Genomic DNA, 71,940 nt, shown 5'->3' with positions numbered 1-71,940 from the left:
GTTAACAGATAACGGGATGGAGCTTTTAGGCCATGAACCATGGGGAAACTAAACAAGGTGGCAGCATCTTTGCCAGCCCCCTGCTGGGACAGGCTCCAGGAAAGAGTGTCCTCTATTGTTAAGGTGTATCTGCTGTCTGACGAGGTTTTAGAAGTTCTTAGCATGGTAAGATAGAGATGCTGCTGTGACAGCATAATGTTGACCAATCAGATGTAGCCCCGGAACAGGGTATGTTTGAAAGAAAGCAGCCGTCTGCAGAGCATATAAACAGGAATGGTTCTTTACAATGAATCGACTCTTGCTGCATCAAGCTGTGTCCCGTCTCTCTCTGTTGCGGCAGATTTGTTTTGGATTTCAGTAGATGTTGTTTTACTCCAGCTGAGAGCCCAGCACCTCACAGTCGCTTGTTCTTTAAAACGGAGTGTGTGTGTGTGTGGGGGGGGGGGGGGGGGGAGGGATTTTGGGGGGAGGGAGGGTGAAGGGAAAGGGAAAAAAACACCAAAACCAAGGAAACAAAACCCCACGGGTTGGGGTAAGGATAGTTTACTGGAATAGCAGAAAGAGAGATGTAACCATAGTAACAGGACTTTGTAGCAAAATCTATGAAACTGGTGACACACAATGCAGTTTCTCACCAAACCCACAACTCAGACTGTGCAGCCCAGAGCCGTCCCGAAAACTGGACCCACCCTAAAACTGCACGTCCTGGAGCTGCCTCCTCCGACCAGCCCCTGCTTTTATGCTGAGTATGACAGAATGGGTATGGAATACCCCCTTTGGCCAGTTCGGGTCACCTGTCCTGGCTGCGTCCCCTCCTTTCTCATTAGTAGGGAAATATGAACAACTGAAAAGTTCTTGATTACTTGGCAACAACTGGAAACATCAGGGTGCTCTCAGCACTGCTCTCATCCTAATTCCTAAACACGACATTCCATCCACTATAAGAAAAGAAATTAACTCCATCCTAGCTGAAACCATGACAATTAGGAATGCAATGGATCAAGCATGTGGAGAGAAGCGTCATGGATTTGGTAGATGCTTGTGAGGTCACTGGAAACTGAGTATCTCAACAATGTGTCCTTGGCCAATAGGGGAATACGTGCTTGTGAGGTCATACTGACAGATCTGGAGCAGGCTGTGGACAGTGGAGGCTGTTGTGAGGTCACTGATTCCAGAACAGGTCACAGGACAAGAGAACGCAGATGGTCTCTGTTGTGATGTCAGTGGTTCCCAAGTAGCTGATAGGTCAGACAAAGCCCAAACCTTGTGCAGAGAGTATCATTACTCCCTGAATAGTTGATAGGCTGGGAAAAGACCAAGAGGCTGTGTGGGTTCTGAGGAAATATCTTTAGCCGGAGTCTAGGACCAGGCTTATGGACAGTATAGGTCCTTCTGAGGCTACTGGTAGCTGGATGTATGATTGGCCAGGAACTGACAGATATCTTGTGAATGTCCTTGTGATGTCAGTGGTGCCAAAATACCTGACAAGCCAGGAATGGGGACATGTCAGTGGTAGATTCTGTGAGATCACATTTGCTTGAGTGATGTACAGGCCAGAAGTTTGCACCTTACTTGTGTATGATGTTGTGGTTTCATTGGTGCTTGATTGTGTATGATGTGGTGGTTTAGGCCTGGCTGGAGGCCAGACACCCTCCAAAGTCGGTCTATCCCTCCCCTTTTTATTTGGACAGGGGAAAAAATAGATATCAAGAGGCTTAGGAGTCAAGATAAGGACAGGGAGAGATCATCCTTTAATGAACGACATGGACATAACAGACTCAACAGAGTGAAGGACAGAAAACTCTCTAGTTTCTTACACTGCACTGCACACCCAGTGACACCAGAGTTGGATAATTAGAAGCGTGACCAGATCTTAAAACAACGGGACCAAATCTTAAAGCACCTTCCCCCCACCCCTCCCTTCTTGCAGACTTCAGTTTAGTCAGGATTTTGCTCCCTTCTTCCTCCCCCATTGTGGCACAGGAGGGGCAGGGACTGGGAGATGGGGCTTCAGTCAGTCCCTTGCAAGTTGGGTTCCTTCTTGGCCGGGAGTGGGGAGGGGGTCATTCATTCCTCAGCCCCTTCGCCTGCTGCACCATGGGGTCCCACCCAGGGCAGACAGTCCTCCACGACCTTCTCCAACGTGAGTCCTTTCCCACAGGGCTTCAGCTCTTCCCCAGCTGCCCCACCGTGGGTCACTGCTATGGGTACAGTCATCAATCACAGTGTCTCTCAGTCCCAGTCCTCCAGGGGTCACCAGCCTCCCCCCAGCAAAACTGCTCTGGCACAAATCTCTCTCTTGCTCATCTCTGTGTCTCTCTCTCTCTCTCTATGGGCTACCAGTGCTGGCAGGGGCTGGCTCCAACGTGGGTCACAGCATCTCCTGTCTGTCTCCCCCTGCTCCATCCAGCGTGGGGTATCTCCACGAGCTGCAGGTGGGTTCTGGGATTTTCCCATGGGCTGTGGTGGGACACCCGCTCCACCATGGGTTTCTCCCCAGGCTGCAGGGGCATCTTTCACTCTGGCACATTGGGCGCATCCTCCCCCCTCTTCCCGGCCTTGGTGTCTGCACAGCTTGTTCCATCTTCTCACTCCCTTCTCTGGTGGAAAAAGGCAGCTGCTTGCGTTTCTGTTTTCCTAAATATGATTCCCAGAGGCTCTGTGACCACCACTGATGGGCTTGGCCTTGGTCAGCAATGACTCTGCCCTTGGATAAACCAATGTTTGCTGTGCAGGGCCTGCAGAGAACTTCTAGCTGCTTCTTACAGAAGCCATCTCTGCAGCCCCCATCCTCTCCCAGCACCCAGCTACGCCAGACTGCAACAATAACTGACCTTTCTATGTATCTGAATAAAACTGTTCTGGGAGAGAATCTCCTCTGAAAGCTGACCCCCTTCACACGCTGCTTGGCCGTAGCAGGCAGCTGAGGAGAGAGATTTCATGGGTATGAAACTGGATCATGTTGAACTGCTGCTTGTGGTCAGAGAAATCTGTCTGTGCCTGTGAGCACAGATGATGCCAGGAAAAGTGTTGGGAGTCTCAGGAGGCCAGGGAGGGAACTGCTGGGCTTGGGGTAAAGGAAGGTTCTCCATGCAGGGCTGGGAGATCCAGAGACTGCTTTTCCTGCCTGTCCAGATCTCCTAAGGAGATCGATATCCATCACAGAATGCTGCTGTCACTTCTTCTATCAACTGAGCCATGACAGAAAATACCCATGATTGAAAAAAGGTCCTTCATGGGAAATCCCTTTGACATCTTCATCACTAAGGACCCAACAGAAATCCAATTAGTTGTAGGAGTTTTGAGCTCTTTAATGAAAATGAGTTGAAGAGCCATGATTGTAAGGGCTTTCTGGATGTTAATGAGCCCCATGGTGTCTTTTCTTCTGAGTCCACAGTCATCAGATACCAAGATGAGAGTGAAGAAACCTCTCAAGAAGTTAAAGTCAGGAGTAATGCCCAAAGTACCTTGAAGAACTAACAGGCCCCACTGGGAGCCATTCCTGACAAAGCCTCCCCAGGGGCTCCTTAGAGCAGACAACTGGAGGCCATGAGGACAAACACAGGCAAAGCACAGGCAGCTCTGATGCTGAGGAGACCCTGGCTTGTTCTGATGAAGCAGAAATGCCAGTGCTGACCCCCAGCCCCTGGGCAGGGAGATCCTGAGAATGTCAGAGCTGAGATCATAGAACGATCCCCATGAAGCCTGAGGCACCAGGAGGGAGCCTACAAGAACTGGTCTTCTGCTGAGCTTGGCCAGGCTCCTGGGATGGGGGGAGCTCATGGCAACCTGGCAGCACTGCAGAGAGACAGCTCTGCCCTGGAGCAGCTCCTCTGCCAAGCACACGGGGCTGGGGACACTGCCTGTAGGCACCGAGGGGAGACCTGTGAGGCTGAGAGAGCTGATGGATGCTGAGAGCCCACTGAAGGAGAAATTTCCACAGCCTTTCCCTGGTATGTCTGTGGGTGCAGGGCAATGCTGGTTCTGTTCCTGGAGGGATCTCCTAAAGCTGGGACATGGGACAGGGTGTGGTGTCTGTCAGGAGGACAGGTTCTCTCTAGGACCAGAAAGTGCTGCCTGGAAGGGCTGCCCTTCTGCCCCATCAGAGGGACAGGGCAGGACAGCTGTCTTCTCCTGGGCATGGCTGAGAGGTGCCCAGGGCTGTTCTTGCGAGCAGGGTCCTTGTGACCCAGGGTCTGTGTGCTGGGGCAGGGACTCTGCTGCTGCCAGGGTCAGCACTCAGCCTGGCTTGTGGGCTTTCCACAGGGACATAGACAACACCTCTGGGTTAAAGCAGTGACCCAGGGAAGGGCAACGTAAGGTCCTTCTGCTGTAGAAAGTGCTGCCTGGGTAATCCTTGCTCCCAGCCAGAGCTGATCCTTGAGAAATTCCAAAAAGAGTATTTCTCCAAAGGCAGAGTCTTTGCTTTGACTTTTCCTCTCCTGTGGGCTGTGCTGAGTGTGGTAGATGAGAACTTATTTCTCCCCTTGAGAATATGCAGTGAAAACTTGATTCTCATGAAGATGTTGGAGCCTGGGCTGAGTCCTGCACACACAGAGGTTTCCTGGGGCAGTGCCCTAATGCCAGGAGGGGTCTGCAGAGCAGAGCTGAGCACAGGGCAAGTTGGATGAGGTCTGTTAGCACAGAGCAGGAGGTGACATGGGCAAAGAGAAGCAGCTGCAGGGACAGCTCGAGGCAGCAGAGACATTGTCACAGAGCCACAAAAAAGGAGCTGCTCACAGAAATGCTGTGGCAGTCGGGATTTGGTACCTCCTGACATCCCCCACAGTGCTGATAATTTCCCACAGCCATCCCCTGGTTTCTGTCCTCCCAGCAAAGCCTCTGACCCAGAGTTCCAGGGTTTCAGGCTGAATCTTCTCTTTGCAGCCCAACCAGCAGTGAGGAGAAACCCCTGAGTGCCTGTCTGTCTGTCCCTGTCCTTCCAGCCTTGGCTGGAGTTTTTCTGCTGTTTCACCTCCTGTTCTTGTTACATTTATCCCACCATTTCCTGGGGCTCTGGGCACATCCATTGGTGGGGCTGGCACTGGTCCTCACTTTAAGGACCCCCATCTGTAGGACTGAGGACTGGATTCCTCAGCTCTTTCTGGGTTCCCGGTTCTTTTAACAGACAAGAACAGGTTGTGATCTCAGAGCGTCCAGCACAGGGCACCTGAGACCAGAGCGGATGGACAGAGCAGCTCCCCCCACTCTGCACTCAGGGGAAGGTATCACTGGCACTGCAGCAGCAATGTCAGGGAGTTCTGACAGAAGAAACACTCCTCAGGTACAGGCAGGAGAAAACCAAAGCTCCAAAGCTCTGCTCTGTCCTTGGGTGAAACTGGAGTGACAGTGCTGAAAAGCTCATTCCTATTGACAGGGGATTTAGTCTGAGATCACTCCATCCTTCTGTTTACTGACTGCTGCCAGGCAGGACAGAGTTCTCGAGAGCCACATCTGACCCTCCTCTCAACAGTGTCAAACTCAAGGCAGCACAAATCAAACCTCCCAAAAGGGACCTGACAAAAGTCTTCCTGAATCCAGAGAGTCAATCTGAGGGTATTCTGATAGAACTGGATGAGGTTTTCCTCGAAGAAGTGTTCCCTAACTTCTCACTGCCTGTTCTTCTATGTACAGGTCTCCATGCCCACGAATAACAGATGTTCAACAGCAGCTCCATCAGCCAGTTCCTCCTCCTGCCCTTTGCAGACACACGGGAGCTGCAGCTCCTGCACTTCTGCCTCTTCCTGGGCATCTACCTGGCTGCTCTCCTGGGCAATGGCCTCATCATCATCACCATAGCCTGTGATCACCACCTCCACACCCCCATGTACTTCTTCCTCCTCAACCTATCTGTTCTGGATCTTGGCTGCATTTCCACCACAATCCCAAAATCCATGGCCAATTCCCTGTGGAACACCAGGGCAATCTCATTCTTGGGATGTGCTGCACAGGTCTTCCTGGTTTTCTTCTTGGCTGGTTCAGAGTTTTCCCTCCTCACTGTCATGGCCTATGATCGCTATGTTGCCATCTGCAACCCCCTGCACTACGGGACCCTCCTGGGCAGCAGAGCTTGTGTCCACATGGCAGCAGCTGCCTGGGGGGGTGGGTTTCTCAATGCTGTGCTGCACACAGCCAATACATTTTCCCTGCCCCTCTGCCATGGCAACGCTGTTGACCAGTTCTTCTGTGAAATCCCCCAGATCCTCAAGCTCTCCTGCTCAGATGACTACCTCAGGGAAATTGGTTTCATTGTTGTCAGCACCTGTTTAACTTTTGGGTGTTTTGTGTTCATTGTGGTGTCCTATGTGCAGATCTTCAGGGCTGTGCTGAGGATCCCCTCGCAGCAGGGACGGCACAAAGCCTTTTCCACCTGCCTCCCTCACCTGGTCATGATCTCCCTGTTTCTCAGCACTGGCCTGTTTACCTACCTGAAGCCCCCCTCCCTCTCCTCCCTTTTTCTGGACCTGGTATTGGCATTTCTTTACTCAGTGTTTCCACCAGCAGTGAACCCCCTCATCTACAGCATGAGGAACCAGGAGCTCAAGGACGCCATGTGGAAACTGATGACTGGATGTTTCTAAGCAATAAAAGGGTTATCTTCTTCTGCATATCACTGACCATGTAACTTATGTTAGGGCCAGTCTGAATTTGTAGTATTTTTGGTTTGATGCTCTTTTTTTTTCCTTTCTAGTTTTTCTAAGCTATGATAACATGGTTCACATTCATCCCATTCCTAATGCAGTATGTCACAATCTTCTGTGACCCAGACTCAGCACCAACTGTGCTCTCTTTGCATCAGGCATGTATCTGTTCAACCTCTTGCTAGAACTAAGACAGGAAGTAGACAAGCTAAGGAGCATCAGGGAGTCAGAACATGGGATAAATTGGTGGACCCACAGCCTGAGCTCCCTGAAACAAGAGAGGAGACAATCACCGGAAAACACACCCGATGAGATGGAAGTGGAATCAACCCCCTCTTTAAGTTAAGAACTTAAAGGGGCACAGTGAGTGGAAACTAGTCCACAACCGTGTCAAGGAAGAATACCGCCTCCTTGCCCATGCCTCCTCCCCAGATTTCTCTAAACAGTACATATGAGGCTCTTACTGTGGAGGACCAGGAAGGGAACAATGTGGCTCCTGATTTGACCATGCCAGAGGAGTACCCAAGGTGAGAGAGACATACTCCTCGAATCACTACAACAGCAACAAGAAAGAAAAGATTGTAGGAGACTCCCTGCTACAGGATATATCACTAGGAAACTTCCTCGTCTGGTACGTCCCTCAGACTACTACCCACTACTGCTTTGCCATGGCAAGGGGGGTAGAGGGTGAGTGATGAAGCTGCAGTACATATTTCAAGGGCAATCAAGAGGGACCTCAGGGCACTTGGATGACTAGTGAGGGAATCTGGGGCCCAGGTGGTTTTTCCTCCCTCCTTCCAGTACCAGGTAGTGAAATTGGATGGAATAGGCAGATCTAATCTATTAGTACATGGCTCTGGAGCTGGTGCACACGTAACAATTATGGGGTTTTTGACAATGGGATGGCCTACATGGCACCACACTTACAGGTGTCACATGGGAACCACCTTTCTCATAGAGGAAGGAGGGTCTTTGCCCAGGAGCTTGCAGGGCTCACAGACAGGGCTTTAAACAAGATTGGGGGTGCAGGGGAGGGGAATATAGCAGGCTTGCTCCATGACAAAGTGCGAAAGGACACAGTATGTTTGGAGTGAAAGCGTACAGGTGTGGTCCCTCCATGTGTTGCCTCAGGTTGTGTTCAAGATGTTGGTGATTTTAAGGCAAAAATGGGGGGGCTCGGCTTGGTCCCTGAAATGTCTGCACACCAACGTACTCAGTATGGGCAAAACCCAAGAGGAACTCAAAGTAACTGTATGTCGAGAAGCCTATGACTTAGTTGCCATCACAGATATTTGGTGGGATGATTCTCACAACTGGAATGCTGTGATGGATGGGTATAATGTCACCAAGAGGGACAGGTGAGAAAGGAGAGGTGGTGGGGTAGCCCTCTGTCTCTGGGATTGTCTAGATTGTCTGGAGTTTAATGAGGGTGATGATAAGGTTGAATGCTTATGGGTTAGAATTAGAGGGAAGGCCAGCAAGGTGCAAATCCTGGTGGGAGTCTTTTACACACCACCCAACCAGGACGAAGAGGTTGATGAAATATTCTTCAGCCAGCTGGGAGTAGCATCACCATTGTTGGTCTTTCTTCTTGTGGGTGACTTCAACCTAGCAGATAGCTCCTAGGTAGACAACGCAGCAGAGAGGAGTCAATCTAGAAGGTTCTTGGACTGTGTGGGAGAGAACTTCCTGATGCAGCTGGTGAGTGAGCCAACAAGGACAGGTGCCCTGCTCGACCTGTTGCTCACAAACAGAGGTCTTGTGGTTGAGGTGGTGCTTGGAGGCTGTCTTGGGCACAGTGATCATGAAATGATAGAGTTCTCAATTCTTGGGGAAGGAAGAGGGGTGGCAGAACCACCACCCTGGACTTCTGGAGGGTGGACTTTGTCCTGTTGAGGAAATTTGTGGATTGAGTCCCCAAGGAGAAAGTGTTGGAAAATAAAGGAGCTCAGGAAGGCTGGACGATCCTCAAGAATGAGGTCCTGAAGGAGCAGGAGCAAGCCATCCCAATGTGCCGGATTTCAAGTCAGGGGGAAAGACGACTGGCCTGGCTGAACAGAGAGCCAGGAACTCAGGAGGAAAAGGAGAGCATATAATTATTGGAAGAAAGGGAAGGTGACCCAGGAGGAGTACAGGGCTAAGGTGAGGCTATGCAGGAAAAAAATAAGGAGGGCCAAAGCCCAAAGAGAGCTCAATCTGGCCACTACTGTAAAAGATTGCAGGAAGAAATTGTATAAATATGTTAATAACAAAAGGAGGGCCAGGGAGAATCTCCCACCTTTCTTGGATGCTGGGGGAACCATTGTGATGAAGGATGAAGAAAAGGCTCAGGTACTTAATGCCTTTTTTGCCTCAGGCTTTAGTAGTAGGACCAGTTGGCCTCCTGATTCCCACAGCACTGAGTGGGAAAATGAGAATGGGAAGTTAACCCATTAAGCCTTCATAGTCCCAGGATAATTTTTAGTGACCTGCTCAGCCACTTAGATCCCCACAAGTCAATGGGTCCAGATGGGATACACCTAAGGTTACTGAGGGAGCTGGCAAAAGTGCTCGCCCTGCCACTTCCCCTTATTTACCAGATGTCCTGGCTGACCAAGGTGGCTCTGCCTGACTGGAAGCTGGAACATGTGACGCCCACCTACAAAAATGGACAGAGGAAGGACCCAGGGAACTACAGGCTTGTCATCATGCAACAAAAGCAGGACACTGAGGTGATCAGGCCCAGTCAGCATGGATTTAGGAAAGGCCGATCGTGCTTGAAGAAACTGATCTCCTTCTACGACAAGGTGACCTGCTGCTTAGTGGATGAGGGGAAGGCTGTGGATGTGGTCTACCTGGACTCCAGTAAAGATTTTGACACTGTTTCCTGCAGCATCCTCCTAGAGAAACTAGCTGCCCATGGATTAGATGGGTATATTCTTTGCTGGGTTAAAAAATAGCTGGATGGCCAGGCCCAGAGAGTTTTGGTGAATGGAGTTAAGTCCAGCTGGCAACAGGTCACATGCGGTATTCCCCAGGGCTCAGTGCTGGGGGCCATCCTCTTTAAGATATATCTTAATGATCTGAATGAGGAGATTGAGTGCACCCTCAGCAAGTTTGTAGATGACACCAATTTGTGTGGGGTATGTTGATCTGCTGGGAGGCAGGAAGGCTCTGCAGAGAGACCTGGACAGGCTGGATTGATGGGCAAAGGCAGTTTCACCCTGGCTGAGGGCCAAGATCCACGCAGCTGCCTGCTCCTTAAAGGAAAAGAGCAGGGAAAGGGAAGGTGGTGGTGGTGGGGGAAGAGGTAAGGGAAGGGAAAAGGAAGGGGCAAATAACCCCAAAACCAAGAAATTAAGAGGCCCGTGGGTTGGGATAAGGATAGTTTACTAAGATAACAGAAAGATACAATATAACAATGCTAACAGGACTGTAGAGCAAAAATATATGAAGCTGTTGATACACAATACAGTTTCTCACCAAATCACACAACTCAGGCCGTGCCACCCAGAGCCGTCCCAGAACGCGACCGTCCCCCAAGAACTGTGCGTCCCAGAGCCGCCCCAGGCCTTCCTCCCATCAGCCGCCCGATATCCTGGGCAGGACGTAACTGGTGTGGAATACTCTCGTTGGTCAGTTGGGTCACCTGTCCTGGCTTCGCCCCTCCTTTCTCATGAAGAGCTGAGAAAATCCTTGACTGTCTGACAGCAATAAACAACATCAGGGTGTTATCAGCACTGCTCCCATTATAACTCCCAAACACAGCATTCCATCCGCTGCTACAAATGAATTTAACTCCATCCTGACCAAAACCAGGACATTATCCACCCCTTATTCCATAGCATTTACGTCATGACCAGATCCAACCATTTCTTTTGGGTGCAATCAGTTTCTTGTTTCAGACACACATATATGTATGTACACATGTATACGCACACATGTGCATACAGGTATTATTCCCTTAGTCTATGGACCATTCCTCTGAGTTTGTTGAGTGAATGAACATTTAGTCCATGATGATTTTCAGGCTTCATTCATCGTAACAGTCTCTCATGCTGTCAGTATGCGTCACTGGATCGTTGCATGCTGCATCTCGGGCTCTTGACCAATACATCTGACATGGTCCATGTTCATAGTCTGTGAATCAAAGATGTTCATTTTCAAAGGGAAGGAGGAAAAAGTTCTTGGAACACCAGGTCTTGGTCCCGTCATCGTGGCACTCTTCCTTCATTGACTTGTATGACTCCGGCTGTAACTCCATTGGTACAACATACAGCAACATACAGCAATAATAGCAATAATGAATGTACAGTAATGGGTTATTTAGCAATTATTATAATACAATTTCTACCTTATTATTTATATTGGCTATTCAGACCTAAAATCAAATCCCTTTGATGTACACATTGAACCTCTCCATCCTCCTGCATTACCCACCAAGTACAACCAGGTCCTTGAGCAAAAGCAATCCCAGACATGGGTTTACCGTTGCCTGAAGCAGGGATGACCCAAACCGTCTTCCCTAATATACTCTACATATTCACTATTGGGACTCTGTCTCCTTCTACAGTACGTGGAAATTTTGACTGGGCAGGACCAGCTCGATTGGTGGATCCCCTAGAGGTAACTAACCACGTGGCTTTGGCTAAATGTGTATCCCAGTGTTTGAATGTTCCACCACCCATTGCTTTCAGGGTAGTCTTTAAGCGCCCATTGTATCGTTCAATTTTCCCAGAGGCTGGTGCATGATAAGGAATGTGGTACACCCACTCAATGCCATGCTCTTTGGCCCAGGTGTCTATGAGAGCGTTTCAGAAATGAGTCCCGTTGTCTGACTCGATTCTTTCTGGGGTGCCGTGTCGCCATAGGACTTGCCTTTCCAGACCCAGGATTGTATTCCGGGCAGTGGCATGTGGTACAGGATATGTTTCTAGCCAGCCGGTGGTCGCCTCCACCATTGTAAGCACATAACGTTTGCCATGGCGGGTTCGTGGGAGGGTGATGTAATCAATCTGCCAGGCCTCCCCATATTTATATTTCATCCACCATCCTCCATACCAAAGTGGCTTCAACCGCTTCGCTTGCTTGATTGCGGCACACGTCTCACACTCATGGATAACTTGTGCAATAGCATCCATGGTTAAGTCCACCCCTCAATCTCGTGCCCATCTATATGTTGCATCTCCCCCTTGATGACCTGAGGAATCATGAGCCCATCGAGCTAGGAATAATTCACCTTTATGTTGCCAGTCTAGATCTACCTGGGCCACTTCAATCCTAGCAGCCTTATCCACCTGATGGTTGTTTTGATGTTCCTCCATGGCCCGACTCTTAGGCACATGGGCATCAACATGACGTACCTTTACAAGAAGCTTCTCTAACTGGGCAGCAATATCTTGCCGTAAGTCAGCAGCCCATATGGGTTTGCCTCTACGTTGCCAGTTGTTCTTTTTCCACTGCTGCAACCACCCCCACAGGGCATTGGCTACCATCCATGAATCAGTATACAGGTAGAGCATTGGCCACTTTTCTCTCTCAGCAATGTCCAGGGCTAACTGTATGGCCTTTACCTCAGCGAAATGGCTTGATTCACCTTTTCCTTCAGTAGCTTCTGCTACTCGTCTTGTAGGACTCCATACAGCAGCTTTCCATCTTCGATGCTTTCCCACAAGGCGACAGGAGCCATCAGTGAAAAGGGCATATTGCTTCTCATTCTCTGGCAGTTTGTTGTAAGGTGGGGCTTCTTCAGCCCGTGTTACCTCCTCATCCTCTGGTGACATCCCAAAATCTTTGCCTTCAGGCCAGTCTGTGATCACTTCCACAATTCCTGGGCAATTAGGATTTCCTATTCGAGGCCGATGAGTAATTAGTGCAACCCACTTGCTCCACGTAGCATCAGTGACATGGTGTGTAGAAGGGACCTTCCCTTTGAACATCCAACCCAGCACCAGCAGTCAGGGTGCCAGGAGGAGCTGGGCTTCAGTTCCAATCACTTCTGAAGCGGCTCGAACCCCTTCATAGGCAGCCAGTATTTCCTTTTCTGTTGGAGTATAATTGGCCTCAGATCCTTTGTAGACCCGACTCCAAAACCCCAGCGGTCGACCTTGAGTCTCCCCTTGTGCCGCAGACAATGATGTCATCAATATACTGCAGGTGCTCTGGGGCTTCACCCTTTTCCAGTGTAGTCTGAATCAGTCCATGGCAGATGGTAGGGCTGTGTTTCCACCCCTGGGGCAGACGATTCCACGTGTATTGGATGCCCCTCCAAGTGAAAGCAAACTGCGGCCTGCACTCTGGCGCCAGTGGTATTGAGAAGAAAGCATTTGCAATGTCAATTGTGGCATACCACTTAGCTGCCTTTGACTCCAGTTCATACTGCAGTTCCAGCATGTCCGGTACAGCAGCACTGATACCTGGAGTGACTTCGTTTAGGCCACGATAATCTACTGTCAGCCTCCACTCTCCATCAGACTTCCGCACTGGCCATATGGGACTGTTAAAGGGTCAGGGGTTTGGCTGATCACTCCTTGACTCTCCAGTTGACGAATCAGCTTATGGATGGGGATCAGGGAATCCCGGTTAGTACGGTATTGTCTTCTGTGCACTGTCGTCGTAGCAATTGGCACTTGCTGTTCTTCAACAACCCCACAACAGAAGGATCCTCCGAGAGTCCAGGCAAGGCACGCAATTGTTCAATTTCTTCTGTCTCCAAAGCAGCTATTCCAAAAGCCCACCAGTACCCTTTTGGGTCTTTAAAATACCCTCTACGGAGATAATCTATACCTAAAATGCACGGAGCTTCTGGGCCAGTCACAATTGGGTGTTTCTCCCAGTCCTTCCCAGTTAAGCTCACTTCAGTCTCTAACACAGTCAATTGTTGGGATCCCCCTGTCACTCCAGAAATGCTGACAGGTTCTGTCCCAACATGATTCGATGGCATTATCGTACACTGGGCACCAGTATCCACCAGAGCCTTGTACTCTTGTGGGTCTGACGTGCCAGACCATCGGATCCACACAGTCCAATAAACAGGGTTATCCCTCTCCTCCACCTGGCTGGAGGCAGGGCCCCTCTATTGTCGCTGATTGCGTTGGCTGTTCACTGGTGCAGCGTTCTTCCTGGCAGAATCACGTTGTGCGATTCTTTTGCCTCACAGCTCATTTACTCATGCTGGAAGGGCTGAGGTGGGCTGCATACCCCACTTCATCATGTCCTCACCATGGTCACGCAGGTAAAACCACAGCGTCTCTCGCAGTGTGTACCTACTGTATCCTCCCTTCTGGGATGATGGACGCTTTCTCCCAGTAGCTGCAACATCACTCCCATATGGTTTTGGACTTGGACACATTTTTGTCAAGTCGTTTGACCAGTTTCTCTACCGCTGCAATCACAGAGAGGGAAACATTGTCCTGATATCTCCGGAGTTGGCAGGACACCTCAGATACGGTATATGCATCACTCCAGTCCATTGTTGCCAATGAATTGGTGTGCCCTGCTGGTGCACTTCGTACAACCTTACGCCACATATCTGGAGTGCATAGGACGTCATCAGGATCAGAGGGAAGCTGTGGGTTGTCCAGATCATAATAAATTACCCCCCGTACAGCTAATTCTCTCAGGTGCTGGATAACTGCCTAAATGTTGTTACACTTGGGTGATTGACATGCAATATATTCTTTTATGGGATACCTTTCCCTCACACCTGACAGTAGTCGCCTCCAGAGGCTGAGGATTTCAGGCTTTTCCCCAGTTGCCTTATCAATGCCTCCTTCTCTAGCTAGGGATCCCAACTGCTTGGCCTCCCTGCCATCTAATTCCAGACTACTGGCCCCGTGATCCCAGCATCGGAGCAACCAAGTGATGATGTGCTCACCTGGGTGGCGGCTGAAATCTTTTCAAATCTCACGCAGCTCACTCAGAGACAGGGATCATGTGACAACAACCTCATCCTGAGATGGTTGAGATGGCCCTGCCTTATCCCGGGATGGTTGAGATGGTCCCACGTTGGGCGCCAAAAAGACTGTTGTGGTTTCACCCTGGCTGAGGGCCAAGATCCACGCAGCTGCCTGCTCCTTAAAGGAAAAGAGCAGGGAAAGGGAAGGTGGTGGGGGGGGAAGAGGTAAGGGAAGGGAAAAGGAAGGGGCAAATAACCCCAAAACCAAGAAATTAAGAGGCCCGTGGGTTGGGATAAGGACAGTTTACTAAGATAACAGAAAGATACAATATAACAATGCTAACAGGACTGTAGAGCAAAAATATATGAAGCTGTTGATACACAATACAGTTTCTCACCAAATCACACAACTCAGTCCGTGCCACCCAGAGTTTTCCCAGAACCCGACCGTCCCCCAAGAACTGCGCGTCCCGGAGCCGCCCCAGGCCTTCCTCCCATCAGCCACCCGATATCCTGGGCAGGACGTAATTGGCATGGAATACTCTCGTTGGTCAGTTGGGTCACCTGTCCTGGCTTCGCCCCTCCTTTCTCATGAAGAGCTGAGAAAGTCCTTGACTGTCTGACAGCAATTAACAACATCAGGGTGTTATCAGCACTACTCCCATTTTAACTCTCAAACACAGCATTCCATCCACTGCTACAAATGAAATTAACTCCATCCTGACCAAAACCAGGACAGGCCAGTTTTATGGGGCTCAACAAAGCCGAGTGCCAGGTCCTGCACTTTGGTCACAATAACCCCAGGCAACACTACAGGCCTGGGGCAGAGTGGTTGGAGAGCTCCCTGGAGGAGACGGTCAGTTTGCTCAGGTAACAAGTAATAGGATGAGAGGAAATGGTTTTAAATTGCACCAGGGGAGATTTAGGTTAGATATGAGGAAATATTTCCCCACTGAAAGAATAGTCAAATATTGGAAAAGGCTTCCCAGGAAGGTGGTGTAGTCGCCATCGCTAGAGGTATTTAAAACGTGTAGATGTTCTGCTTGAGGACATGGTCAATAGGTGGACTAGGCCTTGATGATCTTAAATGTCTCTTCCAATCTAAGTGATTCCATGCCAGAATCGACATTGCAAATGCTTTCTCCTTGAGTCCTTTTGCAGCAGAGGACAGGCCACAGTTTGCTGTCACTTGGAAGGGAATTCAGTACACTTGGAATCAACTGCCCCTGGGATGGAAACACAGCCCCACCATCTGTCAAGGACTGATCCAGCAATGTCTCCTCCAACCAACAAAAAGGAGACACAAGCTTTCCTAGGCACTGTGGGTGTCCTGGTTCTGGTCAGCTCAGAGCTCACCTCCCCAAGCAGCCAGCACAGGTGAGCTGAGATCACAGAATCACAGAATCACAGAATCTTAGGGGTTGGAAGGGACCTCAAGAGATCATCGGGTCCAACCCCCCTGCCAAAGCAGGCTCCCTATCTCATATTACACAGATAGGCATCCAGACGAGACTTGAATATCTCCAGAGAAGGAGACTCAACCACCTCCCTGGGCAGCCTATTCCACTGCTCCGTCACCCTCACTGTGAAAATGTTCTTCTGCATGTTGGTGCGGAACTTCCTATGCTCCAGCTTACAGCCATTGCCCCTAGTCCTGTCCCCACAGACCACTGAAAAGGGGCTGGCCAAATTCCCCTGTGTCCCAAGTCTAAGATATTTATAAACACTAATTAGGTCTCCCCTAAGCCTTCTTTTCTCCAGGCTGAACAGACCCAGCTCACTCAGCCTTTCCTCATATGGGAGATGTTCCAGGCCCCTAATCATCTTCGTGGCCCTTCTCTGGACTCTCTCCAGGAGATCCCTGTCTTTTTTATACCATGGAGCCCAGAACTGGACACAGTACTCCAGGTGGGGCCTGACCAACGCAGAGTAGAGGGGGAGGATCACTTCCTTCGACCTGCTGGACATACTCTTCCTGATGCATCCCAGGATCCCATTGGCTCTCTTCGCCACCAGTGCGCACTGCTGGCTCATAGCCAACCTGTCATCAACCAGGACCCCCAGGTCCTTCTCCACAGAGCTCCTTTCCAGCAGGTCATCCCCCAGCCTGTACTGATACAGTCGGTTGTTCCTCCCCAGGTGCAAGACTTTACACTTGCTCTTGTTGAACCTCATCTGGTTTCTCCCAGCCCAGCTCTCCAGCCTGTCAAGGTCTCGCTGGATGGCAGCGCAGTGTTCCTGCGTGTCAGCCAATCCTCCCAGCTTTGTATCATCAGCGTACTTGCTGAGGGTGGATGCTATACCCTCATCAAGATCGTCAATGAGATAACCCCGGGTTGTTTTCCACACCACGTGACATCACTTCCCCATAAAAGGTGCTGGTTGGGGGAGGGGGGGGGGCACTTCTAGGTTCCTCCAGGGCACTCTGAGTGGGGACAGGGCATCTGGTTGGTTCTTAGCTCATATAGCACTCTGTTATCATTGGTTTGGTAGGGTACTCTGTGATACCACCTGGTGTGACTGTGTTTGCCAAGGGCGGTTATTGTTCCTCTTTCATAGTGCTTTTATCAGTTAACTATCGTAGAATCACAGAACATTAGGAGTTGGAAGGGGATCTTGAAAGACCAACTTTTCCAATGCCCCTAGACTAAATCCATATCCCAGCCCAAAGAGGCTCTGTCTGTTTCTCCTCCAGGAGTGAGCGAGCAGCATGTGGTGCTCAGCCATTGTTTGGGGCTGAACCACCACAGTTTCCAAGCCACAGCAGCGAGTTTCTCTAGGAGAAGGTGGTGGAAAACTCTGTCCAAGGCCTTGCTAAAGTCGAGGTAGACAACATCCAGAGCCCTTCCCTTGTCCAAGAAGCAGGTCACCCTGTCATAGAGGGATATCCAGTTGGTCAAATAGGACCTGTCCTTATGAACCCAAGCTGACTGGGCCTGATCACTTGGGGGTTCTTCATGAACTGGATAATGCTGCTCAGGATGATCTGCTCCGCCAGCTTCTCTTGCACGGAAGTCAAAGTATCAGCCCTGTAATTTCCCTGATCATCCTTCTGTCCCTTCTTATATAGGGGGTTACATTGACTGATCCAGTCAGCTAGGACTGATGCAAAGTGGCTTGGTGAACCCCTCCACCAGCTCTTTCAGCACCCTTGGGTGTATCCCATTCAACCCCACAGATCTGTGCACATCTCCTGCAGCAGGACCATCTCCTTCTGGACTGAGGTGGGCTCATTCTGCTCCATGTCCCTGTCTCCTAGCTCAGGGAATTGGATTCTCTCTGTACAACTGCTCCTCTGACAGAGGCAAAGAATTCATTAAGCACCTCAGCATTGTCCTCATTTTCCTATGTTATGTTTCCTCCTGAATCTGATTGGGAATGTACGGTCTCCCTGGTCTTTCTTTCTTCACTATGGAGATGACCTACAATGAGGAGAAATGTTGTCCTAAGGAACTGGGGTGGGGGAGGCTTGGTGTCTCCTAACACACCCCTAGTAAGTCTAGATACTCTCATCCTGTTGTACTTTCCATCATCATTACACACCCCATGTTGTTCTGCCCCAGGAAGAACCAGAGCAATACCTGAGGGACAGGACCTGTCTTCCCTGGAGCTGGGGGTCAGGGCTTGGCCTTTCTGCTTTATCAAACCAACCCAGGGCTTGCTCAGCCTTTCAGCTGCTTGTACATTGCCTTTGCCTACCAGCCAACATGGCCTCCAATTGCCTGTGCTAACTAGTCCCTGGGGAGGCTCAGCCAGCAATGGCTCTCAGTGGGACTCATTAATACTTCAGGGTACTTTGGCTTCTGCTTTTGACATGGAGTTTATTGTGCAATTTCCTCTCAGTACCTGAGCTTCAAGGACTCATCTCCAAATGCACCCCAGGGCTCATTAAAAGTAAAAAACAAGCTCTAACGAGCTGTGTCTCTTCATGTAATTATCTTCAAGTCTTCAAGAGATGTACAGATCATTGAAGCTGTTTCAAAGGGAGCTCATAGCAAAATTGATTTCTTTTTAAGGGTGTAGGTTATTATTTTCACTGTAGAGGAGAGGTGACAACCTCTGACTGAGATTGATCCAGGGTGTCTCCTAAGGATGTCTGGACTGCTCTGAAAAAGGGTCAGTTGAGACAGTGGGGACAACCTTGCTGCACATCTCCACAAGCCCACCATGACTCTCACCAGCCAACTGGGACTTGCATCCCTTGTCCTTACATCAGGTCTCTCTGCTGCACTCTGCAGTGGGGCATTACAGCCCCTCTGTACCAGCTCCCCTGCTTTCCTTAGAGAACTGGCTGCACACAGGCAGCACAGAGGGAGTTATTTTTCCACCAACAGAAGAAACCTGACAAGATTCACCATTAAATTAAACACTCCTCACTCTATGCCAAGTGCAATCTGCCACCAGTGAGGTTCATCTTCCACAAAGCTTAACCCTGTGAGAGATGTTCTACTGAGGAAGGAGACTGTGAAATCACGACACCTCAAAAGTTGGCTAAAGACAAAATGAGTCTGACAACGGCCAGAAAGGCAAGGGTTTAACCTCATGGCCTCCAGTTGTCTGCTCTAAGGAGCCCATGGGGAGGCTTTGTCAGGAATGGCTCCCAATGGAGCCTGTTAATGCTTCAAGGTACTTTGGGCATTACTCCTGACTTGGACTTCTTGAGAGGTTTCTTCATTCTCCATTTGGTATCTTGAGGTTTCTGGACTCAGAAGAAAAGACACCATGGGGCTCATTAATCATACAGAAAGCCCTTACAAACATGTCTCTTAAACTCACTTTAATTAAAAAAATAAGACTTGTATGACTAATTGGAGAGGTTTTATTTGAGTGATTAAAATTTCAAAGGAGTTTTGCAATGGAGGATTTTTTCAAAGGAAAAAATGTTTCTGTCATATCTCAGATCATGGAAGAAAGTTCATCAGCATGCTGCAATGGGTGCTGGTCCAGAGGTCTCCTAAGGAGATCTGGACAGGCAGGAAAGACAGTCTCTTCATATCCAAGTCTGTCTGGAGAACCTTGCTCTTCCCCAAGCCCAGCAGTTCCCTCCCTGGCCTCCTGGGACTCCCAACACTTTTCCTGGCATCATCTGTGCTCACAGGCACAGACAGATTTCTCTGACAACAAACAGCAGTTAAACATGACACAATGTAATACCCATGACATCTCTCTCCTCAGCTGCCTGCTACGGCCAAGCAGCGTGTGAAGGGGGTCAGCTTCCAGAGGAGAGTCTCCCCCAGAAAAAATTTAATCATATACACAGAAATGTCACTTATCAACACACTGACCTTCTGATAGAACAGTTCATTAGAGTTCTGAATGATGGGATGTCTTCCAACTCTCAGAGTCTCAAAGCAGAAACTGGAGAGCCGAGTGGCATCTGAATCACCAAAGAGCAAGCGGAGGTGGAAACCTGTGAAGAGCTTATGACCTGCAAGTCTCCTGAAAAGATTTCCTAAGTCACAGCCATATCAACAGGAGTAGTGGAAACACCTGTATGATGAGGGAGATGAAAGAGACAGACTGACTGTAATGCAGGTACAGGGGAACGTCAATACCTCTTCTGCTGCCATGTGTACACTTCCTGGCTGTCGGTAGATAGGGCTTTGCGGTCGGAAGATGTCACGCTGTATGGAAAGGTAAGACCCCTCCCCTCCACAGGTAACCAATAGCAAGTAGCAGGTAAGGTGAGAGGATGGGGGTGGCATCACAGCCCTGGGGTATAAAGCCCCGTGCCTCTGGCTAATAAACGCCATTTGCCGTCCACCACATTGGTGTCTGTGAGCTGATGGACCGTGCTGCCAGAGTGTGGCGCCGTTGCCGTTCCTGAAATAGGTTGCCGGGCCTAAACAAAAGGCAACAAGTGGTGCCGGAACCCGGGAGACTCGCTTGTGTCAGGTGAACGGCGGCCGGAGCGGCAGGACCTGCCCGGGGGAGGGGACGCCCTCGGACCCGCAAGGAGGATGGAAGCCCTTGTGAAGGTCGTATTGGGATTGCGTACGCAGTGGGGTATTGAGTGTCAGGCTGAAGATTTTACTCTCGTCGTTGCGAGACTTTTAGAAATCGGGGTCATTGACCAGCCGGTTGATATTCTCCATCCTAAGGTGTGGGGGAAGTGTACTAATGCTTTGGCTGAGGAAACTATGTCCTCAGGTAGTGGGAAAAATCTGAAATCGTGGGGGAGGGTCGTACAGGTCCTCCGGAAGGCTATACGAGCAGGACACTGGGAGGGCGGCTACACAAACTTTGCAGCCCCCAGACAGTGATAAGCCTGCTGAGCCCAAAGTTTGAAAGGGCGATAAGCCTCCTCCATCCACGAACCCCGATCCGCTTACGGAGGGGCAGGAGCGAGCAAAATCGCTTACGGAGGGGCAGGACCAAGGAAAAACTCTTACGGAGGGGCAGGAGCAAGCAAAATCTCTCTGGGGTGGGCTAGCCGATGAGGTTAGGGCTGCCGCTAAAAGATCAGAATCTCAGGAAAAATGGCCGCCACCACGTGCTCTCCAAGATGGCGCCAGCGGAGAAGAAGGGCGGGACAAAAATACTTTTGGCGCGAAAAGGGAGGAAATTCCAGAGCTGGCGAGCTCATGTGAAAGGGAAGGGGAGGAGAAGGGCGGTAGAAATAGAGAAGGAAGGGACAAGAGCGTGAGTGATAGGTGGAGAGCCAATCAGAACCCGCAGAGGAGGAGGGGCGAGTCGAGGGGGCAAGAAGAAAGACCCACCCACAAAGCTGGTGGGCAGGGTCAGAGCCTGACAAAAAGAAGGGGAAAACCGGAAGTGGCCGGTCAGTCGAGTTCTGGCTCCGAGTCGGATACTAGTCAGGGCGAGCGGCTCATAAACGATTCCAGCTCAGAAGGGGAGCAGGAAATCAGAATCGGCAAAATCAAAAGCACAAATATTCCCATCCAAATTAAAAAAGAATCATTAGGGGAAAACATGCCTCTTACGGATTGGAAAAAGATACAAATTGCGTGTGCCGACTGGGCACCATCTGCCGCGTTAGCGTTCCCAGTCCGTGTGATGCCCGGGAGACAGAGGGCTCACTCGCCAATAAACCCAAAGGATATACAAGCGATCGTTACAGCAATTGTGGATAAGGGATTAATTCGGCCATGGTCTCCACCCTCATAGATGGGGTTTTTGGAGGAGACGACCTACTTCCCTTTGATATCAAACAAACTTGTAGACTGATTTTTGACGGAGCAGGAATGATCATTTTCAAACAAGAATGGGAGGAGAACTGTACGAGGCTACTGGCCCAAGCAGTTGGGGACGATCATGTTCTGTGTGGCTCTAGCCTGCAGCAGCTAATGGGTACAGATCCAGCAATGCTTACCCCTCAGGCACAAGCACAGGGCCTACGGCCCCCTGAGGTTACGGCAACTACTCGTGCAGCCAGAGAAGCTATTCGCGCAGTCTCTAGAGCCATCTCTAGGCCATCACCATGGGCCACAATAAAGCAGAGCGAAAGCGAAAGCTTCACACAATTTGTGGATCGCCTCCAAGCAGCAGTAGACTCGTCAGCGCTGCCTCCAGAAGCAAAAGGCCCAGTCGTAGCAGAATGCTTACGTCAGCAGTGTAATTCAGCAACCAAAGAAATTCTCCGATCACTACCAGCAGGGTCAGATATTGCAGACATGATTAAGCATGTTGTGAGGGAAGAACATTTAGTGCCAATCCAGGCAGCTGTTCACGCCCTGGTAGCCAATGCAGTGGTGTGTTTTAAATGCGGTCAGGCAGGCCACATCGGGAGAAATTGCCCTCAGTCTGGAAATCCACCAATAGCGCTCCCCCCGCACCAAACTCTGCCCAGGGGACCGTGTTGGTCTTGCGGGAGGAGGGGACATTTTGCCAAGGATTGCAGGGGCAACAATCAGGGAAACTTCAAAGGGAGGGGACTTTCGGGTCGCTCCTAGTTCTCTCCCGAGTGCGATACGAGGCGGTTCAATTACATCAGCCACAAATGGGGCAAGGCGATTCTGAACTTGTTTCCCCCTCAAGAAGTGACCAATTATATAGTCCAACCAACACTGCAAGCAAACCTGCCTCCACCTCAAGGACATCAAGGACCACCCTCCGGGGACGGGACCCCAGGGTGGCCCTGGCTGTAAAATGTGATGACACGCTGGTGGTGTGGGGAGTCTTCTCCCTTTACAATACTTTAGATGACACTACCATCAGTGTTCCCTTTTTAATTGATACCAGAGCAGACGTCACAGTCATCCCCGAAACGCACTGGCCCCCACACTGGAAAATGCCCCCATGGTGGGAGGAGTTGGGGGATTAACTCAAGCCAGAAAGAGTGCTCAATTAATAGCAATCACACTCCATACTGAAAAGGGACCAGAAAAACCCATCACCCTTTTTCCATATGTCATGTCAGGAGTCCCACCCTTGTTGGGAAGGGACGCTTTAGCCCTATTGAAAGCCAGGGTACTCAGAAATGGGGCACTACCTTAACGTGCAGCATCCTGTATAATAGCACAGGGCAAACCATAGTCGAGAGAGCGAACCAAACAGTAAAATCTAAATTAGAAGTGTTAGCAAAGGCAGAGGATTTCACCAATGCCATTCCTACAGGAGACCAACCACGCCTGTTAGCAACTGCTCTGTTAGCACTGAATCAGTTCCCCAGAGGAGAGGAGGTATACAGTCCTACCCAAAAACATTGGGCCACTCGGGCACTTGAAGAAGGACGACTGGTTGTAGTCAGGAATGAGCTGGGAGAACGGGAACAGGGATGGAGGTTGGTCCTAACCGGACGAGGGTATGCTGCTGTTAAAAAAGACAGCAGAATTAAATGGTGTTAACTGTGAGTTTTTATCCACAGGATCAGATCATCGTGTGCCCCTGTGACCGATACATCCAGGTGGCCGAGGAGGACGACAAGTCAGCAAGCATCCTGTCTGCATCCGAGACTCCCAAACCAGCAGAATCCAAACAAGGGCAAAACAGCACCCGTGGCAAAGGGCAACGATGTCTCTGTGTGATTTTACTTTTAGGGTTTGTTGTGCTATCTAGGGGTTTCTACGAATATCGACCGGGGGAATGGGTGTTAGGGAGATGGCAGGATCAGAAAATACTCCAAAGAATCGTCATAAATATTTTGGTTAAATGCCACTTTCTGATTACTAGATCAATCCAACCAAAATCTTACTCGCACAGTAAGTAGTTTTATTAGGCATAGGGAGTGGGGAAATGTCGGTATAGAGGGCTTTGCGGTCGGCAGATGTCAAGCTGTACGGAAAGTTGGACCCCTCCCCTCCCCAGGTAACCAATAGCAAGTAGCCGGTAAGGTGAGAGGATGGGGGTGGCATCACAGTCCTGGGGTATAAAGCCCCGTGCCTCTCGCTAATAAATGCCATTTGCCGTCCACCACATTGGTGTCTGTGAGCTGATGGACCGTGCTGCCAGAGTGTGGCGCCATTGCCGTTCCTGAACCAGGTCGCCACATCTTGTGAAAGGAAACAAAGGTAAAGGGATTGTGAGGTAAGGGGATTTTGAGGTAAGGGGATTGTGAGGTAAGGGGACTATGAGGTATGATGATTGTGAGTTAAGGGGAATATGAAGTCACAGAATTGATTGATATGGATTGTGAGGTAAAGGGGATTGATTGAGGTAGATTGTGTGGTAAGGAGAGTGACTAATATGTTGTGAGGTAAAGGGATTGACAGGTAAGGGGATTGTGAGGCAAGGGGATTAGGGTTTTAAAGGGATTGTGAGGAAAAGGGATTGTGAGTTAAAGTGATTGTGAGTTTAGGGGATTGTGAGGTAAGGGGATTGTGAGGTAAAGAGATTGTGAGGTAAGGGGACTGTAAGTGATGATGATTGTGAGTTAAAGGGATTATGAAGTCACTAAATTGACTGACGGATTGTGATGTAAGGGGATTGACTGAGGTAGATTGTGTGGTAAGGAGAGTAACAAATATATTGTGAGGTAAGGGTATTATGAGTTAAAGGGATTGTGAGGTAAGTGGATTGTGAGGTAAAGGGATTTAGAGGTAAAAAGATTGTGAGGTAAAGGGATTGTGAGTTAAAGGGATTGTGAAGTAAAGGGATTTTGATGTAAAGGGATTGTGAGTTAAGGGGATTGTGGGGTAAAGGGATTGTGAAGTAAAGGTATTGCGAGGTAAAGGGGATTATGGGGTAAAGGTATTGTGATGTAAAGGGATTGTGAGGTAAGTGGATTGTTATGTAAGGGGATTTTGAGGTAATGGCATTGTGAGGTAAAGGGCATTATGAGGTACGTGGATTTTGATGTAATGGGATTGTGAAGTAATGGGATTGTGAGGTAAAGGGATTGTGAGGTAAGTTGATTTTCAGTTAAAGGGATTGTGATGTGAGGGGATTGTGAGGTAAGGGGATTGTGAGGTAAAGAGGATTGTGATGCAAGCGGATTTTGAAGTAAGGGGATTTTGAGGTATAATGATTTTGAGTTAAGGGGCTTATGATGTCACAGAATTGATTGACCGATAAAATGTGAGGTAAAGGGATTTTGAGGCAAGGAGATTGTGAGGTTAGTGGATTGTGAGGTAAAGGGAGTGTTAGGCAAGGGGATTGTGAGGTATGATGAGTGTGAGTTAAAGGGATTGTGAGGTACGATGATTGTGAGTTCAGTGCATTATGATGTCACAGAATTGATTGACAGATAGAATGTGAGGTAAGGGTATTGTGAGGTAAGGGTGTAATAAGTAGACTAACTAGGAATTGTTCTCAAACCTTCTATGACTGTAAATGGGTAACTAGGGCAAAGGGGAACCATGGTTTCATCACTAAATTATTTGCCAAAAACAGTATGCTATTTCATTGGAAGGCTGTAAAAGTCTCCAACCATTTATAGAGAGTTTAATTAAGGATAAACTTCTGAAACCATGTATGTCTCCTTTTAATACCCCAATCTTATCAGTAAAAAAAAACAAAACAAAAACAAAACCAACCAACCAAACAAAAAACCCGATGGGTCATATCGTTTGGTACAGGATTTAAGAAAGTTAAACCAGATAGTTCAAGTGCGTCACCCAGTAGTTCCTAAACCTTACACTCTATTGAGTAAAATACCAGATGACCACAGATGGTTTAGTGTGATTGATTTAAAGGATGCTTTCTGGACCTGTCCACTGGACCCTGATAGTAGAGACATGTTTGCTTTTGAATGGGAAGATCCTTTCACAGGACAAAAGCAACAATTTATTTAGATGGACGGTTTTACCTCAGGGATTCACTGAATCACCAAATTTATTTGGACAAGCATTGGAACAAGTATTAGAAAAGTTTAAAGTCCCAACTGAAGTCACCCTTCTACAATGTGTAGATGATCTTTTAATCTCAGGGAAAAATAAGAGAATCGTAAAGGAAACAACAAATGCTTTGCTAAGTTTCCTAGGGAAACAGGGACTAAAAATATCAAAAAAACAAACTGCAGTACATGGAAAATAAAGTTAAATATTTAGGACATCTAATCAGTGAAGGGAGACAGAAAATAAACCCCGAGAAGATAAGAGGAGTAGTTGAGTTACTTCTCCCGAAAAACTAAGAAAGAGCTGTGAAAATTTTTGGGATTGAGAGACTATTGTCGCCTATGGATTGAATCATATGTACTAAAAACAAAGGGATTATATTTTAAATTGTTAGAAGAACCTAATGACTTGGTATGGAGTAATGAAGAAAAAGAATTAATACAAGGATTAAAACAAAACTTGATCACTACTCCTGTGTTGGCACTGCCCTCCCTCAACAAACCATTCCACTTGTTTGCTACCATAGATAAGGAAACAGCCCAGGGGAGGGGAGTTACTCAAAAGTGGGGAGGCAAACGACAGCTAATTGCCTATTTATCTAAACTGCTGGACCCAATATCCCGAGGGTGACCTGAATGTGTACAGGCAATAGCAGCCACAGCCCTCTTGGTGGTAGAAAGCAGAAAGCTAACTTTTGGAAGAGCTCTTATAGTAAGCACTCCACATCAAGTAAGGACAATTCTGACTCAAAAGACAGGAAGAGGTCTCACTGATTCTAGGACTTTGAAGTATGAGACAATTTTAATGGAAAAAGATGATTTAGGTATAACTGCTGAGTCATGCCTCAATCCTGCCACCTTTTTATCAAAAGGGGAGACTAATAACCAAGAACTTGAGCATAACTGCTTAGACATAATAGAATATCATACTAAAGTGTGACCTGACTTGAGGGACATACCCTTGCCAACAGGTCTCCGTTTATTTACCCACTGGGTAGTACAGGCACTAGTGGACCACTTTGGAACCAAGTATATGTGTATTGGAATTTATAAAATCACCAAAAGGATGGTGGGAAAGTGCCTGACATGCCAGAAGGTCAATAAACAACAACTCAGAAAAAAAGATACCGGGGGGGGAGGGACCCTTTCTTGTGTTGCTTACCACAGATACTGAGGTTTGAACAGCCGAAAGAAGTTGGACGCACACGAGCAGAATAAAGACTGGTTTGAGAATCTCGGTGGGAAACTACAAACAATCCAGACAACTTAAATGACACCTTTCGAAGAACCAGCGAGTAAAACTGTCTATGAATGACAATTTATTTTGTTCAAATGTTGGATGTATATGTTCTACTTTCTTATGTTTTGAGTGTCGAGAGTGTAAAGACAATTTGGTGGGTACATTATAGAGAAGGAGAATATACCCCAGACATTTGTGAAAAATGTTATTGGGAAAAAAAAAAACCCACCAAAAAAAACCACAGGAACTGGAATTAATGGATTCTTTGAATACCAGCTATTGTATATACATAGATGCTGCCAAGTACCCATGTAACGAAGGTAATCACGTTAATGTTTCTTGAATGATGACCCAAAACCGATTTAGAAAAAGAAGAGGCATCGATGCTATTATCTCAAAAAGCTGTTAGTCGGTTTGAGGAACAAATTGATCAAAACTGAAAGGGGGGATTGTAATAAGTAGACTAACTAGGAATTGTTCTCAAACCTTCTATGACTGTAAATAAGTAACTAGGGCAAAGGAGAACCATTGTTTCATCACTAGCAACAACCTGAAAGAACTTCAGACCTTGCTGAGTTGGTGCCTGTGGCAGACTATGGCTCTGAATAGGTAACCAAGGCAAAGGGGAACCATTGTTTTATCATTAGCAACATCCTGATAGGATTAAATGAGTTAACCAAACATGACACTGAACACAACGTAGAGGAGCACTACGAGGGACCAGGACGACCCCCACTACCAGCTTACACGGCCACAGAAAAACACCAGGATATGCCACGTGTACCCGGAACTATGGGACTATAAAAAGGGGACTCCAGAGGGGTGAGGCGCGTGCCGTTTGCAGGAGCAAGGGTCTCCTCCGGAAGGCCAGCGCTGTTTTGCCTGCTCGCATCTTGCTTAAATAAATGATGTTTGGAAATTTACAAATTTGTCACTGCTGTTTATAACACCTACCAGGGAGGTTTTCAGGCTCACAAGATATTTCATCTCTCAAACCTTTTGTTTGGAAGTTATTGCTGGACATTTAGCACTTCTTGAATGTGGACACTGGTAGAGCCAGAACATGGTATCTGGTGTTATAGGACCATTCCCTATGCTAGGAATGCCCTTCCCCCCAAGGTTACCAGGGCTGCTTGTGGGCTACCTAGGGAGGTTTCAGCCTAGGAACATTGTTCAGCCTTCATAGATTTACTTGGGAGCTATTGCTGTATGTTTAGAAATATCAAAGGGGGAACCTAGTAGAACCCAAAAATGATGTGAGGCACTCTTAGAACCATTCTCTTGACTAGGAACGCCCTGACCCCCAAGATTACTGGGCTGCAAGTGGGCTACATGGGGGGATTTCAGTTCAGGATGCTTTTACAGCCCTTGTAACTTTTGTTTGTGACCTATAATAAAGGTGGGAGATTCTCTCTGTCCCTCCTTTTGTTATTGTACTTAAAGAATTAAAAAATAGAATCTATTAAAAACCGATAAAGTATTAACAATAGAATCTCCCACACTTATTGAATCTCAGGGGAACCACTGTGATGGAGGATAAAAAAAAAGAGCTGATGTACCTAATGCCTTTTTTGTTTCAATCAATAGCAGCATGATCCGTTGTCTCTTGATACCCAGACCCCTGAGAGGAAAGATGGGGATGGGAGGTAGATGGAAGCCCCCATAATCCCAGGGGAATTGGTTACTGACCTGCCCAGCCACTTATATCTGCAGAAGTTGATGGGCTTGGATGGGATACACCCAAAAGCACTGAGGGAGATGGTGGATTTTCTCACGAAGCCACTTTGCCTTATTTACCAGCAGTCTTGGCTGACTGGGGTGATTCCACCTGACTGGAAGCTGGCACATGTGGCACCCATCTACAGGAAGGGACAGAGGAGGACCTGGGGAACTACGGGCCTGTCAGCCTGACCTCAGTGCTGGGGAAGGGTATGGAACTAATCATCTTGAGTACCATCATGCAGCACATGCAGGACACTCTGGCCATCAGGCCCTGTCAGCATGGGTTTAGGAAAGTCAGACTGTGCTTGACCAAACTTATCTCCTTCTATGACAAGGTGACCTGCTGCTTATTGGATGAGGGGAAAGCTCTGAATGTGTTCTACCTGGACTTCAGTGAAGCCTTCATCACTCTCTTGCACAGGATCCTGCTGGAGAAACTCACTGCTCATGGGTTAGATGGGTACACTCTTTGCTGGATTACAAACTGGCTGGACACTCGGGCCCAAACAGTTGTGGTTAAATCCAGCTAGTGGCAGGTCACAAGTGCTGCTTCCCATGGCTCTGTGCTGGGTCCCATCCTCTTTAACATTTTTATTAATGATCTGGACGAGGGGATTGAGTGCACCCTCAGTAAATTTGCATGGGACACCAAATTGTGTGGGAGTGTTGATCTGCTGGAATACAGGAAAGCTCTGCAGAGTGACCTGGACAAGCTGGAGTGATGGGCAGAAGCCAACTCTATGGGGTTCAACAAGGCCAAGAGCCAGGTCTTACACGTTGGTCACAATAACCCCAGGCAATGTTACAGGCCTAGGGCAGAGTGGCCGGAGAGCTTCCTGGAAGTATAGGATCTGGGTGTGTCAGTCGTCAGCCAGCTGAACAGGAGCCAGCACTGTTCCCAGGTGGACAAGAAGGCCAATGGCATCCTGGCCAGGGTCAGGAAGAGAGTGACTGGCAGAAGTTAGGGAAGTGACAGTTCTGTTGTACTCAGCTCTGGTGAAGCCCACCTCAAGTACCGTGTCCAGTTATGGGCCCCTCACTACAAGAAGGATGTCGAGATGCTGGAGCGAGTCCAGAGAAGAGCAACAAACCTGGAGAAGTGTCGGGGAAGACAGCAGGCCTGCTAGCGGCCTAGCGTTCTTCTCCCAAGACAGCAGGCCTGCTAGCGGCCTAGAGTTCTTCTCCCAAGACTTAGGCTCTGATAAAATCCTCCTGTTCCCATCAGACAGGAGAAGTTGCTCATGCTGAGAGGAACTTAATAATCACAGTCTCAACACACAGCAGCCTTGATGACAGGGGTACAGGCTGCCCTAAACCAAGAGGTTGTTATGAGAAGAACTTGGGAGTAACGGAACATGTTCAGAACCAGCCATAACAAGATGGTCAAAACAGCCGCTGTGCGGATGTTTTTAGGCACCAAAGGTGAACTAATGATATTTAGCTGTAAGGTATGTTTATCAGAACTCATTATAATTACTAACCAATCAGTAGGGGGTAACCAGGGTATGTAACCAACCAGCAGTTTTTTAGCTTGCCACGTTTGCAGCAACAAAAGTCTCTAATCTGTGTGATTTCACCCAATAAACGGCTTCACCTAAAATTCATCTCGAATTGCGTGTTGCTCACTGCCGGTCTCCACAGAGAAGAGTTTGGAGCACAAGTCCTTTCAGGATCAGCTGAGGGAACTGGGGCTTTTTAGTCTTAAGAAAGGGAGGTTGAGTGGAGACCTTAGTGCTCTCTACAACTACCTGCAAGGAGGGTGTATGGTGGTGGGGGTTGGTGTTTTCTCTCAGGTATCAAGTGATGAGAGGAAATCTTTCCAAACTGAACCAGGGGAGATTTATTTTTGATATCAGGAAGAACTTCTTTACTGTAAAGGTAGTGAAGCGTTGGAACAGGCTGCCCAGGGAAGTGGTGGACTCACAATCCCTGGAGGTATTGAAATGTGTGTAGATATTGTGCTTGAGGACATGGTCTAGAAGTGGACTAGGCAGGGTTAGGCTGTGGTTGGACTCAATGACTCTAAAGGCCTTTTCCAACCCAAGTGATTGGATGATTCTGCGATACAGAGGACACAGGAAATTCCTGCTCTGCCATGGTGGGAAAGAATTGCCATTTCCGACAATTAGTGGAGTGAGTCCGCTGATGACAATGTGCTTGTAAATTTTTATAAATGCCAGGAGAAACATAAGTAAAGAAAAAAATGTGCACTTTTCAAGTTAAACATAATGCAAAGGAAGCACAGCCTGTCATTACACAGTGTCTGGGTCACAAGAGACGCCTAGATACTGGATTAGGAATGGGATGAACGTGCACCATGTTACTACAGTTTAAACAACATAGAAGGAAAAGAACCCTACTAAATACAGACTGAACCTAACGTCAGTTACATGGCCAGTGATATGCAGAAGAAACTGAGAAGTTCTTTGCTGCTTAGATACATCCAGTGCTCAGTTTCAACACAGAATCCTTGAGCTCCTGGTTCCTCATGCTGTAGATGAGGGGGTTCATTGCTGGTGGAACCACCGAGTAAAGAAATGACACTACCAGGTCCAGAAATAGGGAGGAGATGGAGGGGGGCTTCAGGTAGGCAAACACAGCAGTGCTCAGAAACAGGGAGACCACAGCCAGGTGAGGGAGGCAGGTGGAAAAGGCTTTGTGCCGTCCCTGCTGTGAGGGGATCCTCAGCACAGCCCTGAAGATCTGCACATAGGACGCCACAATGAACACAAAACACCCAAAAGCTAAACAGGCACTGACCACAATGACTCCAGTTTCCCTGAGGTAGGCATCTGAGCAGGAGAGCTTGAGGATCTGGGGGATTTCACAGAAGAACTGGTCAACATTATTGCCATGGCAGAGGGGCAAAGAAAATGTATTGGCTGTGTGCAGCACAGCATTGAGAAACCCAGTGGCCCAGGCAGCTGTTGCCATGTGGACACAAGCTCTGCTGCCCAGGAGGGTCCCGTAGTGCAGGGGGTGGCAGATGGCAACGTAGCGGTCATAGGCCATGACAGTGAGCAGACAGTACTCTGTGATGATCAAAAATAAAAAGAAAAAGAGTTGAGCCAGACATCCTGTGTAGGAAATGGCCCTGGTGTCCCACAAGGAATTGGCCATGGCTTTGGGAACTATTGTAGAGATGCAGCCAATGTCAGTAACAGAGAGGTTGAGGAGGAAGAAGTACATGGGGGTGTGGAGGTGGTGGTCACAGGCTATGGTGATGATGATGAGGCCATTGCCCAGGAGAGCAGCCAGGTAGATGCCCAGGAAGAGGCAGAAGTGCAGGAGCTGCAGCTCCCGTGTGTCTGCAAAGGCCAGGAGGAGGAACTGGCTGATGGAGCTGCTGCTGTTGAACATCTGCTGCTGTCAAGTGTGGAGACCTGTCAAAGGATAAAAAGGTTGTGAGAAGTTAGGGAACGATTCTTTGAGGGAAACAGTTTCCAATTCACATTAACTCCCTGTATTCTGGAAGCCTTTTGTCAGGTCCCTTTTGGGAGCTCTGCTTTGTGCTGGCTTGAGCGTGCCACTGCTGGGAGGAGGGTTGGCTGTGGGCTCTGGAGAACTCAGTCCTGCCTGGCAGCAGTCAGTAAATAGAAGGATGGCCTGATCTCAGATTAAATCCCCTGTGGACAGCAATGAGCTTTTCAGCACTGTCACTCCAATTTCACCCGAGGGCAGAGCAGAACTTTGGAGCTGTGATTTTCTCCTGACTGAGAGCTGAGGAATCCAGTCTCGCAGGGCAGGGCTCCAAAGCCCTCCTGCGGTCTCATCCCACCCAAGGAGGATCTCAGCTCCCCGCTCCCAGCCAGGGACACACAGGGCTCAGTGCAGCTGCCCACACACAGGTGATGAGTGGCATTGCCACGGCCTCTGTGCAGAGATGTCTCCTGCATGGGGCTCTTCTCTGGGGCTCAAGAGTCCCTGGGAGAGCGGTGCCATTGTGGGAGGCAGCCTGCAGCCCAGCAAGACCTGCCAGGAAAACCTCAGTCCTACAGATGGGGGTCCTAAAGTGAGGGTAACTCAGTGCCAGCCCCACCAATGGACATGCTGAAAGCCCCAGGAAATGGTGGGAGAAAGGCAATAAAAACAGGAGGGGAAACAGCGAGAAACATTCCACAGAAGGCTAGAAGGACAGGCACTCAGAGGTTTCTTCTCTCTGGGACAAGGACCCTGCACCATATTTCCTTGCGTCACACTTTACATCCACCGCTTCTTTCCACAGTGCAAATGCAGCCATGCCCAGGAGAAGACAGCTGTCCTGCCCTGTCCCTCTGATGGGGCACAAGGGCATCCCTTCCAGGCAGCACCTTCTGGTCCTAGAGAGAACCTGTCCTCCTGACACACCTCACACACTGTCCCATGTCCCAGCTTTAGGAGATCCCTCCAGGAACAGAACCAGCATTGCCCTGCACCCACAGACATACCAGGGAAAGGCTGTGGAGAATTCTCCTCCAGTGAGCTCTCAGCATCCGTCAGCTCTCTCAGCCTCACAGGTCTCCCCTCGGTGCCTACAGGCAGTGTCCCCAGCCCTGTGTGCTTGGCAGAGGAGCTGCTCCTGGGCAGAGCTGTCTCTCTGCAGTGCTGCCAGGTTGCCATGAGCTCCCCCCATCCCAGGAGCCTGGCCAAGCTCAGCAGGAGAAGACCAGTTCTTGTAGGCTCCCTCCTGGTCTCAGACCTCATGGGGATCGTTCTATGATCTCATCTCTGAGAATCTCAGGGTGTCCCTGCCCAGGGGCTGGGGTCAGCGCTTGGCATTTCTGCTTCATCAGACCAAGCCAGGGTCTCCTCAGCATCAGAGCTGCCTGTGCTTTGCCTGTGTTTGTCCTCATGGCCTCCAGTTGTCTGCTCTAAGGAGCCCCTGGGGAGGCTTTGTCAGTAATGGCTCCCAGTGGGGCCTGTTAATACTTCAAGGTACTTTGGGCATTACTCCTGACTTGAACTTCTTGAGAGGTTTCTTCACCTTTCTTTCTCTTGGTATCTGAGGTCTGGGGATTCAGAAGAAAAGACACCATGGGGCTCATTAACATCCTGAAAGCCCTTACGAGGGTTTCTCTTCAAGCCTATTTCATTAAAAAACTCAAAACCTCTACAACTAATTGGATTTCAGTTAGGTCTTTAGAGATGAAGATTTCAAAGGAATTTCCCATGGAGGACCTTTTCTCACTCACACATATTTTCTTTCATGGCTCAGTTGATAGAAGAAGTGACAGAAGCATTCTGTGATGGATATGGGTCTGCTAAGGAGATCTGGACAGGCAGGAAAAGCAGTCTCTTGAGATCCAACCCTGTCTAGAGAACCTTGCTCTTCCTCAAGCCCAGCAGTTCCCTCACTGGCCTCCTGAGACTCTCAACACTTTTCCCGGCATCATCTGTGCTCACAGGACCAGACAGATTTCTCTGACAACAAACAGCAGTTAAACATGATCCAGTTTAATACACATGAAATCTCTCTCCCAGAACAGTTTTATTCAGATACATAGAAAGGTCAGTTATTGTTGCGGTCTGGCGTAGCTGGGTGCTGGGAGAGGATGGGGGCTTCAGAGATGGCTCCTGCAAGAAGCAGCTAGAAGTTCTCTGCAGGTCCTGCAGAGCAAACATTGGTTGATTCAAGGGCAGAGTCATTGCTGACCAAGGCCAAGCCCATCAGTGGTGGTCACAGAGCCTCTGGGAATCACATTGAGGAAAACATAAACGCAAGCAGCTGCCTTTTTCCACCAGAGAAGGGAGTGAGAAGATGGAACGAGCTGTGCAGACACCAAGGCCGGGAAGAGGCGGGAGGATGCACCCAATGTGCCAGAGTGAAAGATGCCCCTGCAGCCTGGGGAGAAACCCATGGTGCAGCAGGTGACCCACTGCAGCCCATGGAAAAAACCCAGACCCCACCTGCAGCCTGTGGGGAGGCCCCATGCTGGATGGAGCAGGAGGAGACAGACAGTAGATGCTGTGACCCACGTTGGAGTCAGCCCCTGCCAGCACTGGCAGCCCGTGGGGAGAGACAGAGACACAGAGATGAGCAAGGGAGAGATTTGTGCCAGAGCAGTTTTGCTGGGGGGGAGGCTGGTGACCCTGTGGAAGACTGGGACTGAGAGACACCAGGGAGCAAAATCCTGACTAAACTGAAGTCTGCAAGAAGGGAGGGGTGGGGGGAAGATGCTTTAAGACCTGGTCCCATTGTTTTAAGATCTGGTCACGCTTCTTGTATCCAACTCTGGTGTCACTGGGTGTGCAGTGCAGTGTAAGAAACTAGAGAGTTTTCTGTCCTTCACTCTGTTGAATCTGTTATGCCCATGTCGTTCATTAAAGGATGTCCCTGTCCTTATCTTGACTCCTAAGCCTCTTGATATCTACTTTCTCCCCTGTCCAAATAAAAAGGGGAGGGATAGACCGACTTTGGTCTATCTTTCGGTGTCTGGCCTCCAGCCAGGCCTAAACCACCAGTCCTGGTTTTGGTCAGGATGGAGTTAATTTCATTTGTAACAGCAGATGAATGCTGTGTTTGAGAGTAAAATGGGAGTAGTGCTGATAACACCCTGATGTTTCTAGTTGCTGTCAGACAGTCAAGGACTTTCTCAGCTCTTCATGAGAAAGGAGGGGCGAAGCCAGGACAGGTGACCCAACTGACCAAAGAGAGTATTCCACGCCAGTTACGTCCTGCCCAAGATATCGGGCGGCTGATGGGAGGAAGGCATGGGGCGGCTCCGGGACGCGCGGTTCTTGGGGGACGGTCGGGTTCTGGGACGGCTCTGGGTGGCACGGCCTGAGTTGTGTGATTTGGTGAGAAACTGTATTGTGTATCAACAGCTTCATATATTTTTGCTCTACAGTCCTGTTAGCATTGTTATATTGTATATTTCTGTTATCTTAGTAAACTATCCTTATCCCAACCCACGGGCCTCTTAATTTCTTGATTTTGGGGTTATTTGCCCCTTCCTCTTCTTTTTCCCTTCCCTCACTTCTCACACACACCCCCCCCCCCCCTCCTCCATTTTTCCTGCTCTTTTCCTTTAAGGAGCAGGCAGCTGCGTGGATCTCGGCCCTCAGCCCGGGTGAAACCACAACACCACCACACCCACACAAGCCACATGCCTTCTCACAGCATCAAAGCTAATCCAGCCCCAATGAAACCACAACGTCATGCACAGGTAAAGTGCACACTCCTGGCCTGTCCACTACTCAGGCAAAGGTGATCTCACAGCATCTACCACTGACATGTCCCCATTCCTGGTTTGTCAGGTATTTTGGCACCACTGACATCACAAGGACATTCACAAGATATCTGTCAGTTCCTGGCCAATCATACATCCAGCTACCAGTAGCCTCAGAAGGACCTATACTGTCCATAAGCCTGGTCCTAGACTCAGGCTAGAGATATTTCTTCAGAACCCACACAGCCTTTTGGTCTTTTCCCAGCCTATCAACTATTCAGGAAGTAATGATACTCTCTGCACAAGGTTTGGGCTTTGTCTGACCTATCAGCTACTTGGGAAACACTGACATCACAACAGAGACCATCTGCCTTCTCTTGTCCTGTGACCTGTTCCGGAATCAGTGACCTCACAGCAACCTCCACTGTCCACAGCCTGCTCCAGATCTGTCAGTATGACCTCACAAGCACGTATTCCCCTATTGGCCAAGGACACATTGTTGAAATATTCAGTTCCAAGTGACCTCACAAGCATCTACCAAATCCATGAGGTTGCTCTCCACATGCTTGAAGTACTCCATCCTCAGACCTCTCAGGGCTCGTTCTGCAGCCTGTTTAAGTGGGGGACCCGGATGGCTTTGTGTTTCTTTTCACCTTTAAACATTTATTCTTCATTAAATTAAACCTTATTAAAGCAGGTTTGATCCATTGCATACCTAAGTGTCCTGGTTTCAGCTAGGATGGAGTTAATTTCTTTTCTTATAGTGGATGGAATGCTGTGTTTAGGAATTAGGATGAGAGCAGTGCTGAGAGCACCCTGATGTTTCCAGTTGTTGCCAAGCAGTCAAGGACTTTTCAGTTATTCATATTTCCCTACTAATGAGAAAGGAGGGGACGCAGCCAGGACAGGTGACCCGAACTGGCCAAAGGGGGTATTCCATACCCATTCTGTCATGCTCAGCATAAAAGCAGGGGCTGGTCGGAGGAGGCAGCTCCAGGACGTGCAGTTTTAGGGACGGTCCAGTTTTTGGGACGGCTCTGGGCTGCACAGTGTGAGTTGTGGGTTTGGTGAGAAACTGCATTGTGTGTCACCAGTTTCATAGATTTTGCTACAAAGTCCTGTTACTATTGTTACATCTCTCTTTCTGCTATTCCAGTAAACTATCCTTACCCCAACCCGTGGGGTTTTGTTTCCTTGGTTTTGGGTTTTTTTTCCCTTTCCCTTCCCCCTCCCTCCCCCCCAACACCCCCTCCCCCACACTCCCTTTTAAAGAACAAGCGACTGTGAGGTGCTGGGCTCTCAGCTGGGGCAAAGCAACATCTACTGAAATCCAAAACAAATCTGCCGCGACGGAGAGAGACGGGACACAGCTTGATGCAGCAAGAGTCGATTCATTGCAAAGAACCATTCCTTCTTATATGCTCTGCAGACGGCTGCTTTCTTTCAAACACACTCTGTTCCTGGGCTACATCTGATTGGTCAACATTTTGCTGTCACAGCAGCATCTCTATCTTACCATGCTAATAGAACTTCTAAAACCTCGTCAGACAGCAGATACACCTTAACAATAGAGGACGCTTTCTCCTGGAGCCTGTCCCAGCAGGGGGCCGGCAACGATGCTGCCACCTTGTTTAGTTTCCCCATGGTTCATGGCCTAAAGGCTCCATCCCATTATCTGTCAAGCTGGCAGTGCTTGAGGCTTTGTTTCTCAAGCTGCATGCCACACCTCACAATCCTCTTACCTCACAATCCCCTTACCTCACAATCCCCTTACCTCACAATCCCCTTACCTCACAACCCTCTTACCTCACAACCCCCTTATCTCACAAACCTCTTACCTCACAATCCCTTTACCTCACAATCCCTTTATTTCATAATCCCCTTACCTCACAATCCCCTTACCTCACACTCCCCTTACCTCACACTCCCCTTACCTCACAATCCCCTTACCTCACAACCCTCTTACCTCACAACCCCCTTATCTCACAAACCTCTTACCTCACAATCCCTTTACCTCACAATCCCTTTATTTCATAATCCCCTTACCTCACAATCCCCTTACCTCACACTCCCCTTACCTCACAATCTCCTTACCTCACAATCCCCTTATGTCACAATCTCTCTAGCAATCTCCTTACCTCACAATCTATATATCAATCAATCCCCTTACCTCTTAATCTACCAGTCAATCTCATACCTCACATCTATCTATCAGTCCATGTTCTTCCTTCACAATCTATAGATCTGTCTATTGTCTTACCTCACGATCTATTTATCAGCCAACTTCTTTACCTCACATCTATCTATCAGTTAATCCCCTGAGCTCATCCTTCGATGTATCAGTCAATCCCCTTGCCTCACAATCTATCAGTCACAGAGTCACAGAATTGTAGGGGTTGGGGGGATCTCAAGAGATCATCAGGTCCAACCCCCTGCCAAAATATCTTCCCTAGGACAGGTCGCACAAGTCAGTGTCCAGAGGGGTCTTGAATATCTCCATAGGGGGACACACTTCACACCCCCCCTGGGCAGCCTGTCCCAGGGCTCTGTCACCCTCACTGTGAAAAAGTCTTTCCGCATGTTGGTGTGGAACTTCCTGTGCTCCAACTTGTAACCATTGCCCCTTGTTCTGCCCCTGCAAACCATTGAAAAGAGGCTGAAAATTTTCCCCTGTGTCCTACACTTCAGATACTTATAAACATTGGTAAGATCCCCTCTTAACCTTCTTTTCTCAAGGCTGAATACCCCTGGGTGACTCAGCCTTTCCTCATAGGGGAGATGCTCCAGGCCTTTAATTGCCTTCGTAGCCTCTGCTGGACTCTCTCCAGGAGATCCCTGGCTTTTTTGTCCTGGGGAGCCTAGAACTGGGCACAACGCTCCAGGGGGGTCTGACCAGGGCAGAGTTTAGGGGGTGAGGATCACCTCCTTTGACCTGCTGGCCACTCTCTTTTTTATGTCCCCCGGGATCCCATTGGCTCTCTTAGACAACAGGGCACACTGCTGGCTCATGGCCAACCTGTCACCCCCCAGCACCCTCAGGTCCTTCTCCACAGAGGTCCTCTCCAACAGGTCATCTTCCAGCCTGTACTGATTCCAGCAGTTATTCCTTCCCAGGTGATGGTGTCAGGCAATGTTAGAAACAATCCCTTGGTAGGGACAAAAATGAGTCCCAAGGGTACTGGGGCTGCTACTGGGCTACCTGGGATGGTTTCAGGACAGGAACACATTTCTGCCCTCAATCCTCTTGCTTGGGAGCTACTGCTTGACATTTATCAGTTTGAAATATGGATACTGTTAGCACACGAAATGACATAGGCATCGTTAGGACCATTCCCTTGCCAAGGAAAGCCCTGAGCTCAAAGGTTATTTGGGCTGCTCTTGGCTTCCTTGGGAGGTTTCAGGCCAGGAACATCGTTCAGCACTTAAACCTGTTTTTTTTGGAGCTGTACCTGGGCATTCAGCAGTTTCTAAGGTGGACACTGGTAGAGCCTGAAAAGGACAGGAGGAGCTTTTAGGATCATTCCCTTGGGGAGGAATCACAGAATCAGAGAATCACAGAACGTTAGGAGTTGGCAGGGACCTCAGAAGATCATCTAGTCCAACCTCCCCTGCCAGAGCAGGATCACCCAGACTAAATCACACAGGAATGCATCCAGGCAGGTTTTGAATGTCTCTAGAGAAGGAGACTCCACAACCTCACTGAGCAGTCTGTCCCAGTGCTCCATCACCCTCACAGAGAAAAAGTTCCTCCTTACATTCATATGGAACTTCCTCTGCTCCACCTTTCACCCATTGCCCCTTCTCTTATCACTGGCCATCACTGAGAAGAGCCTGGCTCTGTCCTCCCAACTCTCACCATTTACATATTTATAAAGGTGAATAATGTGACCCCTCAGTCTCCTCTTCTCCAAGCTCAATATGCCCAGCTCCCTCAGCCTTTCCTCATAAGGAAACATCTTGGTGGCCCTGCCCTGGACTCTTTCAAGGAGTTCTCTGTCCTTTTTGAACTGAGGGCCCCAGAACTGGACACAACCTTCCAGGTGCGGTCTCACCTGGGCAAGGGGGAGAAAGGCCTCTCTTGACCTACGAACCACACCCCTTCTAATACACCCCAGGATGTCATTGGCCTTCTTAGCCAGGAGGGCACTCTGTGTTTCCTTTCACAAGGCACGGCGACCTGGTTCAGGAACGGCAACGGTGCCACACTCTGGCAGCACGGTCCATCAGCTCACAGACACCAGTGTGGTGGACGGCAAATGGAGTTTATTAGCGAGAGGCACGGGGCTTTATACCCCAGGGCTGTGATGCCACCCCCATCCTCTCACCTTACCGGCTACTTGATATTGGTTACGTGTGGAGGGGAGGGGTTCTACCTTTCCGTACAGCGCGACATCTTCCGACCGCAAAGCCCTATCTACCGACACCCCTTACCTCACAATCCCCTCACCTCACAATCCCTTTACCACACAATCCCTTTACCTCACAATCCCTTTACCTCACAATCCCTTTACCTCACAATCCCCTTATCTCACAATCCCTTTACTTCACAATACCCTTAGCTAACAATCCCCTCACCTCACAATCCCCTCACCTCACAATCCCCTCACCTCACAATCCCCTCACCTCGCAAACCCCTCACCTCGCAAACCCCTCACCTCACAAACCCCTCACCTCACAAACCCCCTCAACTCAAAACCCCCTCAACTCAAAACCCCCTCAACTCACAACCCCCTCAACTCACAACCCTCTTACCTCACAATCTGCTTACCTCACAATCTCTGTCAGTCAATTTTGTGTCTCCATAATCCCCTTAAATCAAAATCATGATACCCTTAAATCAAAATCATGATACCTCACAATACCCTTACCTACAATCCCCATCAATCACAATCCCTTCACCTCAGAAACCCTTTACCTCACAATCCCCTTAGCTCACAATCCCCTTAGCTCACAATCCCCTCACCTCACAATCCCTTTACCTCACAATTCCTTTACCTCACAATCCCCTTACCTCACAAACGCCTTACCTCACAATACCTTTACCTCAAAAACATCATACCTCAAAATCCCTTTAACTCACAATCCCATTTCATCACAATCCCTTCACTTTACAATCCCATTACCTCACAATCCCCTCACCTCACAATCCCCTCACCTCACAATCCCCTCACCTCAAAACCCCCTCACCTCAAAACCCCCTCACCTCAAAACCCCCTCACCTCAAAACCCCGTCAACTCACAATCCTCTTACCTCACAATTACATTAGCTCACAATAACCTTATCTCACAGTCCCCTTATCTCACAATCACTTTACAACATCATGACCTTACCTCATAATCCCTTTACCAAAAAATTCCCTTACCTCATAATCTCTCTGTCAATCAATTCCGTGAATCTCAATCCCTTTATCTCTCAATCCCCTTTACCTCAAAATCCCCTTACGTGACAATCTCCTTACCTTACAATCCCCATACCTCACAATCCCCCAACCTCAGAATTCCTTTACCTCACAATCCCCTTACCTCAAAATCCCTTTATTTCACATCAATTTACCTCACCATACCTTGACCTCACAATCTCATTTACCTCAAAATCCCTTTACCTCACAATCCCCTTACCTCATAATCCCCTCAGCTCACAATCTTTTTACCTCACAATCCCCTCACGTCACAAACCCCTTACCTCACAATTCCCTCCACCTCACAATACCCTAACCTCACAATCCCATAAACTCACAATCCCTTTACCTCATAATAGTCTTATCTCAACATCCCCTTACCTCACAATCCCTTTACCTCAAAATCCCCTTATATAACAATACTCTTATCTCACAATCCCTTTACATCACAATCCCATTACCTGACAATCCCTTTACCTCAAAATCCCCTCACATCACAATCCCCTTACCTCACAATCCCTTTCCCTCACAATCCCCTACACTCACAATCCCCTTACCTCACAATACCCTTATCTCACAATCTCGTTACCTCACAATCCTTTTACCCCACAATCTCCTTATCTCACAATCCCTTTACCACCGAATCCCATTACCTCAAAATCCCTTAACCAAACCATCCCTTAAACTCACAATCCCTTTGCCTCACAATCCCCTTACCTCACAATCCCGTTACCTCACAATACCTTTCCCTCAAAATCCCCATACATCACAATCCCCTTGACTCACAACACCCTTACCTCACAATCAATTTACCTCACAATCCCTTTACCTCACAATTCCCATACCTCACAATCCCCTTACCTCATAATCATATTGCCTCACAATCCCTTTACCTCACAATCCCTTTACCTCAAAAAACACCCTTACCTCTCAATCCCGTTTCTTCACAATCCCTTTATCTCACAATCCCCATACATCACAATCCCATTTCATCACAATCCCCTTACCTCACAATCCCTTTAACCCCACAATCCCTTTAACCCCACAATCCCCTTACCTCACAATTCCTTTCCCTCAAAATACACTAGACTCACAATCCCCTTAACTCACAATAACCTTATCTCGCAATTCCTTTACCTCACAATCCCTTTAAATAACAATCCCCTGACCTCACAATCCCCTTAGTTCACAATCCTTTTACCTCACAATCCCCTCACCTCACAATCCCCTCACCTCACAATCCCCTCAACTCACAATCCCCTCAACTCACAATCCCCTCAACTCACAATCCCCTCAACTCACAATCCCCTCAACTCACAATCCCCTCAACTCACAATCCCCTCAACTCACAATCCCCTCAACTCACAATCCCCTCAACTCACAAGCCCCTCAACTCACAATCCCCTCAACTCACAATCCCCTCAACTCACAATCCCCTTAATTTACAATCCATTTAGCTCACAATTCCCTTACCCCACCATCCCCTTACCTCACATTCTCTTTACCCAACAATTCCCTTACATCACAATCTCTCTGTCAATCAATTCCGTGAATTTGTAATCCCTTTACCTCACAATCTCCTTACCTCACAATCCCTTTACCTCACAATCTCCTTACCTCACAATTCCTTTACCTCACAATCCTCTTACCTCACAGTCCCCTTACATCACAATCCTATTTCCTCACAATCCCTTTATCTCACAATCTCCCTTACCTCACAATTCCTTTACCTCACAATCCCCTTACATCACAATACCCTTATCTAACAATCCCCTTGCCTCACAATCCCCTCACCTCACAATCCCTTTACCTCACAATCCCCTTACCTCACAATCCCCTTACCTCACAATCCCCTTTACCTCACAATCCCCTTACCTCACAATCCCCTTACCTCACAATCCTATTTCCTCACAATCCCTTTACCTCACTATCTCCTTTCCTCACAATCCCCTTACCTCACAATACCCTTATCTAACAATCCCCTTGCCTCACAATCCCCTAACCTCACAATTCCTTTACCTCACAATCCCCTTACCTCACAATACCCTTATCTAACAATCCCCTTGCCTCACAATCCCCTCACCTCACAATCCCTTTACCTCACAATCCCCTTACCTCACAATCCATTTACCTAACAATCCCCTTACCTCAGTATCCCTTTCCTTCACCATCCCCTAGACTCACAATACCCTTACCTCACAAACCCTTTGACTCACAAACACTTTACCTCACAATCACCATACCACACAATACCTTTACCTAACAATGCCTTTAGGTCACAATTCCCTTACCTCACAATACCCTTATCTCACAATACCTTTACATGAAAATCCCTTTAATTCACAATCCCCTTACATCACAATCCTCTTGCCTCACAATCTCCTTAACTAACATTCCCCTTAACTCACAATCCCCTTCCCTCACAATCCCCTTCCCTCACAATCCCATTGCCTAAACATCCTCTTACCTCATAATCCCTTTACCTCACAATCCCCTTAGCTCACAATTCCCTTACCTCACAATCCCTTCACCTCACAATACCATTACATCACAGTCTCCTTATTTCACAATCCATTTACCTCAAAATCCCTTTACTTCACAATCCCTTTACCTCACTGTCCCCTTACCTCACTATCCCTTTACCTCACAATTCCCTTATTTCACAACCCTTTTACTTCACAGTAACTTCACTCATAAACCCTTTACCTCACAATCCCTTTAAATTACAATCCCCTTTATATCACAATCCCCTTACCTCACAAACCCCTTACCTCACAAACCCCTTACCTCACAAACCCCTTACCTCACAAACCCCTTTACCTCACAAACCCCCTTACCTCACAAACCCCCTTACCTCACAAACCCCCTTACCTCACAATCCCTTTTCCTCATAATCCCCTTACCTCACAATCCCCTTTACCTCACAATCCCTTTACCTCACAAACCCCTTACCTCACCATCCCTTTACCTCACCATCCCCTTACCTCACAATCCTCTTCCCTAACAAGCCCTTTACCACACAATTCCTTTACCACACTATCCCCTTACCTAACAATCCATATACCTTACAATCCCCCTACCTTACAATCCCCTTACCTGACAATCACTCTGTCAATCAATTCTGTGACTTCGTAATTCCCTTAACTCACAATCATCATACCTCTCAATCTCCTTTCTCGTCATCCCCTTAACTCACAATCCTCTTAACACACAACTTCCTTAACTCACAATCCCTTTACCTCACAATCCCCTTACCTAATAAACAATTTACGTAACAATCCCTTTACCTCACAATCCTTTTACCTTACTATCCCTTTACCTTTTAATCCTCTTACCTCATAAACGCTTTACCTCACAATCCCTTTAACTCACAAAACATTTACCTCAAAATCCCCTCTCCTCACAATCCCCTTACCTCACAATCCCCTTTAACCTCACAATCCCCTTACCTGACAATCCCCTTACCTCACAAGCAACGTACCTCTAAATCCATTTACCTCACTATCCCTTCACCTAAAAAAATACCCTTAACTCACAATCTATATTTCAATCAATTTTGTGAATTCATAATTCCCTTAACTCACAATCATCATAAATCAAAATCCGCTTACACCACAATCTACTTACCTCACAATCCCCTTACCAAACAATCCCCTTCCCTCAAAATCCCCTTTACCTCTCAATCCCCATACATCACAATCCCCTTGACTCACAATCCCTTTACCTCACATTTCTTTTACCACACAATCCCCTTAACTAACAGTCCCTTTTCCACACAATCCCATAACCTCATAATCCTGTTACCTTAGAATCCCCTTACCTAACATTTCCCTTACCTCACAATCCCCTTACCTCACAATCTCTGTCAATCAAATCTGTGACTTCATAATCCACTTAACTCATAATCATCCTACCTCACAATTCCCTTTGCCTTCAATCCCCTTTCCTTACAATTCTTTTACCTCAAAATCCCATTTACCTCACAATCCCCTTACCCCACAATCCCCTCACCTCACAATCCCCTCACCTCACAATCCCTTTACCTCACAATCCCATTACCTCATAATTCCCTTAGCTCACAATCCCCTTAGCTCACAATCCCTTCATCCTGCAATCCCTTTACCTCACAATCCCCTCACCTCACAATCCCTTTACCTCACAATCCCTTTACCTCACAATATATAGTTGTTAGTCTCCTTACCACACAATCTACCTCATTCAATCCCCTTACGTCACAATCCATGTCAGTCAATTTAGTGACTTCATAATCCCTTTAACTCACAATCATCATCCCTTACAGTCCCCTTACCTCACAATCTCTTTACCTCACAATCCCCTTACCTCACAATCCCCTTTACTTCACAATCCCCTTACCTCACAATCTTATTCCTCACAATCCCTTTAACACCCTAATCCCCTTGCCTCACAATCCCCTTACCTGTCAATCAAATTACCTCTTAATCCCTTTACCTCTCAATCCCTTTACCTCTCAATCCCTTTACCTCAAAACATATTAGTTACTCTCCTTACCACACAATCTACCTCAATCATTCCCGTTTACATCACAATCCATGTCAATCAATTCTGTAACTTCATATTCCCCTTAATTCACAATCATCATGCCTCATAGTCCCCTTATCTCACAATCGCTTCACTTCACAATCCCCTTAACTCACAATCCCCTTACCTCACAATCCCCTTACATCAAAATCCCTTTACCTCACAGTCCCTTTACCTCTGTTTCCTTTCACAAGGTGTGGCGACCTGGTTCAGGAACGGCAACGGTGCCACACTCTGGCAGCACGGTCCATCAGCTCACAGACACCAATGTGGTGGACAGCAAATGGCGTTTATTAGCGAGAGGCACGGGGCTTTATACCCCAGGGCTGTGATGCCACCCCCATCCTCTCACCTTACCGGCTACTTGCTATTGGTTACCTGTGGAGGGGAGGGGTCCAACCTTTCCATACAGCACGAAATCTTCCTATTGCAAAGCCCTATCTACAGACATCAGGTAGCACACAAGCAGCACCAGTAACCTTGGGGTCAGGGTGTTCCTTGCCAAGGCAATGGTGCTAATAGTGCCTGATGTCATTTTCAGGCTCTACCATTGTCCATCTTCAAAAATTCTAAACCTTCATCAACAGCTTCAAAGAAAAGGAGCGAGGGCTGAAAAATGTTCCTGACATGAAAACTGTCCAGCAGCTTTATAGCAGCTTCAGTAATCTTGAGGCTTGGGGATTTCCAATTTAAGGGAATGGTCCAAAAAGTGCCTGACATCTTTTTTTGGTCTCTATGATCCTCAGTGTTCAAGCCTGATAATTATCCAGCAGTAGTTCCCAACAAAAAGGAGTGAGGATTAGAAAGAACTTCCTTGTCTGAAACCTCCTCAGGAGGAGTAAAAGCAGCATTAGTAAGCTTGGCTCCATGGAGTTCCTAGCAGAGAGAATGGTCCTAACTGTGCCTGACATAATTTTTTGTCCCTAACAGCATCTGCCTTTGAACATGCTAAATGTGCAGCAGTAGCCCCAAACATAACGTACTAGGGCCTAACAGTCTTCTTTGCCTGCAAACTCCCCAGGTAGCCCACTAGAAGCCCCAGTAACCTCCAGGCTCAGGGATTTCATAGATAACGGAATGGTCAAAAAATTGCCTGATGTCTTTTTCTGGCTTTACCAGTGTCCACCTTCAAAAATGCTAAACGTCCAGCTATAGCTCCCAAACAAAAAGTACAAGGGCCAGAAACCTCCTCACTTTGCCCAAGAGACACCCCTATAACTTTTCAGCTTAGGGCTTTTATAGACATTGGAATGGTCATAACAGTGCAAGACATCAGTTCTTTGCTCTACCAGCTTCTAGTTTTGAAACTTCTAAATGTCCAGCAATAGCAATAGGTTTGAGGGCTGAAAGATGTTTCTGGCCTGAAACCTGCCTATGTAGCCCAGTAGCAGCCCCAGCATCCCTGAGGCTCAAGGTTTTCCTTAGAAAGGGAACAGTCCTAAATTTGACAAACGCTGCTTTGGGGCTCTTCCCTGTCCTTATTCTAACTCCTGAGCCTTTTAATGTATATTTTCTCCCCTGTCCACCTAAGAAGGGGAGTAATAGACTGACTTTGGTGGGCATCTGCCCTCCAGCCAGGGCTAAACCACAACAATATTAATAACAGAAGGAGGGCCAGGGAGGATCTCCCACCTTACTGATGGAGGATGAAGAAAAAATGTTGATGTGCTTAATCCCTTCTTTGCCTCAGTCTTCAGCAGTAAAACCAGTTGTCTCCTGACACACAGATCCCTGATTGGAAAGATGGGGATGGGAAGGAGACCAAAGCTCCCATAATCCCAGGGTAATTCATACGTGACCTGCTCAGCTGCTTAGATCTGCACAAGTCAATGGTTCCAGATGGGATACACCTGAGGGTACTGAGGGAGCTGGCAGAAGTGCTTGCCAAGAGTCTTTCCCTTATTTACCAGCTATCAAGGATGACCAGGGTGGTTCCACCTGACTAGAAGCTGGTACATGTGACACCCATCTACAAGAATGGCCAGAAGAATGTCACAGGGAACTACAGGCCTGTCAACCTGACCTCGGTGCTGGGGAAGGTGATGGAACAAATCATCTTGAGTACCCAGGACACCCAGGCAATCAGGCCCACTCAGCATGGGTTTAGGAAAGGCAGATGGTGCTTGAGGAAGCTGATCTTCTTCTATGACAAGGTGACCTGCTCAGTGGATGCGGGGAAGGCTGTGGATGTGGTCTGTGTAGTTAAGCCTTCATCGCTGTCTCCAAAGCATCCTCCTGGAGAAATCTGAGCACCTTCCCAGGGAGACATAATGCAAAGAGAGCACAGCTTTTTGTTACAGAATGTCTGCATCACACAAGACCAGGAGATCCTGGTTTAGGAATGGGATAAATGTGAACCATGTTATTATAGAAGAGATTCCCTTGAAGCCCCTGGGGAAGGCCATGGTCAGTAAGCTTGTTCCCAAACTGCCCGTTGTGGATGGTATGGAACACTGATTCTACCTGCAGCCTGTAGACATCCCCATGGTCGAGCATGTGCAGACACCTGAAGGAGGCTGTGACCTCCTAGGAAGCCTGTGCTGGAGCAGGTTTGCTGGCATGACAGTGGAGGACCCACGCTGGGGCAGTCTGTTGCTGAAGGACAGCACCTTATTAAAATGACCCACCCTGGAGCAGTTGGTGATGATCTGAAGCCATGTGGGAAGGACTCATGTTGGAGGGGTTCATGGAGGACTGTCTGCTGTGGGTGGGACCCAATGCTGGAGCAAAGGGAGACTGTGAGGAATCTTCCCTTGAGGAGGAAGGAGCATCAGAGACAATGTGTGATGAACTGACCCCAACCCCCATTCCCATTCCCCACCCCCATGCCGCTCAGTCAGAGGAAGGAGAGAAGTGGAGAGTGAAGTGGACCCTGACAAAAACAGGGAGGGATGTGGGGGTGTGTTTTAAAGTTTGGTTCTTTTCCTTTTTCCTCATTGCTCTACTCTCTTTGGATTGGGTAATAAATTAGATGGGTTTCTGGAGGGTAACTCAGGAGAGTGACCACTGCATGATCTCTCCCTGTATTTAACCTGACCCTTTGTTACATCTTCTCTCCCCTATTCAGCTGAGGAGGGGGAGTGATAGAGCAGCTTCGGTCAGCACCAGGGTCAACCCAGCACACACTCAAAAAGAGGTTGAAGAGGAAGAATAAGTACAGGGGGGTGTGGGGTCAATGCTCATAGGCTACAGTAATGATGATGAAACTCTTGCCCAGAGAAGCAGCCAGGTAGATGCCCAGGAAGAGGCAGAAGTGCAGGAGCTGCAGCTCCCGTGTGTCTGCAAAGGGCAGGAGGAGGAACTGGCTGATGGAGCTGCTGTTGGACATCTGCTGCCTCTGGGTATGGGAAAGTGTTGCAGAAGTAAAAGACAGAAGTCAGGAGAGATTTATATACAAGGAAAATTAAAATGCTTCCTTTGTGTCCCAAACTTCTAGGTATGGATGAGGAGCTGAAGCCACTTCCATGGGCTCCCAAATAGTCATTCCTGGTCTTCAGTTTTGGGTACAGGCAAATGAGTGTGACATGCATTTTCAGTCAGATGAAGTCCAATCTCAGAGAGCAGGGGATCTGGCAACTTGCCTTCACCTCGAGTAATTTCCATGGGAGCTGGGACCAGAAGCTCCCAGGCAGCAGGTGCCAGTTTTGTCCCCACTGGAACTGGGGTAAGAGAAATCCCAGCTCCAGTGCCTTTGCGGCAGCCATAGGCCAGAGCTCTTTTCCCTTCCAGCACCAGGTCTGCAAAGCAAGGATGAGGGGTCTGGAATGACTGGCCTGACTCCCTTCTTCTCACAGGGGACAAGAGTTGCCTCCCTGTCCCTGCCTGGGGGTCCTGTATCATGGGAAGACAAGAAAAGCGGATTGTCCTGCCCAGCTCTGGTTTGATCAGCAGAAAGAACTCTGACGGACAGAAGGATTTCTCCCTAGCCAGGGGAGGGAAAGTCAGAGAGGACTTCAGTATCTTTCCAAGTTTGTTCCTTGGAACTCCAGGGACACCACCCAGGAGACTATGGGGAATGGAGTATGTGATGTATTCACCTGCTCCTCTGCTGTGAGCTGGGCTGGACTCCTGGGACAGTGGGAGCTCATGAAACATTGCAGAGCTGCAGAGAGACAGCTCTGCCCAGGAGCAGCTCCTCTGCCAAGCACACAGGGCTGGGGACACTGCCTGTAGGCACTGAGGGGAGATCTGTGAGGCTGAGAGAGCTGATGGGTGCTGAGAGCTCACTGAAGGAGAAATCTGCACAGCTTCTCCCTGGTATGTTTGTGGGTGCAGGGCAATGTGGGTTCTGTTCCTGGAGGGATGTCCTAAAGCTGGGACATGGGGCAGTGTGTGGGGTCTGTCAGGAGGACAGGTTCTCTCTTGGACCAGAAAGTGCTGCCTGGAAGGGAAGCCCTTCTGCCCCATCAGAGGGACAGGGCAGGACTGCTGTCTTCTCCTGGGCATGGTTGCAGAGGTGTGAAGCAGCGTGTGCACCTAGGGTTGCCTAGTGCTGTCCTTACCTGCAGGGTCCCTGAACCCCAGGGTCTGTGTGCTGGGGCAGGGACTCTGCTGCTGCCAGGGTCAGCACTCAGCCTCCTTGGTGGGCTTCCATCAGCACTGCAGAAAGAAGCTGTGGGTGGAAAGTGTGACCTATAGAAGGACAGTGTAGGGTCCTTCTGCTGGCTCTGCACACATCCATTAGTGCGGCTGGCACTGAGCTGGCCTTCACTTCAAGATTCCCATCCGTAGGACTTGAACTTCCCTTCTCCCAGCAGTGGCACGCTCAAGCCAGCACAAAGCAGAGCTCCCAAAAGGGACCTGCTAGACTTTTCCTGAATTATATTAGAAGTATGGAATTTTCTTTTTCCCTCAAAGAAAAGTTCCCTAAATTCTCATTGTGCCTTTTCCTCCTTGGACAGGTCTCCACACCTGATGGAAGCAGATGTCCAACAGCAGCAGCTCCATCAGCCAGTTCCTCCTCCTGCCCTTTGCAGACACACGGGAGCTGCAGCTCCTGCACTTCTGCCTCTTCCTGGGCACCTACCTGGCTGCTCTCCTGGGCAATGGCCTCATCATCATCACCATAGCCTGTGACCACCACCTCCACACCCCCATGTACTTCTTCCTCATCAACCTCGCTGTACTTGACCTTGGCTGCATCTCCACCACTGTTCCCAAATCCATGGCCAATTCCTTGTGGGACACCAGGGCCATTTCCTACACAGGATGTGTGGCTCAACTCTTTCTCTTTTTATTTTTGCTCTCATCAGAGTTTTCCCTTCTCACTGTCATGGCCTATGACCGCTACGTTGCCATCTGCCACCCCCTGCAGTATGGGCCCCTCCTGGGCAGCAGGGCTTGTGTCCACATGGCAGCAGCTGCCTGGGCCAGTGGGTTTCTCAATGCTGTGCTGCACACAGCCAGTACATTTTCCCTCCCCCTCTGCCATGGCAATGCCCTTGACCAGTTCTTCTGTGAAATCCCCCAGATCCTCAAGCTCTCCTGCTCAGATGCCTACCTCAGGGAAATTGGACTCATTGTGGTCACTGCTTGCTTAGTTTTTGGGTGTTTTGTGTTCATTGTGGTGTCCTATGTACAGATCTTCAGGGCTGTGCTGAGGATCCCCTCGCAGCAGGGACGGCACAAAGCCTTTTCCACCTGCCTCCCTCACTTAGCTGTGGTCTCCATGTTTGTCATCACTGTCGTGTTTGCCTACCTGAAGCCACCCTCCATCTCCTCCCTATTTCTGGATCTGGTATTGTCATTTCTTTACTCAGTGTTTCCACCAGCAGTGAACCCCCTCATCTACAGCATGAGGAACCAGGAGCTCAAGGATGCCATGTGGAAACTGATGACTGAACATTTCTAACAAACAATTAACAGGTCATTTTCTTTTGCATATCACTGGCCATGGAAATCACGTTAGAAACAGTCTGTATTTAGTAGGGTTTTTAGTTGTTTGGTGTTTTTCCTCCTAGTTTGTCTAAAATATAATACAGTGTCCACTTTTGTCCCATTCCTAATGCAGTATCTCCCAGTCTTGTGTGACGCACACACAGCTTAATGACGAGCTGTGCTCTCTTTGCATCATGTCTGCCTCCAAAGGGCTACATGTCTTTCTTTCTTCTTTCTTTCATTTTTTTTTCTTATATTTATAAATAAATCACACATCAGTTGTTTCACTTGAATATTGTCTGAAGCGGCAATGCTTTCCCTCCATGACAGAATGGGAATTTCCAGGATCGGTACCAAGCGCAGCAGGAGAAATACTTTCATCTCCCTCATTATTCAGGTGTTTCCACCTCTCCTGATGATTTGGCCATGCCTAAGATCATCTTTTCAGCAGACTGGCTGGCTGGATTTATGCACTTCAGTTCTTCACAGGTTTCCACTTGATCTTGCTCTTTGGTCATTCGGATGTCGCTCAACTCTCCAGTTTGTGCTTTGAGCTTCAGAGTGTTGGAAAATATCCCATCTTTCAGGAGTCTAATGAACTGTTCTGTCAGAAGCCCTCGTTTTGGCCAGGATAGAGTTAATTTTCTTTCTGGTAGCTGGTGGAATTACATGTTTGGGAGTTAGGATGAGAGCAGTGCTCACAACACTCAGATGTTTCTTCTTGTTGCCAAGCAGTCAAGGACTTGTCAATTTTTCATATTTACTTGCTAAGGAGAAGGGAGAGGACACAGCCAGGATAAGTTACCTAATCTGGCCAAAGAGTGGATTCCATTCAATTGTGTCATTCTCAGCATAAAGGAGGGATTGGTGGAGGGAGGAGGATGCAGCTCCAGGATGTGCAGGTTTGGGGATGGTCTGTTTTCAGGATGGCTCTGAGTTATACGGTCTGACCAGTTTTGTATATTTTGATAAAAAGTCCTATTGTTGTTGTTTCTCTCTGATGTCCCAGTAAACTGTTCTTATCCCAATCCGTGAGGTTTTGGCTTCATTGATTTTTCTTCTCCCTCCCTTTCTTCCTCCCTCTATTCCTCCCCTCTCCCCCTCCCCTCTCTCCCTCCCCGGCCCTGCCCCCACTCCCTCTTAAAGAAGAATTGGCTGTGTGGTGCCCAGTTCTCAGCTGGGGCAAAACCACGACATGTCAGAAGTTCAGTGTGTCAGTAGCTGAGGTTAGTGGGACTGCTAGTGTGCTACCTGCAGAGGTTTCATGCCAGGAACACCTTTTCTTCGGGAGCTATGACAATACGTTTAAGAAGTTCAAAGGTGGATCCTGGTAGAGCCTGAATTACGTCAAGCAATATTAGGATCGTTCCTGTGGTTATAAAACCCCTGATCTCCAAGGTTACTGAAGCTTCCTATCCACTCCCTGGGGAGGTTTCAGGCCAGGAACATCTTTCATCCCTCACACCTTTTGCTTGGGAGCTATTGCTGGACATTTACCTGTTTTTAAGGTGGAGGCCAGTAGACCATTGTGTGCCATTACCCTATATTTAGTATGTTCAAAGTTGAACGCTGGTCTCAAAATGATGTCAGGTAATTTTATGAGTACCTCCTGCAAGGAAAGCCCTGAGGCCCAATGTTACTAGGGCTGCCAGTGTGCTACGTGGGGCGGTTTCTGGCCAGGAACATCTTTCATCCCTCAGGGCTTTTGGTTGGGAGCTATTGCTGGACATTTAGGAGTTTTGAAGTTAGACACTGTTAAAGCTGGAAAATTATGTCAGACAGAGTGACATCCACTCCCATGGCTAAAAAAGCCCTGACCCCCATGTTACTGGGCACTCTTCTGGAGTACCACACCGGGTGGCACCAACCCTGAGAGTAATTTCAGTGTCCTTTGCTTAGGCTACAGAAATCCAAATCAAGACCAACATCACCACTCATGAACAATGTTTCTCCTCCAAGGGTTCAACATCCTCACAGTCTCTGCATTCCCTCTGCCTCCTGGGGGGGGGAAAGAGCTTAGAGTGAGGCTTAGAAGATAAGTGGAAGATCGGGGGCTTTGAGGGATGCTGTTAGGGCTTGGGGGTGACAAGTCATGGTAGCAGTTTGGGTTCAGGCAAACTCAAAACTCTGGTGAGAGTTTCTGTTTTGTCCTCAGGGTAGGGCTAAGGGTCAGAGGTGCCCCTTTACAGTTTGGGATCATGGTGAGGCGCAGGTTAAGGGTTTGTGATTCTGCTCAGAGCTTCTTGAAAGTGATTTCAGGGGTGCTCAGCTTTGTGGCTTAGGGGATTGGGTTAGGGTTATAAGTAAGTGCCAAGATCAAGGCTAGTATGACAAGAGTAGGGATCAGGTGCTGTCCCTTTCACATGCTTCTTCCTTGTCCTTCCCCACTGTCCCTTCACTCTTGGATGAAGCTCTCAGGCATCTCAAGCACCTCACCATGTTGCTCCTCACCAACCAGCTTCCTCCAGCAGAAGTATCATCACCAGCAACTCTCCAGCAATGCCACCTTGGTTTTCATCTTCCTCTTACCCCCGACCTCATTTCCCTGGCCTTTCCTTCACAATCCCTGCCCTCACTGTAGCTCTTTGGGAATCATGAGTTACATTTTGGAGAAGCGTTGAAGATGTGGGGAGAGTGGCTTCAGCATTAGGGATTGGTTAATCTTCAGGCATCTGTTGAGGATGGTGGTGTTGGCATTTAGAGTAGCGAGACAGATGAAAGCTCCAGGTTAGGTGATAGGATTAGGATACAGGAAAAGGTCAAGGGTGATCTGGACAGTGCCAGATTAGAAGAGACAGGGCATGTAGGCACTCTGCGATCTTCCACCCTCACGGTGAGCAGAGAGTAACCTCAGCTGGTGATGACAAAAAGCCTCCCCATTTCACTGAGCACTGGACTACCACTGGGCCCTGTGGTGTGACAGGACACATCCAAGCGGGTCCATGACACGGGACGTCTGTATCTTCTCACTTAGTCATCCTGAAATTGCTCCCTCTGATTTCCTGCTCCAATCAGCATTCAGGGAGGCACGTGTCAATATTCTGAAGGAGTTCCATCACCCACAGCCCTTAGCAGCTTCTACTAAACCTCCAGGAATCTTCATTCCTGCCATGGCCCTCCACACTCAGTGACTTTCCCCTGGAAGCTGGTTAGTGTGCAGCCACTATCATCAGCTTATTCTTGACTCTCAACTTCTGTACAGTTGCAGGGGGACTTTAAGGAGACCCTGTCTTCTAGAAAGAGTTTTGCTCATGTGATGATATCAGTTAACACAGGATACAGCACAAGTCCATTTCTTTCTCAGTCCTAACTCACTAATATTTTCAGCATCAACAAACATCTTCATTTCACTGTAAAATGTTGCCCCAAAAAACTCTAATTTCATTTTCTAAAGATGGGCGTGGGGTCAGGGGACACAGCCAAGTAGAAGTGACCATAGGAGGCTGGGCAGGGAGTCCACTAGGGACAGGAGTTGGTGACAAGACTCTGGGAAGGAAATCTGGCCAGGAATAAGGCCAAAGTGGGTGCTGGAGCTCTGCCAGAAAAGCCTGAGAAATTTCTTCACATTTGAAAAGATACAAGCACATTTTCACTGACTGAATATTTCCAACCAATCAACTTTTGTTTTTCCCAAATCAGAATAAGTTAGGAGCTTTGGGGATATACATTAAAAGTAGGAGAAGAAATAAACATCTTCCTGAGTCCTTGGGGTGTCAGGACACTGTCACACTGTGCACTGAAACTTGCCTTTCGGGTATTTCCACCTGCCCTGAGGAAATGGACTGTGTCTCAGGGCCCCTTTTCAGCAGACTCTCTGGCAATATGTCCTCTCCTTTGCTTTTGGGATTTACTCCACCCCCTTACAGTTTTTTACTCATAGTTGGGGAATGTGTTTTATTTCTTTTATACCTTTTTTCAAAATGAGGAAGAATTGTGTTTCTATTCCCACCCAGTCCTCAGGGTAAATGGGGTGGGAATTGCAGCAAAGAGGCTGCAACATTCAGCTGCAGACTCAGGGCAGAAGCCTGATGGAGAAAAAGAGAGCAACTCCCCAGTATCCCTTGGAGACATGGTGGGGTTGGGGAGGTGTAGAGGAAGGTCATCGAAGCAGTCTGGGAACTCAGGGAGAGAGCTGTTGTGAGCTTTCCACACCTCCTTAGGAGATCCTCTGATTCACTATCAATCAGAGAAAGCTGCTGTCACTTCTGTAAATTGAAAAACTAAAAAGCCTGAAAATATTGAAACCTCTTTTTTTTTTTTTTTAATTAAGTGCTCACTGATATCTTCCACTTTAATTAGAATCCTGAAACTTCTCCAAATAGCTGTACAAGTCTTGAAACTCTGAAGAAAAGACACACAGCTCGTTAGGGCTTTTTCAATTTTAATGAGCCCCTTGGTGTATTTGATGCTGATTCCATGAACTGCAGATCCTGTGAGGAGATTGAAGCAGTGTCTTCAATAGTTAAGATCAGAAGAAAAAGCTGAACTGCTGTAGAGTGTTACTTGGCCCCACTGAGGCCCATTACTGAGAAAGCCTCTCTCCTCATGAATGGGTTAGAGCAGAAAACTGGAGTCTGTGATTTAAGGTAGACTAAGGCACTGTGCAGGTGGATCTGATGCTGAGTAAAGCCTTGATGTATTTTATCAAGCAGAACAGCCAGCCCCACAGAAGTGTGATTTTGCCCCCCGCACTGCCTCAGGGCTCTTCCTGGGCCATGTCACATGGGGTTAATGATTCAGAGTGTGGTACAAGGGTAGCAGAGCTCCCAGCATCCTGAGGGGGTGCAAGGAAGCAGTGAGGTCCCAGTTCTGTGAGATTAGTATGTGTGGTGGTTTAGGCCCGGCTGGAGGCCAGACGCCCACCAAAGTCGATCTATCACTCCCCTTTTTAGTTGGACAGGGGAGAAAATATATATTGAGAGGCTCAGGATTCAAGATAAGCACAGGGAGAGATCATCCTGTGATCAATGACACGGCAAAACAGACTCAACACAGAGTGAAGGAAAGAAAACTCTGATTGATGACACTGCACTACACAGACAGTGACACCAGAGTCAGATAATGAGAAGTGTGATCAGATCTTAAAGCACCTTCCCCCACCCCTCCCTTCTTAGCAGACTTCACTTTAGTCAGGATTTTGCTCCCTTCTCTGGTTGCAAATGCAGCTGCTTGTGTTTTTCTTTCTCCTGTATGTGATTCCCAGAGACGCTGTGACCATCGCCGATTGTCTCAGCCTTGGTCAGCAGCAGCTCTTGCCTTGAATCGGGCAATGTTTACTCTCTGGAGCCTGCAGAGAGCTTCTGGCTGCTGCTTACAGCAGCCATTTTCTGCAACCCCCATTCTCTCCCAGTACCCAGCTACTCAAAAACTGCGACACTCCACCCCTGGCCTCTGCAAAACACATATATGAGAATTGTTCTTTAAATCCCCATCCCAACAGAAATTCTCTACAATTGTTACACTACCCATCTCTGTTCAGTCTGTTCTGCCCATTCCCTCAGCCAGTTAGTGTCCTTATCTCAAAATCCTCGAGCCCCACGTTGGGTGCCAAAAAGGATTGTGGTGTTTGGCCACGGCTAGAGGCCAAATGCCCACCAAGCCACTCACTCACTCCCCTTTCATGCCTGAAAAAGGGAGAAACATATATATTGGGAGGCTTAGGATTCAAAATAAGGACAGAGGGATCACTTTCCAATTAGTGCAATGGGCAAAACAGACTCAGCACAGAATAAAGGGAAGAAAAGTGACTTATTACTACTACAACTACACACCCAGTGAAACAGAGTTGGGTAATGAGAAGCATGGCCAGGTATTAAAGAATGAAGTTTAACTCTTCATTCACGATTTTACTCCCTTCTTCCATCCCAACATGGCGCAGGGAGGGGCAGGGAATGGTGAGTGGGTGTCTGGCGGTTCCTCACAAGCTGCTTTCCTTCCTCAGACCTTAACACTTTGAATTCTCCTGCACCCCTCCCTTCTTTGAAGACTTTACTTAATCATGAATTCGCTTCCTTTTCCCCCACCCATCACAGTGCGGGGAGGGGGAGGGAATGGGGAGTGGGAGTTTTCAGTCCCTTCCTCCCGAGTTGTCTTCTGTCATACCTGGGGGGGAGGACACCCCCACCCCCTGCAGCACTGTGGGGTCCCACCCACGGGAGACAGTCCTCTAGAAACTTCTGCAGTGTGAGTCCTCTCTATCAGGGAGTCATCTCCTCACCACAGGCTTCAGCACGACTCCCTTCCCTGGGGTGCTGATGTTCAGGCCCAGACTCCCCCAGCCTGCTCCCCTGCAAAGTCACAAGTCCCCTGGCAAACCTACTGTGGTGTGGATCAATCTCTTCACAGGCCATAGATGTCTCTGCTCCCCATCCATATCCATGGGCTGCGAGGGGACAGCCGCTCCACCGTGGTCTTCTCCACGGGTTGCAGGGGAATCTCTCTTTCCAGCACCCAGAGTGCCTCATTCTTCCGCTCTTCTCCTTTGGGCCTGGCCTTGGTTCCCATGCAGCTTGTTACATCTTCTCACTCCCTACTCCGGTGGCAAAATGCACCTGCCTGCAGTTTATTTTTCTCCTATATGTGATTCACAGATGTGCTGTGACCATCTCCGATTGGCTTGGCCCTGGTCAGCAGCAACTTTTGCCTTGAATTGGGGATGTTTTGCCTGGAGAAGAGGAGGCTGACGAGAGACCTTATCACTGCCTACAACTACCTGAAGGGAGGTTGTAGAGAGGTGGGTGATGGTCTCTTCAGCCAGGTGACAGGAGATAGAACAAGGGGAAATGGCATGAAGCTGTGCCAGGGCAGGTTTAGATTGGATATTAGAAAAAAATTTTTACTGAAAGAGTTGTCAGGGCCTGGAACAGGCTGCCCAGGGAGGGGGTTGAGTCACCATCCCTGGACGTGTTCAAAAAAACGGCAGATGAGGTACTTAGGAATATAGTTTAGCTTAGGATGGGAATGGTTGGACTTGATGATCTTCAAAGGTCTCTTCCAACCTTGTGATTCTCTGATTCTGTGATTCTCACTCCCTTCTCCGGTGGCAAAATACACCTGCCTGTAGTTTATTTTTCTCCTATATGTGATTCACAGATGCGCTGTGACCATCTCCATTTGGCTTGGCCCTGGTCAGCAGCAACTTTGGCCTTGAATTGGCCAATGTTTACAGTCTGGGGCCTGCAGAGAGCTTCCAGATGCTTTTTGCAGAAGCCATCTCAGCAGCACAGCTACGCAAAACTGCTAAGCCAGGGTGCCAGGCAACTGAGGTCACAGGACACCAGCATCCTGGAAAATCAGTGTCCCGGGAAACCAGTGGTCCAGGAAACCAGGGCCTTAGAAACCAGGGGTCATGGAAACCAGGGTTACCAGGAAACTGGGTGAATGGAAAAAGGCACACAGGAAACTGGGGGCATGAAAAAACAGTGACACTGGAACAGGGGAGTGTGGGAAACCAGGAGCGCAGGTAACCTGGGCTCAAGGAAACTGGAGGTGCAGGAAACCAGGGTGAGGAGACCCCAATGTGCCAGGGAACTGGGGTGCGGGAAAACTGGGCACGCAGGAAACCTGTGACATGGAAAATCAGTGCCCAGGGAAACCAGTGGCAAGGGAAACCAGGGCACAGGAAACCAGGAGCTCATGGAAACCTTGGTGCCAGGAAACCAGGGTCCCATAAAATCAGTGACCTGGGAAACCAGGAGCACGGGAAAATAGAAGTGTCAGCAAATTGGGCGAGCAGTAAACCAGCGTCCTGTAAAATCAGTGTCTCAGGAAACTGAGGGTCCAGAGATTGGGGTGGTGAGACCCCAGATTGCTAGGCAACTGGAGGCATGGGAAACTGGGGTGCCAAGAATCTGGTGTGCCAGGAAAGTGGGCGTGCAGGAAAATAGCATCCTGGAAAATCAGTTCTCTGGGAAACCAGGGACCAAGAAAACAAGGGTCATAGAAACCAGGGTGCTGGGAAACCAGGGTCCTGTGAATTCAGTGACATGGGAAACCTGGGGCCTGGGAAACTGGGGCCATGAGAAACTAGGGTGCTGGGAAATTAGGGACACGGGAAACAAGTGGCATGGGAACCAGGGTGCGTTGGAAAGTAGGGGCGCACAAACCTGGGCTGCCAGGAAACTGGTGTACTAGAAAACTGGGGGCAAAGGCAAGTGGGTTGCCTGGAAATTGGTGTACCGGGAAGATGGGAGTGCGGGAAACCAAGGTGGGGAGACACCAGTGTGCTGGGAAAACAGAGTGCCAGAAAATTGGGAGTGCAGGAAAACAATGACATGGGAAACGGGGGGCACAGGAAACTGGTGTGCCAGGAAACCGGTATGCCAGGAAACTGGGAGCATAGGAACTGGGATGGTGAGATCCCAGTATTTTAGGCAACTAGGGGCTCAAGAAACCACCGTGCTGGGAAACTGGGGAACTGAGAAACTGGAGGCACAGGAATCCGGGCTGGAGAGACCCCAGTATGCCAGCAAACCGTGGTGCCAGCAAACTGGGCACGCAGGAAAAAAGGGTGCAGGGAAACTGTGGTGCTGGTAAACTGGAGGCGCGGTAAACCAGTGTCCTGGAAACTCAATGGCCCGGGAAACCAGGGCCCAAGAAACTAGGGGCTCATTCAAACTGGGGTGCTGGGAAAACAATAATCCAGAAAACTGCGGGCACAGGAAACTGGGGTGCCAGCAAACTAGGATTGCATGAAACCAGTGATGTGGGAACATGACGGCACAGGAAACCGTGATCATGGGAGACCGGGGTGCCTGGCATCTTGGGGCACAAGAAACCAGCATCTAGGAAAATCAGTGCCTTGGAAAACCAGCAGCCTAGGAAACCAGGGCCCAAGAAACCAGGGGCTCATGGAAACTCGGGTGCCAGGAAACAGGGGTCCTGTAAATTCAGTGACCTGGGAAACCAGGGCCGTGGGAAAGCTGGGTCCTGGGGAAACGGGGGCATGAGAAACCACATGCTGCGAAACTACAGGTGTGGGAAACCAGTGGCACAGGAACCTGGGGGTGTGGGGAAGTAGGGTCTTGGGAAACCAGGTTACCGGGAAAAGAGTGTGAATGGAAAAATGGGGCACGAGAAGCTGGTGAAGTGGAAAACCAGTGGCATAGGAACTGGGGGGGTGCAAGAAACCGTGAGTGAGGGAAACCTGAGTGCTGGGAAACCGGCACACTAGGAAACTGGGGGTACCTGGAGACCGGGCTGCCAGGAGAATGGCGTGCAGTGAAAACTGTGGGTGCAGGAAACCGGGGTGGAGAGACGTCGGTGTGCCGAGGAAATGGGGTCCCAGGAAACTGGTGGTGCAGGAAACTGGTGTGGGGAGACTCTGGTGTGCCGGCAAACTGCAGTGTGGGCAAACTTGGATGCGCAGGACACCGGGAGCATGGGAAACCAGGGTACTGGGCAACTGGAGGCACAGGAAACTGGCATCCTGGAAGACAGGGACCGGGGTGGGGAGACACTTGTGTGCTAGGCAAGTGGGGGCATTGGAAGCATTCCAGAGTCTCTGGAAACAAGGGTACAGGGCAATTTGGGGCACCTAAAAACTGGTGTCCTGGAAAATCAGTGCCCTGGGAAACCATCAGCCTGGGAAGCCAGGGCCCAAGAAGGCAGGGGTCATGGAAACTGGGGTGCCTGGAAACTGGTGTAAATGGAAGAAAGGGGTGTGGGAAAATGGGGACATAGGATACTAGCAGCATGGTAACTGGGGCCGCCGGACACCAGGCTGCCAGGAAACTGAGAATGCAAGAAACCAGTGTCTTGGAAAACCAGTGCTCTGGAAAACCATCAGCCCAAGAAACCAGGGACTCATGGTAACCGGGGTGCTGGGAATCCAGTCTCCTGTAAATTCAGTGACCTGGTAAACCTCGAGCATGGGAAACCTTGGTCCTGGGAAACTGGAGGTGTGGGAAAACAGGGTGCTGGGAAAATGGGTGTGTGTGAAAAAGTAGCATTGGAAACCTGGGGGCGTGGGAAACTAGGATCGTGGGAAAATGGGTTTCCAAGAAATAAGAGTTCTAAGTAACTGGGGGTGCAGGAAACAAAGCTGCTGGGTAACCAATGTGCCTAGAAATTGTGGTGCTGGCAAAATGGGCATGCAGGAAACCAGGTTGCAGGTAAACCAGGGTGAAGGGCAACTGGGGCGTGGTAAGCCATTGTCCTGGAAAATCAGTACGCTGGAAAACCAGCAGCCCAGCAAACCAGGACAAGAAACCAGGGGCTCATGGAAACCGGAGTGGAGGAAACCAGCATGAATGGTAACAAGGGGCGCGGGACAGTGGGTGTATTGGAAACCAGTGGCATGAGAAAACATGGGCACGGGAAACTGGGAGTGTGGGAAACCGGGGTGCTGGAACACTGGTGGCGTGGGAAATCAGGGTGGGGAGCCCCCAATGTGTCAGGAAACTGGGGTGCTGGAAAAAAGGTCTGTGGGAAACTGGGGACATGGGAAACCAGTGGCACAGGAAATGCGGGGTGCAGGAAATCAGAAGCCTGGGAAACCGGTGTGCCGGGAAACCAGGATGCCAGTAAACAGGGGGAGCAGGGATCTGGGTTGCTGGGCAAATGGGGTGCTAGAAAACTGAGGCCTCAGGAACCAGGGTGGTGGAAGCCAGTGTGCCAGGAAACTGGATGCATGGGAAACTGGGATAGGGAGACACCATTGTGCCAGCAAACTGGGCACATAGGAAACCAGGGTGCCGGGAACCCAGCATGAATTGAAAAAATTGGCGCAGGAAACTGGGGGTGTGGGAAACCTGTGGCACGGGAAACAGGGGCAACAGGAAACCATCATCCTGGAACATCAGTGCCCAGGAAAACCAGCTGCCCAGGAAATCAGGGCTGAAGAAGCCAGGGGTAGAGGAAACAAGGGTGCTAGAAAACTGGGGGTGCAGGCAACCAGGGTGCTGGGAAACCGGTGTAACGGGAAACTGTGGGCGCAGGAAACAAGGGTGCGCAGGCGCAGGTGTGCCAGGAAACTGGGGTGCTCGCAAAATGGGTTCACAGAAAAATGGAGTTCCAGTAAAACTGGTGTGTTGGGCAACTGGGTGTGCAAGAAATCGGTGTCCTGGAAAATCAGTGCCTCGTGAAACGAGACCCCAGGAAAACACCTCCCCGGGACACCAGGGCCAGAGAAACCAGGGGCTCATGGAAACTGGGGTTCCAGGACACCAGGGTCCTGAAAATTCAGTGACCCGGGAAACCAGGGCCATGGGAAACCTTAGTCCTGGGAAACTGGGGGCATGAGAAACCAGGGTGCTGGGAAACTAGGAGCGTGGGAAACCAGTGGCATGGGAACCTGAGGTCTGGGAAATGAGGGGCACAGGAAACTAGGTTTCCAGGAAACTGGAGGTGGAGGAAACAGGGCTGGGAAGACACTGATTTCCAGGAAACTGTGGTTCAGGCAAACTGGGTGTGCAGGAAACAAGTGACATGGGAAACTGGGGGCACAAGTAACCAGGAGTGTGGCAAACCAGAGTGCTGGGCAACTGGGGGCACGGGAAACTGGCGTCCTGGAAGATCAGTGCTCTGGGAAACCAGCGGCCCGGGAAAGCAGGACCAAAGAAACCAGGCGCTCATGGAAACCAGGGTGCCAGGAAGCTGGGGGTGCAGGAAAATGGCATCCTGGAAAATCAGTGCCCTGGAAAAACAGTGTCCCAGGAAACAAGGCCCCAAGAAACGAGGGGCTCATGGCAAACAGTGTGCCGGGAAACCTTGGTCTTGTAAATTCAGTTACCTGGGAAACCATGACTGTGGAAAAACTCGGTCCTGAGAAACTGGGAACATGAGAAACCAGAGTGATGGGAAACAAGGGGCATGGGAAACCAGTGTTGCGGAAATCTGGGGGCGGAGGAAAGTAGGGGCGTGGGAAACCAGGTCATAATATGACTGGGGTTAGCACATTCGTGATGCCAGCACAGTAGAAGAGCAATGTGTGGGTCACCCTGACCAATATTACGGGTTAGGATTCCATTATTCTGGCAAGAGCATCACAGGAGAACCTGTGCTCAGTCTCATTGGTCTGCCTGTGGACACATGGCCAAACCCCATCAAAGAGCCCAACCTGTGTGCAACCCGCCAGTCCTGCGCAGACAATTGGGAGGGGGTTTTTTGCCCACTCGCCACAAGTGACAGAAGAACCCCAAGAGCTGGAATTGCTGGGAGCAGTGACAGTGGACACCTGTGTGAGGTTTAATTATAACTAGAATACAACTCAAACGGGACAAAATGTTAATACTACTTTGTCAATTTATCAAAATGCTGCCACAGGGTGTAATTATACTTTGAACAAGGTATCAAGGTCTTTTAATGTTCCTGTTGCTTTACCTAGAGGGGTATTGCTGTCTGCAATCAAGGCTGGATTGATTGTTGTGGTAGTTCTTGTAGTTGTGTTACTAATGTTGCCCTGTATTATCTCTCTGCTGCAAAGGGCCCTGCAGCGGATGATGAAGGCGATTTCTGTAGCACAATTACAAAAAGGGCAGTTTTGAGGGACTATAGCAGGCCCATAGACCCCTTGATAGAGAATATAGATCTGGGCCTTGAAGATATTAAAGTGTACCCTTGAGAAAGAGGAAGTGTAGAACATCCAGAGCAGTAAACCCTTTGAAGGAATTTGCAGGCTGCAGATGAAGGAACCTGGTGAGAGATAAACCTTGTTAGTGAAGTTAAAAATGTCAACCAATTGCATGATAGCATCTACCTGAGAGACCATTAGCAAAAGGACACGTGTAGTAGAAACATATAAAAATCATGTCCTTTTTGCTTCTGCACCAGGAGACCTCTTGTCTGTGTCGTTTGTCCATCTCAACAGTGACCAGTTTCAACGAGGCCAAGTGCTGGGTCCTGCACTCTGGTCACAATAACCCCAGACAGCTACAAGGCCTGTGGCAGAGTGAATGGCGAGCTCCTTAGAGGAGAAAAGGACCTAGGAGTGGGGATGTTAGTGTAAAGCCAGCTGAACATGAGCCAGCACTGTGCCCAGGTGGTCGAAAGGGCCCATAGCATCCTGGCCTGGATCAGGAATAGTGTGACTGGCAGGAGTAGGGAAGGGATTTTCCATGATTCTCAGCTCTTGTGAGGCCGCACCTCAAGTACTGTGTCTGGTTTTGGGCCCCTCACTACATGAAGGATGTTGAAATGCTGGAGTGTGTCCAGAGAAGGGCAATGAAAGCAGTGAAGGGTTTGGAGCACAAGTCCTGTGAGGAGCAGCTGAGGGAACTGAGGCATTTTAGTCTTGAGAAAAGGAGGCTGAAGGGAGACCTTATTGCTCTCTACATCGACCTACAAGTGGCTATAGAGAGGTGGGGGTTGGTTTCTTATCTCAGATAACAAGCAATAGGGTGAGAAAAACTGCTTGCTCGAGCAGGTGGAAGCGCCTGAAGGAGGCTGTAACCTCATAGGAAGCCTGTGCTGGAGCAGGTTTGCTGGCAGGGCTGTGGAGGACCCACGCTGGGGCAGTCTGTTGCTGAAGGAGGGCAGCCCATTCAAGTGACCCACCCTGGAGCAGTTGGTGATGATCTGAAGCCATGTGGGAAGGACTCACGTTGGAGGGGTTCATGGAGGACTGTCTCCTGTGGCTGGGACCCAATGCTGGAGCACGGGGAGACTGTGAGGAGTCCTTCCCAGAGGAGGAAGGAGTGACCAAGGCAATGAATGAATGATGAACTGACCCCAACACCCATTCCCAGTCCTCCCTGTGCCACTTAATGGGAGGAAGGAGAGAACTGAAGACTGAAGTGGACCCTGGAAAAAACAGGGAGGGTTGTGGGTGGCATCACTGTAATGACAAGTGAGATGAAAGAGACAGACTAGTGATAATGCAGGTAGAGGGACAGAAAAAGAAGGCCCTTTGCAGTCAGGCACAATGCAAAAAGAGCACAGCTCATCATTACACAGTGTCTGGATCACACAAGACCGAGAGATACCACATTAGGAATGGAATAACTGTGGACCATATTATAATTGCTTAGACAAACTAGGAGCAGAACAAAGCAACAACTAAAAAGCCCAATAAATACAGACTAGTCCTAACAGGAGTTACATGGTCGGGAATATGAAGAAGATGAACTGTTTGTTGGTACTCAGAAACATCCAGTTATCAGTTTCCACATGGCATCCTTGAGGTCCCGGTTCCTCATGCTGTGGATGAGGGGGTTCGCTGCTGGTGGAAACACTGAGTAAAGAAATGCAACTAACAGGTCCAGAAACAGAGAGGAGATGGAGGGTGGCTTCAGGTATGCAAACACGGAAGTGCTGATAAAGACAGAGACCGTGGTCAGGTGAGGGAGGCAGGTGGAAAAGGCTTTATTCCGTCCCTGCTGCGAGGGGATCCTCAGCACAGCCCTGAATATCTGCACATAGGACACCACAATGAACACAAAACACAGAGACCAAAAACAGATACTAACCACAACGACTCTTATTTCCCAGAGGGAGGCATCTGAGCAAGAGAGCTTGAGGATCTGGGGGATTTCACAGAAGAACTGGCCAACAGCATTTCCATGGCAGAGGGGGAGGGAAAATGTACTGGCCGTGTGCAGCACAGCATTGAGAAACCCACTGGCCCAGGCAGCTGCTGCCATGAGGACACAAGCTCTGCTGCCCAGGAGGGTCCCGTAGTGCAGGGGGTGGCAGATGGCAACGTAGCGGTCATAGGCCATGACAGTGAGCAGACAGTACTCTGTGGAGATAAAAAATAAAAAGAAAAATATTTGAGCCACACATCCTGTGTAGGAAATGGCCCTGGTGTCCCACAAGGAATTGGCCATGGCTTTGGGAACAGTGGTGGAGATGCAGCCAATGTCAGTAACAGAGAGGTTGAGGAGGAAGAAGTACATGGGGGTGTGGAGGTGGTGGTCACAGGCTATGGTGATGATGATGAGGCCATTGCCCAGGAGAGCAGCCAGGTAGATGCCCAGGAAGAGGCAGAAGTGCAGGAGCTGCAGGTCCCGTGTGTCTGCAAAGAGCAGGAGGAGGAACTGGCTGATGGAGCTGCTGCTGTTGGACATCTGCTGCCATCAAGTGAGGAGACCTGTCCAAGGAGGAAAAGGCACAGTGAGAAGTGATGGAAGTCTTCTTTGAGGAAAACCTCTTCCAATTCTTAGGGAATACCCTCCAATTGACTCGCCTTATTCAGAGAGACTTTTGTCAGGTCCCTTTTGGGAGGTCTGTTTTGTGCTGGCTTGAGTGTGCCACTGCTGGAAGGAGGGTCAGCTGTGGCTCTGGAGAACTCAGTCCTGTCTGGCAGCAGTCAGTAAATAGAAGGATGGTGTGACCTCAGACTAAATCCCCTGTGGATGGGAAGGAGCTTTTCAGCACTGTCACTCCAATTTGAACGGAGGGCAGAGCAGAGCTTTTGGTGTTCTCCTGTCTGTTCCTGAGGAGTGTTTCTTCTGTCAGAACTCCCTGACATTGCTGCTGCAGTGCCAGTGAAACCTTCCCCTTAGTGCAGAGTGGGGAGAGCTGCTCTGTCCATCAGCCCTGCTCTCAGGTGCCCTGTGCTGGACGCTCTGTGATCACACCCTGATCTTCCCTGTAGAACATCAGTTTCAGCACTGTGGGAGATGTCAGGGGGGTAGCAAATCCACATTGCCACAGCATCTCTGGGAGCAGCTCTTTCTCCTTCCATAACATTGTCTTTCATGCTGGAGCTGTCCCTGCAGCTGCTTCTCTTTTCCCATGTTACCTCCCGCCGTGTGCTCACAGACTTCACCCAAACTGCCCGGCACTCAGCTTTTCTCTGCAGACCCCTACTGGCATCAGGGCACTGCCCTGGTGTATGTTCAGGACTCAAGAGACGTTCCATTGTCTTAATGAGAATTGAGATTTCATTGAATGTTCTTGAGGGGAGAAAGCCCACAAGAGAGGAAAATCCAAAGCAAAGACTCAGCTTTGCAGGAAAATGCTTCCTTCATGTTATTTTTCAAAGTCCCTTTGAAATTTCTCAAGGATCTGGAGCTGGGAGCAAAGCTGACCCATGCAGCACTGTCTTACAGCAAAGGGACCTTATGTTGCCCTTCTCTGGGTCAATCCTCAAACCCACACTTGCTGTCTGTACTTCTCTGGAAAGCCCACCAAGCAGACAGAGTGCTGACCCTGGCAGCAGCAGAGTCCCTGCCCCAACACACAGACCCCAAAGCAGAGGGACCCTGCTCACAAGGACAGCCCTGGACACCTCTGCAACCATGCCCAGGAGAAGATAGTTGTCCTGCCCTGTCCCTCTGATGGGGCAGAAGGGCAGCCCTTCCAGGCAGCACTTTCTGGTCCTGTAAAGAACCTGTCCTCCTGACAGACCCCACACACTGCCCCATGTCCCAGCTTTAGGAGATCCCTCCAGGAACAGAACCTGCATTGCCCTGCACCCACAGACATACCAGGCAGAGTGCTGTGGAGGTTTCTCCTCCAGTGAGCTCTCAGCATCCATCAGCTCTCTCAGCCTCACAGGTCTCCCCTTGGTGCCTACAGGCAGTGTCCCCAGCCCTGTGTGCTTGGCAGAGGAGCTGCTCCTGGCCAGAGCTGTCTCTCTGCAGCTCTGTAATGTTTCATGAGCTCCCACTGTCCCAGGAGCCCAGCTCACAGCAGAGGAGCAGGTGAAGGCGTCACATATTCCATCCCCTCTGGGCTTCTTTGAGTTGTGCTTGGAGCTCCAGGGAACCTATTTGGAAAGACAGTAAAGTCCTCAGTGAAGTTCTCTCCTTCAGCTGGGGAGAAATCCTTGTGTCCATCAGAGTCCTTTCTCCTGATCAAACCAGAGCTGGGCAGGAGAACCACCTTTTCTTGTCTCCACATCAGACAGGACCCCCCAGGCAGGGACAGGGAGGGGACTCTTTCCCCCTGTGGAGGGTGAGGACTATGGCAAGTTACTCGATGCACCTCATCCTTGCTTTGCAGCCCTGGGGCTGGAAGGGGACCCAGCTCTTGCCTATGGCTGCCACACACCACTGAAGCTGGGAGTCCTTCTGCTCCAATTCCAGTGGGCACAGCAGAGGCACCTGCTCCCTGGGAGCTGCTGGTCCCAGCTTCCTTGGGACTTAATAGGGAGGAGGCCAGGAGGGAGGTGTTGTGATGACAAAGCCTGGTGACACCTGAGGTGCAAAAGGTGGTCCAAGATACACATGGGGAGATCCAAGGTCGCAGAATCACAGAACATTAGTAGTTGGAAGGCACTTTGAAAGATCATCTAGTCCAACCCCTCCTGTGAGAGCAGGATCACCTAGACTATATCACACAGCAACGCATCCAGGCAGGGTGTGAATGTCTCTAGAGAAGGAAACTCCAGAACCTCTCTGGGCACCCTGTTCCAGTGCTCCATCACCCTCACAGGGAAAAAGGTTTTCCTTATATTCACATGGAACTTCCTATGCTCCAGCTTGTACCCGTTGTCCCTGGTCCTATTACTGGCCATCACTGAGAAGAGCCAGGCACCATCCTCCTGACTCTCACCCTTTCCATATTTATAAACATTAATATGGTCACTGCTCAGGCTCCTCTTCTCCAAGCTCAAGAGGTCCAGCTCCCTCAGTCTTTCCTCTTAAGGAATCATCTTGGTGGCTCTGCACTGGACTCTTTCAAGGAGTTCTCTGTCCTTCTTGAACTGAGGGCCCCAGAACTGGACACGACATTCCAGGTGCGGTCTCACCAGGGCAGAGGAGAGCGGGAGAAGGACCTCTCTTGACCTACTAACCACACCCCTTCTAATACATCGCAGAATGCCCTGGACCCTCTTAGCCATGAGGGCACATTACTGGCTCATGGTCAGCCTGCTGTCCACTGGGAACCGCAGGTCCCTCTCCCCTACGCTGCTCTCCAACTGGTCAGTCCCCAACCTACACTGGTACCTGGGGTTGTTCTTCCCCAGATGCAAGACCCTACACTTGCCCTTGTTAAATCTCATTAAACTTCTTCCTGTGCAGCTCTCCAATTTGTCTAAATCCTGGTGAATGGCAGCACAGCTCTCTGGTGTGTCAGCCACCCCTCCCCCTTTTGTGTCCTCAGCAAACTTGCTGACTAGACACTCTATTCCTTCATCCAGCTCATCAATAAATATAGTGAATAGTACGGGTCTGACCAGAGACAGGCAAGAAATTCATCAAACAGATAAGGAGGAGGCGGGCTACTGGAAGTTTTCAAAGAATTCATTTTATTTCCACAGAGAACAAAGTCCTTGAGTGTGTAATTTACTCAAAATATGGTGTTAGACTCAAACTTACGTCCCAATTGATGTTTCTTCTTTATCAGTGAGGCAGAGCTGTTCAAGCGAGGCATTGTTTATGGGAGGTCACCGCTATGGCACTTCAAGCCATCCTGTTAGCAAGTCTTCCTTAAACCTTTACAAGTGTCTTAATGCAACATTTCAGCAATGTTGAGGCATAAGTCCACTGGTATAGGCATTTGTTGAGGGACAGAGTACGTCACACCACCCCGTGGCTCAACATTGCCATCTTAGAGATGGTACTCTGTGATGGATAGAGGATAGAGATAAAGTAAGGAGGAAGGAAAGGTTTGTGCACAATAGCTCAGTAGCTACAATCAAAACATTCAAACAATTAACAATTTTCAAATTGCATTTGCAATAATCAATAAGAACTGTGAACATTCGATAGACATTAATTAACAATTTGAATTCGTCCCATTGCAAAAACCCCAATCACGTTCTATTGCTGTCCCTTGTAGTTCAGGGGCTGGAGGAAAACAAAACAATGATACTTCAAATGAACATTTACAAGATGAATATGTGTGAGGATCACAAGGACACATGAAGCAAAAGTTAAAAATGCATCATAAATTGGTACCATCAAATGAATACATTCCCTTGTTTGTTGTGATTTTGGAAATGCAAAACCGATCAGCTTTGGAACATGCAATGCAGGCAGTCCACAGCTTTCCCACCCCATCACCCATTACTTAGCAAATTAAGCTTTAGGTGGGTCTCCAGGCCTGGTCAAAACCGGCTGGAGTCTTCTTTTTTGTCATGCGCCATCATCATGGCGGAGCTACTGGCTTCACTGGATCCACACATGCGTGAGCTTCCTTTTCTAGTACTATCTGTGGTGAGGGAAAACTGCGCATGTGCATTTCCAAAAGCACACAGTTAGGTGAACCAGCACTGGAGCAGCTGAAAATGTCTGGCGTTGGTGAAGAGGAGACCCCAAATCCCTCCCCCGAACCTCATCCTTCAACTCCAGGAGTGGTAAGGTTTCCTTTCTCCAGCACTATAGCCAGGCAGTAGGGACAATGTCCTTGCTGTGGCCATAGTGGTGTATTGTTCCCCTTCCATTAGACTTTCAGGTCGTCACAGCCTACCCAACATGTGCAGTTTCACGTCCCGGAGCAACCAGAGAGGTGGGTGTTACTGAGACTGAGAGGTCTCTTCAAACTCAGATGGTTGGTTTAGAAAGAATCAAGGTTTTCCTGTTCTGTTATTGCTTTACTTCTAGGCAGAGGACCCTGCTTCTCCTTGCAGGGTTGCAGATGCCGTGGCGATGTGTGAACGATGCCGTATGATAGAATTCTACGCATTGTCAGGAGCTCTTGTTATTTTGGTTTTGGTTTTGGTTGTGGCTGGTTTCTATTGTTGCTACAGCTGTGTACACCAATAAAGTCCAGTTTTGTTCAGTTAACCAAGAGTTTCTCTATATCCTAAACTCTTCTACAGAAAATACAATAACACTTTTCAATTTGCAAAAGAACATTTCCCAGCATTTTCCACACGCAGGAATGGGGTTCAGTCCTGGGACACAGTGAGGAAGAGTATCGACGGCCACCAGAGGAACCCGCTCAGCATCACTCCACGTGCGCTGGGGACATTTACACATGATAATGACTTCCAGGAAAGAGCATCCCTATGCCAACCATAACCCTCCCCTCTTTGTAGGCAAAGGAGTCAGTGAAGTGAACCAACCATTTCCCTAGAGTAGGAATATAGATCAAGTGAGAGAACTGGAAGCCAGTCATTGCAAAGGTAGAATTAGGAAGCCAGCATTCTGTGCAACTTTGAACAGTGCTAACAAATGGTGTAAATGTGTTGTGTTGTCCCTGTGGGTGAACAGGTCTTTGGTGCAGCGATCCCCTGTGTTCCCCAGCACTGGAATAAAAGAAGTGTCTGCTTCTCTGCTCTGTGTAGCTAAGTTCTTCGCGACTGTGACCAATAACATTACCAAGGCAAGAAACATTTCTTCCCACTGAATCATCAATCTGAGAGAAGCTGTTGTGGCTCATATCCGAGGTTGTTCCAGTTCTCCAAGGTGG

At 48.9% G+C, this 71,940-nt stretch overlaps 3 protein-coding genes across 3 annotated transcripts; 2 read left to right on the top strand and 1 right to left on the bottom strand.

The window, feature by feature from the left end:
• Positions 1-5,657: 5,657 nt before the first annotated feature.
• Positions 5,658-6,581, top strand: LOC311199799 (olfactory receptor 14A16-like; the record flags this gene model as incomplete). The annotated part of the gene is made up of 1 exon (XM_084273933.1): positions 5,658-6,581. The coding sequence occupies one exon, from the start codon at positions 5,658-5,660 to the stop codon at positions 6,579-6,581; it is 924 nt and encodes a 307-aa protein (XP_084130059.1).
• A 24,564-nt stretch (positions 6,582-31,145) lies between these two features.
• LOC311199727 (olfactory receptor 14A16-like) lies at positions 31,146-32,072 on the bottom strand (the record flags this gene model as incomplete). The annotated part of the gene is made up of 1 exon (XM_084273862.1): positions 31,146-32,072. The coding sequence occupies one exon, from the start codon at positions 32,070-32,072 to the stop codon at positions 31,146-31,148; it is 927 nt and encodes a 308-aa protein (XP_084129988.1).
• Positions 32,073-50,743: 18,671 nt separating this feature from the next.
• On the top strand, positions 50,744-51,670 carry LOC311199726 (olfactory receptor 14A16-like; the record flags this gene model as incomplete). The annotated part of the gene is made up of 1 exon (XM_084273861.1): positions 50,744-51,670. The coding sequence occupies one exon, from the start codon at positions 50,744-50,746 to the stop codon at positions 51,668-51,670; it is 927 nt and encodes a 308-aa protein (XP_084129987.1).
• Between the last annotated feature and the right edge of the window lie 20,270 nt (positions 51,671-71,940).

This window comes from Gallinula chloropus, assembly GCF_964237585.1.
Source record: "Gallinula chloropus genome assembly, chromosome: 21".
NCBI classification, from domain to species: Eukaryota; Metazoa; Chordata; class Aves; order Gruiformes; family Rallidae; genus Gallinula; species Gallinula chloropus.
This window is presented reverse-complemented; position numbering and strand designations above follow the sequence as displayed.